At 40.0% G+C, this 60,948-nt stretch overlaps 1 protein-coding gene across 1 annotated transcript; it reads left to right on the top strand.

Annotated features, from left to right (window-relative positions):
• The first annotated feature begins 200 nt into the window (after positions 1–200).
• On the top strand, positions 201–35,312 carry LOC148502829 (cytochrome P450 2F3-like). The gene is made up of 9 exons (XM_088449313.1): positions 201–377; positions 6,909–7,071; positions 9,783–9,932; positions 26,175–26,335; positions 29,790–29,966; positions 30,685–30,826; positions 31,842–32,029; positions 32,424–32,565; positions 35,131–35,312. Exons 1-9 carry the CDS (start codon positions 201–203, stop codon positions 35,310–35,312), a joined length of 1,482 nt encoding a protein of 493 aa, XP_088305439.1.
• The last annotated feature ends 25,636 nt before the right edge of the window (positions 35,313–60,948 follow it).

Raw genomic sequence — 60,948 nt, 5'->3', positions numbered from 1 at the left:
CTTATATAAATATAGATTGTAAATAATGTATTGTAATGCAACAGGTTGCCAAATGCCACAGGTCAATGCATTTTCTCATCCCTACACTCAGACACACTTTTAGGACTGTAGTTTTACTATCTCTCTTTACCGAATATTTTCTGCTGTTGAATCCCAAGTTTAAACTGTATGGATTTATTTTTTCTGTGACAGGTGGAAATATGGACTGGTACAGCACACTTGTCCTCTTGTTTATCTTTTGTCTGTCCTATATCATCCTGAGCTTCATGAAGATATTTAAGGAGAAAGCAACACTTCCCCCTGGACCCATGCCTCTGCCATTCATCGGGAATCTTCTACAGCTCGACACCAATGACATTGTCAACTCACTCATGAAGGTGAGTGAGACTAAATAGTAAAATATGGAGGTTAGTGTGCCTACATTACAATGAGGTTTTTAGGACATAGGTATTATAATATATTTACTATTATATATACAAACAAAACATATTTTTGAATAGCTTCATTGCAAAAGGGCTCACTAATTTATAGGTGAGCATATTTTGTCCTCCTGAATTATTGTCCAAGAGTAGGAGGTGTGCATTTGTTGCATGTGGTATCTTGAAGGTAGATATTTCCTAAACTACAGTACTTTGTCATGTAATTATATACATTTCAACATCTACAATCGAATATGGTAAATAATTGTGTCTGCTTGTTTCCCAACTGCATTAACCAATGCTGAATTTATTGATCTTTATATTATCCCAGACTTGAGTCCATAAGGTGGATTGTGTAGCTCCCATAATTGTGCTAATGGGGGCATGGCAGCAGCAGATTGGGGGTATTGCACATTCTGGGAAGGCGTTTTTTTTTAGACAAATGTAATTTCTTATGCCACCCACCATGGAAACACCTGCCTCCACTGCAAAACATTACTCTCAAATTCAGACAAATGTGCTGATTATGTCTTAGAGGGTAAGGAAGAGCTCTAGGTGCATTAGATTCACTGTATGGACCTCCAAGTGCCACTCCTGAGGCCAAGGCACCACACTCCAAATACCTCCCAGGAAAGTGACAAAACCGATAAAACCAGCTATATCAGTAAGCAGCTGCAGTGCAGGGCTACTCAGAGAAGGTGACTATAAATGTGTTCCTCATTAAAATTATGCAAGAGATGGTACCATGCAATGAGATAATTATTGCTCTTCCGAGACAGAAGACTAAAGTGAAATTACATTTCACCCCCACTGTAACCTTCTCCACCTTCTGACAAAATGCTGGACCCTTGGGAATCACCCAGACATGAAATATTAAAAAGGCCCAATAATGACTGCATTTAACCAAAGCTGCTACCTGAGCTTCAACAATTTGTCAAGATGTAAGCGAGAAGCACTAGGTACAGTGTCAATTTCAAAGCCCATTTTATACAGATGTGTCCACCTACATCTATCCTCCATGCACTACAAGTTGTGCTACACATAATGCATGTGCACTGTGTGACTCGGTTGCGCCGAGCTTCTTTTTGTGTGACTTTTCCATTGAAATACATCTTATTCACAAAGCGATACAAATAGGTCACGCAAGATGCTTCTGCTGATTAAAATGATATGTGGCATGTCTATATTCTGTATGAGACTACGATTATATCTGCATGCAAAATGCTATGTTACAGTGTCAGTGGCTGTGACACTGTGACATAGCATTTTGCATGCAGATACAGCATTGTATCAAAATCACAATGGTGCAGAGAAGTGAAAATTAAAATTTCACATACTCCTTCCAAATTATGTAATATGGGATCAAATGTACATATCTGTCATCCTCATCTGGGAAATGCTTCAAAGAAGTAAGCACATAAAAAAATAAAACATGTATATAGTGCAATACTGATATGGGTAAATAATTTATTTTACCAATGCATAAAATCAACATATACAATGCAAATAAATATATATAAAATGTCAAGTCCAGTCCAAGAGGTATTGGCTGCCTATCAGATGTAAGAGGGGCATAAGCATATACAGTAAGTATGGGTATGAGGTCCCGGGAACTCAACCATCCATACACCAAATAGCTGACCCCTCTTGTGCAATTTTGGCCATCCTCCTGGGTCCCGCTATCAATGATTATAATTGCTCAGTTGTGATTTTTATCCTTGCTAACCAGAAATGGTGAAAATTAATGCTGGAACGCAAATGCGTTCCACGTATAGGAAGTTCCTGGTGCATCACTTCTGGTTTCACCACTGTTGGGTACAATCTCTGTCCCTATGTGAAATAAATCCATACAGATATTCTTTCATGAGAGGAACTCTCTTATCATAGTCAGATGTGACATTGCTATGCATTCTAAAGTCCAGGGAACATAACAAACCATGCGTTTCAACGTAAAAAAACATTAAAAAAATGACATTTGATCAGCGTAAAATTATACTAAAAATAATTTGAACTAATTTTAAGTCTGTTCTCAATTCCCCTGGTGTCAGAGTTTTTAAATCAAAAACCTATTTCATTTCTATTCTGGACATTTTATTTTCCAAGTCCCTAGATAGCCAGGTGGTAGAAACCTGCTCTATACCCCAAAAGTTGATAATATCGGGGGCATTAGAGCAATTTTTTGTATGAAGTGTGAAGCTAAAGGGTGAGTGAGAAGGCCTTTGCAAATATTGTATATACTGTATGCTCTGAAATTTTGGTTTTTAACACCCTTGTAGTTTTGCCTAGATATAGTCAATCATATTTGCATTCCAGAGCATATATTACATTCTTAGAGTAACAGATTAAAAAATGGTTGACCTTATATGTTACTCCCTTAACCATAAAGTCAACCATTTTCTTAGCTTTATTTAGATTTTTTTTATAGTCCTGCAAGGTAGACAGTTCTCACACCAATGGAATCCCATTGTGCGGATACCACTCTTCTCTCTTCCACAAGGCAACTTCTGATTAATTTTTCCTTTAATGAAGGTGCTATCCTATATATGAAAACTGTTTTTTCAGGAAGATTTTTTTATAATTTATCTTATTTAAATATTCTCTTTTCCATTTTATTATTTTTTTTAAAAATGTATGTGATCCATATTGTGAAGGCCCTATCAAATGTATTCAAGTCAATATCATTATTTGATGCACTATTGTTCTCAATAAGGAGATATTCCCTTTTGACTATGACTAAAGGTAAAATGAATAATACAATTATTTTGGTTTGATCTCTCACAAAAAGTATTCACGATTTCTAAACTTCCTCTCCAAATAAAAAACACATCACCTATGAAGTATTATGTTATTTAGCCAATTGTGATGTTTTTTGCTCTGCTTATTAATCTACATATTAGAATCTGTCTCTTCTTATGTGTTTTGTCTCTATTTGACCCTGATCAATGTAACTGGACAGATCTAAAAGACAATCTCCTTTTGACTATGAGTAAAGTTAAAATGAATATAAAAATTATTTTAGTTCAATCTCTCACAAATGTATTCAGGACCTCTGTACTTCCTCTCCAAATAAAAAACACATCATCTATGAAGTGGTACCAGCATGTCATAAATAAATTAGCGCATCTGGGGGTGAACTTGGTGCCCATTGCTGTACTGACTTCTTGTACAAAAATGAACCATTGAGATAAAAATAATTATTTTTCAGAATAAATAGGATACTCTTTAGGATAAACTCCTTGGTATTTTAATCTAAGTCACTTTTGTTGATGAAATAAGAAACAGCCTCCCGATCAGAGAAAGGTAATACCTTCTTCCAGCCCTACAACAATTTGTCCCAAATGCCACTCTCAAATTTAAACTGAAACTTCCTATTTTGGCTCCCTAAATCAACTAGAAAATAATTGAATTACTTACCTAGAAAGCTTACCTCATTAAAAGAGTTTTATTAGAGCTTGTCCTACATATATTCCTTACAGTGGTACACACTGGTATATCCTCATAATTGCCCCAAAAGTTATTCTGAGACACACTCACTCATAAAAAACAAAGAATAACTTGGATGTATATTTACTAAAGCTTTTGGTAAAAATTCAAAACTGATGGACTTTAGAGCTGCAAAAAATGACTGACATCGACATCAGGTTTCAGTTGAAGCTAAAACCCAATGGATAATAATATTTTTTTTAGACAGCTAAAGGCTGTAGATGTTTGACAGGGAATCGGTATGATGTACCAGTGGACTGGATGCTGGCAGTCAAAAGACCGACAGCGGCATCCCGATGTTGAAGATTCTAACAGGGGCCGGTAAGTAGGCTACAGCCATTCCATCACTTGCCACTCAGCTAAGTAACCAAGTTAGGTTAAGCAATAATTATATGTTCATCCTATATTAACATTCCATTGATGCTGACTTTGCCACAGTTAACAACTATCTACCAACACAAAGCCTAGGGCCAACTCCATGCACATTCTCCAAAACATATCTGTTGCTTCAACAACACTGAATATCCCCTGAATTACTCCTGTAATTCCATTGTTTAAAATATACCTTCAGAATAGATTTGGCTTTCATGCTGGATCTACTGCTTGTGGCTACAATTGTTCTATACCAACAAGATTAGTACAGAATGTGTTGTGGTATATGGCTATTCGTTTTAGTGTAGAGGACCTTGGTGGTGGAGCCTCTCTGTCTCCTACACTCAAATAATCCAACAGTTTATGGCTGCAATTGTTATTAAGCAGAGTGAGTGTAGGAGAAATGGAGTGAAAGGCTACAGTTTTATTAATGTATGGGCCTAATGGTTTGTAGGCAGAAATATTTATTTAAAGTGTATTTATCTACTTTACATACTTCTCCATGAGTGATTTGAATGTGCCATTCAAAACAACAAGTGGGTGGTGCAGTGTGATTTACATCATCACAGCATTTCTCCATCTACCTTTGCAGGATGAGTGTTTGATCCCTTGGGAATAAAGGAGATCTCCCTCTATAGGAAACAACTATGGTTACAGCTTCTCACATACTAATGTAATGTACTGATCCTTACTATATATATATATTAAATTGCAGATCTGGAGTTCTAACATAAGCCAAGTACAGTGGGTGTGTGCAACTAAATGCTGACCAGAAAAAAAAGGCATATACTGTATGCTTGTATAAGCCATAATATTTGTGGGTGATCAAAGAGAGGTGCAAATAGTGGATGATGGTGACAGTTAATGTATTAGGTTTAATATGATATCGACTTCTGCCAGTGCATTAGAAAAAGCTTGTGACTGGTACCTGTGAAAGTGCCACTGATAATGATTGCTGCTATCTTCATTGCTTGAGCATAGACTGTGGTTTTTTAAATGTTAATAAGTAATATTGCCATTTAATTGATGCCTAAAGCCAAATGTGATTATTGCACATACAACAGTTTACAAAAGCCACTTCAGACTAAAGTACTACCTGGGTCCACTTTTTAATCAATTAAATATTTAGAGGGATGCTTCCTAAACGCTAATTACATTCACATCCAATTTTCTATTGTAGCCACATGGATTTCTACTGTAATTTTCACACGATTACCATGTCAGGAACACCCATTTCAAATTTAGGGATCTACAGTTTACATATAGAACAGATTTTCCTATTAACTACTGGTGCTTTAAATCTAGAGGCTAAGGGCAATATCCAATTAGCCCCGATGGATAGGACGCTGATGGATAGCCGAGATTGGTGAAAAACAGGGGTTATCCATGTTTTTATTTTGTTTTTGTTCACCCTATCATTTAATTGTGGTTGAAATAATAGGATCATTCTCAAAAAAACACATAGGACCCGCGATAAACTTGCAGACCTATGTGTTTTCACCATTTAGGTGGTGAAAAAACGGCACTTATCATGGATTATTTTTCAGAACACATCAGGTCCCGAAAAATATCTACGATAAGTGCCGGCGTCGGGCGACACTTTGCGGTTAATAGGATAGCCCCACCGCGATCAATTAGCATCGCTATTTTAGCACTGCTAATTTGATACTCCCCTTAATCACAGAAATCTTACGGCTGCCATCTTGCATTATGTAACATTTACTCCTAACAGTTTAATATACTTCTCAGCTTTTATACATTTTATGCAGGCTCAAAATTGTTTATACAGTATTTTTGTTTTCTTAAATCAATAATTAATATTTTGTTATAAGAGAGAAATTATACTCCCAGCCCCACCCTACTTACCTTTCCATCTCCTCCTCCTTTTCCATCACTTCTTCTCCATTTTTCTTCTTCCTTTTTTTCCATACTTGGATCTTTACATTATCATTTAGGTATTGACAAAAAGATACAATGCCCTTTAAGTGTATTTAAACCACTATTCTTCAAAACACCCTTTAATAATCTTGGTGTAACAGGATTGACATATTTTCTTACAAAGTTAATTGTAGCAAACAATGATTTGCAGAGTTAATACATTGTAATATATTTTTTTTTTATATATAACATGTTACAATAAAAATCTTTAAATGTCAAATACTTTGTATTCTACCTTGACCATTCTATACTTATGTACAAAAACTGAATTTTTTTGGGAGAAACCTGTTTATTACTTCTTTATTTCAATAAAACATTTCTGAATGAAAGAAATGATAGATTAGTAATCATTTTGGATAGAGTAACTAAAGTTATCTGATATTATTCTTATCTCTGACCCCTTTTGGGCAGAGCCAAGACTATTCCTGTAAATAGTTTTAGTTTATAAATTAACATTTTAGTTCCATTTTAACCTCCTGTGTTCATGCACATGATATTAGTGCACATGTAGATGTGTTTGTCAGTGGTATCAATAAATGAAAGCATAACTGTTCTGAACAAAATATTAGCTTATGCATTAGATTTAAATGGTGCTACTGTAGATATATTTTTTTAGATTTGTAATGTTAAGTATAAGACCTGACAATTGTTTCTATCTCTGAAAAATATCTATTAATTCGTCTTACTTTTTCACAGCTAAAAGATAAATATGGACCAGTATACACCCTGTATTTGGGACCGAAACCAGGACTGGTCATATGTGGATACAGCGCCAATAAGGAGGCTTTCATTGACCAAAATGATTTATTTGGCGAGAGAGGGGACTATCCCGTTTTCTTAAACTTCATAGGCATACATGGTAAGGTTAAAATGAACCTAAATTCCCAATTTTTCTGTTAGATCATCTATTTCAATTGACCTTAAGTAGGGATGGGACATTTTTTGGAGAATTGTAGAAAAGCAGGATGAGGTCTAGGAGAAGGATTCCATGATTGGCACGTGAAAGTAGACATGAGACAAGGGATAAAAGAAAAGAAGGGAGAAAGAATAGAAGAAATGAATGGAGGCAGGGTTGATGGGAAGAAAAGTGTAAAGAATATAAAGAAGGTTTATTAAATTAAGAATTCTAAATAAATCGCTATAGAAATTAAATTTATTTTACTGGCATCTGCTTAATTCTTTGTAAAGATCATTATCAGGAATTTTTATGGTCATAAGGTTATCCCGCTATGCCCTATCTGCCTAGGGGTTCAGTTTTATGATCTCTCAAGCAATCTGTAATTGATCTGAAAATAATGTGCCCTAGGACCTAGACCTCATACAATAATGGCTAATCATGTACAGTATGTTGCCATGCTAAACTGTAATCCTGTTTCTTTACAGTCAGACCAAGCAACAGTTTTAGTTCGTGTGTGTCCTGCTTTAGATACAACAATATATTTGCTGTTTATTTAAAATTTAAACCAATGCACAAACGTGAAGGTCAGTGTTGTAAGTAGGGTATTTGGAGATGAAAAACGGAGCCCTCTTCATGTGCCCGCTCACCACCATTTCTCATCACTCTGGGAATATTCTTTTCCATTACATATGCACCTTAATGTCCCCAGTAGTAGTGTCCCTCTTGAAATGCCCACTGTTGTAGTGCCCCTTATGCAATGTTCCCAGTAGCAGTGCCCCAGTAGTGCCACTTATACAGTGCCCCTTATACAGTGTCCCCAATAGTGCCCCTTATACAGTGCCCCCAGTAGTGATCCCCCTATGCAGTTCCCCCAGTAGTTGTCCCTCTTGTGCAGGCCCCCAGAAGTGCCCTTTATAAAGTGCAACCAGTAGTGGTCCCCCCAATGAAGTGTCCCTTATACAGTGCCCCCAGTAGTGGTCCTCCCTCTGCAGTGCCCCTTATACAGTGCCCCCAGTAGTGGTCCTCCCTATGCAGTGCCCCCAGTAGTGATACAGTGTCCCCTATACAATTTCCCTGGCCAGTAGTGCCCCTTACATATATAACACACGCAGTCATACAGCCGTGGCCAAAACTTTTGAGAATTACACAAGTATTGGTTTTCACAATGTTTTCTGCTTCAGTGTTTTTAGACCTTTTTGTCAGAAGTTACTATGGTATACTGTAGTAAAATTACAAGCATTGTCAAAGGCTTTTATTGACAATTACATTAAGTTTATTCAGAGAGTCAATATTTGCAGTGTTGACCCTTCTTTTTCAAGACCTCTGCAATTTGCCCTGGCATGCTGTCAATCTCTGCCACATACTGACTGATGGCTGCCCATCCTTGCTTAATCAATGCTTGGAGATTGTCATAATTTGTGGGTTTTTGTTTGACCACCCGCCTCTTGAGGATTGACCACAAGTTCTCAATGGGATTAAGGTCTGGGGAGTTTCCTGGCCATGGACCCAAAATTTTGATGTTTCGTTCCCCGAACCACTTAGCTATCACTTTTACATTATGGCAAGGAGCTCCATCATGCAGGAAAAGGCATTGTTTGTCACCAAACTGTTCTTGGATGGTTGGGAGAAGTTGGAGGATGATTTGGTACCATTATTTATTCATGGCTGTGTTCTTAGGCAAAATTGTGAGTGAGCCCACTCCCTTGGTTGAGAAGTAACCCCACACATGAATGGTCTCAGGATGCTTTTCTGTTGGCGCAGGTCAATCCTCTTCTCCAGTAGGTTTCCTGGGCATTAAAATTAACAGTCCAGTGTTACGATCCAATTCTGACAAAGACTATATGTGTGAGTGGCATGGCTGTCAATCAACAGCCTGGTCACTGATTGTCCTGTTGTGAAGGGTGTCCCCTGGCTGTGGTATAACACCCCACTATAAAGAGCCCAGTGCTGGTTGTGAAAAATACGGGTGACCCCTACGTATTTTGTCCCCCATATTTTCACCACCCAGACCGGCACACACAGGCCAGTTCTGGTTGTTCTTTTAGAAGGGAGACCCCTCTCCATTTGTTTTTAACACTTTTCTAGGTTTTTTTTCACACAGAAGCAATCACGGATCTTACTGATCTATGCATGTTTCTGTGTAAGTTGCACCTGGCTCATGCTAAAATCACCAGCATGAAGCAGGTCTATTATTTTGGGGATGTTGTGTTGACTTTGTATTAGATTTGGTGTCTGATTTCAAATCAAAGATTAGTTATTCAAGGGATCCTATGTTGGTCTATGTAAAAGTACCAATGTTTAGACGATATTTGATTTTAAAGGGGATTCGGTTTTATATTTGATTTCACATTCAGTTTTGATTCTCAAAATCGAATGCCAATTGAATGCAAAATCACCCAAAACACAAAATCAACCAAAATCGAACTTTGATAAATAAACCCCTCAGTCAGTACATTCTCATGCTGTATCACAAAAAGTCTGCATGTATCCTGTATGCCTGCAGCATCTGCTATAAGGGAATTCAGCATACAAGTGAACTAATCAGAATAAAGCTAAACCACAAATTTATTGTTCATTCAGATGCTCTACTTTCACCTTCCCATTAACACTTTTGGTTTGATTCTAAATCTAGGGACATTTTTTATTATATACCAACATTTTTCACACCATAGACCTGAGTTTCACGAATGGTGAAAAATGGGTGAAACGCCGGCGCTTCATTCTGCTGACGCTAAAGAACTTTGGTATGGGGAAGAGGAGTATAGAAGAAAGGATACTGGAGCAGGCAGACTTCCTCATCAAACAGTTTGAGAAAACAAAAGGTAAAATTCCTTATATAATCTTTCTGACTAAACTGATCAATTATGTTGCAGAATTTTTACTTGTTGTGTATTGTTTAACATTGTAATAGCAGTAGCAAATGCAGCTCAACATTACTTTGTGATTTCATCCATTGTCACAGTAACCAGAACTTTATTGGTTCATTAATCCTTATTTTGTAAGTGGTAGTTTAGATGGAATGGAAGGAAGGAGTAGTTTAGGATGAGGCGAGGATCAGTTGGAGGATGAAGATCAAAGTATCTAGGATAGTGCACAATGGGCATTCATGAAAACATGAGTATTGAGTAAGTGCTTGAAAGATTTAAAGTTGGATGCAAGCCTCATAAAGGGGGAATTAAGGGGGTATTAAGCCTTGGAGCATGATAAAGGAATTAATTGCATTAAACAAGGTAGAAGATGACAATTGCATGGATTGTGGTCTTGGTAACATCTCTTAAGAGGAAAGGGGGAATCGTTACAATGTTGTGAAGGTGGATGTGACAGGATTGGTTGAGCATATGGATATGGGGAGTGAACTTGAGGGTGGAGTCCATAATGACCCTCAGGCATCAAGCTTGGGGAACAGGAGAAAAGTTAAATCTATCAAGTGTAAGGGAGATTGGAAGAGGGAATGTGACACTGTTTGGAAGACATATGATAAGCTGAGGATTGGATGACAATACTGTACACTATAACTTTCCTAAAACCTTGCTGAAGCTATGTTTCTGTGTCTTTTCCCCATGCTCATTGAATTATTGTCTGTGTCAGTGATTCCAAATCAATACTTTTGTTGACATGTGGTGGCGTTATTATTATTATTATTATTTATTATTATTATCCTTTTTTATATGGCGCCACAATTGTACTGCAGCACCTTACAGAGCACATAAACAAATTTAGTGAGCAAGAAACCAGTGACCAGTAAAATACGATACAATGCAGGACTTTTACATAGTTTATACACATTGCTGCATTTCGATCATAATACTCAAATAAGCAACAGGGTATAAGTGTTAGGTGTTCTAGCAGGGAGCAGGGCCGGACTGTCCATCTGGCAATCACGGCAAATATGTGATAAATATCCCTACCAAAATGGCTGCCACCATATAGTGTAATGCAATGCAATGGCCAGAGGGAGAGATGGGCTCTAGTGTCAGAAAATCAGCACATGCTTGGCTGGAGGCAGAGCTATTGCTCCCCCTGGGTGCAGCAGATGCCCCCCCTCCCACGGGTGCCCCCCTGTGATTGTAAGAGCACCCCGCCACGATGGCAGGAGCACCCACCACCTGATGATCACAGCAGCACCAACCTGCAGGTAGGTGGTAATGCTAGAATCCCCTTAGTTGTGTGTATGTGTATGTATGTGTATATATATATATATATATATATATATTATACAATCGGGAAACCTGCTGCCTTAATACCAACAGCTGGCTTCCCGACTGTCATATCCCAGCGAGGGTGAAATGCCGGGCGTCTAGATGTAGACGCCTGTTATTTCCCTGATGCCGGAAGACAGGCGCCCGGCATCCCGATCGAAGGGATGCCGGGCACCGCAAGCGGACAGCCACGGGAGGGGGAGTGTTAGGTTTAGGGCACACGCCCGGGAGGGTTAGGGTTAGGCTAGGGGGAGGGAGGGTTAGCGTTAGGCACCCCCGGGGGGGACTTAGGGTTAGGCACCACCCTCGGGGACTTAGGTTTAGACAGCGGGGGAGGGGGGGCTAGAGTTAGGCACTTAAAGGGGGGATTAGTGTTAGGCACTTGGGGGTTCGGTTAGTGTTAGGCACGCCTAAGGATGGTTAGGGGGTTCGGTTAGGTTAGTTTATACTTACCTTAGCGACGATCGGGATTTCCAGCGCTGTCGGGCTTCCGCTGTCGGCCTATATATAGATAGGTATGTGTGTATGTATGTGTGTGTGTGTGTATATGTATGTGTATATATATATATATATATATACACGCGTGTGTGTATATATGCATATATATATATATATATATAAATCCCCTTGTGTTACCACAAAAGGATTCAACCAGCACTCCAATATAAATGCAAAAATATAAAAGTAGATTTTAATGTGCCATAAAAAGCCATTAAGCAGCTATATTATTATGAAGCAAGCCAGAAAGTCAGGACATCATATATCATATCATCAGACAAGTAATCATGTTCTACTGAACCGTGAGTCTGGAAGTCATATGTTCCATGCCATTCCCCGACAGATGTTTTGGTTAATACCATTTTCAAGAGGCAGCATCCACCACACTGAGGGACAAACAGGCTTAAATACATAAGAGGCATGCTTACCTAATCAAACACCATGGCATCATGAGCCCATCTCCATCCGCCCGTGCTGCCTGGTACATCCCCCAACAGATTGGTACAGCCACGATCTGCCGGACCGGAAGGCGGAACCAAGCTGCACCATCCAAGGAAGGGAGAAGACCAATGCATGCATGCACCCGGAAGCGGTCGCACGGTAACCACGGTGCTCACTATAAACAAAGTGCACACATATAGAATACAAAACAATCACACATGAAAAATATCTAATAATAAACTGATATCTAGAATCCAGTGAGTATCAAAAGAACATACAATGTAAGTGAAAACATAAAAAGAGATTAATAGCAATATAGTTTCATGAATTAATCCATGAAAGAAAATTGATATATAAAAATAAATGAATAAAGTCCAGCATATGTAGTCTTACGCCTGTCTAAAAGAAACCAATATTATCACAGAAAGGCTGACAAACAACACTCCTCATTTAACCCGTAGGTACCATACTGTGATGCTTATGGATCCAATGACACTCATGCTGTAATAAAAGTTTGTGCCAAACCCCCCCCCCTGCGTAGTGGTGGAACATGATCCAATGGCATGAATCTGAAGTCTTTCAGGCTATGTCCCATGGCAACAAAATGTTTTGCCACTGGAGGAGTTTTTGAATCCATCTTCAGAAATGCTCTTTTAATTGAAAACCTATGCATCACAATCCTCTCCTTAACCATGCGTATGGTCTTCCCAACGTAAATCAGATTGCATGAACACATGATAACATAGACAGCATATTTGGTCTCACAGTTCATTCGGAATTGCAGCTTGTATTTCATCCCAGTAACAGGATGGACAAATGAATTGCCTGTTTTTAGATGTTGACAATTCAAACAAACAGAGCATTTGAATGCCCCTTTGTTTAGCTTAAGCTAACTATTATTCTTTGGGGTATTAGATTCAATATAAGAGGGACTAATCAATTGCTTCAGATTATGGCTGCACTTATAACAAAATAACGGCACATTATGACACAAATTCCCCATAACTGGGTCAGTGGCAATGATGTGCCAATGCTTCAAAATCGATTTGCGCAGCAGTCCAGAAGTAATGGAGTATGTGCTAGTCTCTCTTTTATCTCCTTTTTACAGCCGGAAATGAGTAATTCATCACGATTGAGGGGCTATCATTGGTCTGAAGTGCAAAAAGCGATACAGAAATGTCTATGTCTCAATCGTGATGAATTACTCATTTCCTATGGCGCGATCTTCCCCTCCTTGGGGTGTGGAGAGGGGTTACTAATGCTCTTTATGTACACAGAGCACCACAATGTATAGTCATGGCTCTGCTTTGATGTGTACAGATGTGTGGTTTAGCACCCCTGCCATAAAAATTCCTACAGTGAATGCTATCTAATGCTTTATTACACATCTGAAGGAAAGGAGACACCTTCAGCCTGGAGTTGCACCCCTCCCTTATTGGTTTAAAAGCTTGGAGTCTGATATTGTATATGCACACTAGTAATAGGCACAATTTTAGGTAAGTCCTACAAGTTTATATACTGTAGTGCAACTTTGGGTTGATTTTTGGGGTGTGGGTCCCGTAGATTGCTTTGGCTGGTCTGGTCCAGGGCATCGCATTATAACACATTCCTTCTTTTCTGCACAATTTTAACACTTTATTGTTTGTTTTCTTTATATTTGTATTTTCACCTTTCTATGCAGCCACTTTGTCATTGATGAAGGGACACTAATTCAGTGGGAGATTACCTCCTAGTTTATTATGAGGAACACTTATAGAATGTACTCATCGTGTGCAATGAACCCTCGTTGAATTGTCAGTAAGTGCGGCCTAGCCCAACAGCTGTTTTGGTACCCTCTGGTACCTTCTTCCAAGGGCATACCCACTGGTCTTATAGCCCCCTGGTTACCTGCACTTGGAGTAAACAGCACCAACAAGCAGCACTCACCTGTAATAGATCATTTCATCTCACCTGGAACCTCCATGTGGTGGTTTGACGCGTACAGCGGGGACCCGGAAGTGACATGTGCCTTCCACCAGAGATTGAGTTCCACGGACTGGAAGTGACGTTCCAGCTGTCGGGCAGTGTATATAAATACTTTATACATTGAATCAATTTTTAAAGATTGCAGTGCCATCTGTCAATGTTGCAAAGTCCAAGCCATGCATGTAGGGGAACCACAACAACACACACACATTTATATAAAAATGAAAAGCAAAAGGAAAAAAGATAAAAACATTGTATCAATATGGATAATGTTCTTATAAGAAATATTTAAAATTAAGTTCTTCATTTAGTCCACAAGGAAAGCATCCGGAAAGTATTCACAACGCTTCACTTTTTCCACATTTTGTTATGTTACAGCCTTATTCCAAAATGGAGTAAATTAATTTTTGTCCTCAAAATTCTACACACAATACCCCATAATGACAATGTGTAAAAAGTTGTTTTGAGATTTTTGCAAATTTAAATAAAAAAAAAACTGAGAAATCACACGTACATAAGTATTCATGGCCTTTGCCATGAAGCTCAAAATTGAGCTCAGGTGCATCCTGTTTCCACTGATCATCCTTGAGATGTTCCTACAGCTTAATTGGAGTCCACATATGGTAAATTCAGTTGATTGGACATGATTTTGAAAGGCATATACCTATCTATATAAGGTCCCACACTTGACAGTGCATGTCAGAGCACAAACCAAGCATGAAGTCCAAGGAATTGTCTGTAGACCTCTGAGACAGGATTGTCATGAGGCACATATCTGGGAAAGGGTACATGTGGAATGCAGATGGTCAAAAAGATGGTGCCGGAATCCAGACAGCATCAGGATCCTAGCTCCAGTACCAACTGATGGCATCCTGAAGGTTTAGGGGAGGGTTGGGTTTAGGTGTTAGGGTTAGGCACTAGGGGGAGGGTTAGGGTTAAGCCATAAGGGGGGAGGGTTAGGTTTAGGTACTAGGGGGAGGTTAGGTGTAGGCAGAAGGGAGGGAGGGTTAGGGGTAGGGTAGGGACAGGGGGAGGGTTAGGATGAAAAGAATATCAGAATTATAAATCCTCAAAGAGCGCTTACCAACTTACCTCATAGTGTTGGTATTCTGACTGTCGGGATGCCACTGTCCGTATTTTGACTGGCGGCACCCGACTTCCGAGATCCCATACCTATCCCACTTGTCACATATCAATTTAATCAGCACAGACTCCTGGTGTGTCTGTCCTAGTTGCATTGCATTTTAGCAAATAAAGATGTGAATAAGACACCCATGCTAGCAGAGTCTCACGGGACCTGGCACTCTGGGAGGGGCTTTTTGATGTGACTGAAGCAATATGTACACTGACAATGATGCCAGCAGTAACCATTCCAAGGTCCAAGGCACCTAGTCCATCTACCTACTAATACAGTCTTTGTCCTAGTTTTAAACAGACTTCAACTCTTTATAGCACCCTTATTATGCCCTCAGGTTTGCTGATTGTGTTTTTTTTATATCACAATGCTCCAGCCAACAGTCACACACCCTCCCGCTCTGCTCTCCTGTGTGAAAGGGCACCCAATTATGATGGAGAGACTTTTATATGAAATCCAAAACAAGCAAGATCCTAAGCTGGGAAGGTGATGATTTTCCCCGTTATGGGATCTGACCTTGGTGGGAAGACCCAAGCTAGGACTCTGATTCATTCGTAGACCCTAAGTTTGGGTGTGTTCAGTTTCTGGAAAAACGGAATCGCTCATCTCTAGTGCATAGTGAATACTTACCTCTCAGTGAGTTCCTGAACCCGCTGCAAGGTTTAGGTTAAGCCTAATTTGATCCCCAAAGAGGTAGTTATTTATAAAATACGTAGATCCTAAGGTACATAGTTAGAGATGTCTTAAAGCTTAGGGTTCGTTACTTATTGTGTGTATATGTGAAGTTGTTAATGTATAAACTTGAAAAACAGATGCAGCCAAATGCTATCTGTGTCTCCAACAGTGGCCTATAAGCTAAAGATTATTTATTTCTTGTGTGTTTATTGTGTCTGGGGTCAGGTTCCCTTCATCTACCAGGTAAGGGGAGGGAGTGAGTTCTTTGAAGAGGCCAACATACCCGTACCACCAAACCTCATTGGTGAGTGATACATATTTGTAAGATGCATCACACAATAAGCGCACTATCAGGCTCTTCAAAAAAATATTGAGAGAGTGAAGCAGCAAAAGCTCATATACTGTAGTAATAATATCAACATATTTTACTGTAGATTGAATTCTACTTTCCTCATACAGTAGACCTCATTTGCCCTTGGTAGGCTACACCTTACTATCCATAGAGGGTATTCAGTAACTCTACATATTTGTATTTTAATTTCAACTTCTCTCAATCTCATCCTCACTCTTTCTTGTTCCCCCACCTATTCCCTCTCGTTAATTCAAAGTTAATTCTCAGTTCAACAAATATTTGACAGTGCTACAGTGCTTTGACCCAACAGATCAATTCTTGGCACTCTTTTGTTATGTTTATTTGGTCAGTCTGCTGTTACTTTGTCATTTGTTATTTGATCTATACTGTAGGCTAAAAAAACTGTCTTTGAAAAGAAAACAGACTGTAGGGGCCTGCATGGGGGACACAGTAATGGGATCTTTATGGTTTTGTTGGTTGGGGGATTATTGCTATTATAAAAACTCAATCCTTTGATGCATACGGTGATGCTATGAAAAAAGTATAATCTTACACTGGAGATATTAAGATGGTATTACATATAACAAAGGCAATAAATAAAAATAAATGAATAAGGTTGGTAGATGAAAAAAGACTGATGTCATTGGAGCAACAGTAAAAATACAATAGATACAATAGTAGTGCTTAGCTAATGGGGGAAAAAACATTTTTTTTACATAAGTTTATTGAATTCATGAAAACAATACAGGAAAATAAGAACAAGTGATACTAAAATATTTCTTGTAAACAATGACGTGCGATATTATAATTTAACAATGTTCCACGGAAATGCACATCTCTTTTGAATAGGCAGTAATAATTTGTCCTTTAAGCATTGGTAGCTTATATCTGTATTACCTTAGTTTTTCCCTTTGACCTGTAATGATAACATTACCATTGGTGGAATGTGAGTGGAAGCTGAATATGCTTAAATCAATATTTTGAGTTTTGCATGCTCTGGTGATTGATTCGGTGAAATATATGCAAGTCAAATCTCAGTAAGTACTTTCTAGAAGCCTACATACAGTAGGACAAAGGGGTGTAGCTGTCTATTTAGTCTAGGGTAAATCATTTCTTCCATCTACAGTTTACCAGTGGTGAACAACAGATTGCCTGCTGGCTACCAGTGGCTTGGTGAGCCTTCACCTGTGGCCCCCAGCTTGCTGTTCCTGATCTCACTTGTAATAAAGTAAATAATAAGACTAAATGGAGCAGACAACTTCTGCAACATGTAATCTCCTATGCACAAGGTAGAACATTGTGGATTATTATATGGAGGCAACACAGCATACCAGAGAAGTTTTAGTTCTGCTGTATCATGAAAGAATGTAAAAAAATATTTGGTGATACTACCCTTTAACAACTTCTAAAGTATTGGATCATCTTAATGTCGGTTTATAACTGGGACATTCTGTACATACTGTAAAGCTTTCCCTAATCCCAATCTTTTATCATCTCCTCAAGATCCACTAGAAGTTAGAAAATTCCATCTGACTATCCGGTTGTATCTGGAAAAAGAGTCCCTTATATTATTTACATAGAGAACAGTTCCTCCAGGCTAGATTTACACAATCCACACGATCCCTCAGGTTCATATATGTATTATACAAAGGTGCAGCTGTAAATAGTGCTTGAAATTTGGTGAGTTTTGATCAGAGATGTGCGAAAAAGGTAGACAGGGAAGGTAGGGCCTCACCTGCCATACACATTTTACTCCTTAGTTTTGACTATAAAAATGATTAGAATAATTATATTATTTTATTTTAATTTTTCATAGAATTTTTATAGTCAAAACTCTGGAGTATACCTAAATATTACATGAAATGCTCTGCGTCACCTCCCTCACCTCACCGCACATCTCTGATGATCTGTGTTCAGTGTGTAGGAGGGGGCAGGTCCCGCTGACCGTGGGGCAGGGGCATGTTCTGCTCCCCTCCTGTGGCTGCTGCAGCATGTGGACGGGAGGTCTGCAGACCACCCATACACACTTGCCGATGGACAGATATGTCTGCAGATATATGTGTCCATCTGCTGTGCAGCACAGCCAATGCAATGTGTCTGTGAACGACGTCATTCACAGACATAACGCTGGTACACACTGGATGACGGGCAGCAGATATATTGGTCGATCAATTAATCGGCCAATATATCTGTCAGTGTGTACCCAGCTTTAGCTGGCTTGACAAGATTTTAATCTTAAATTGTTCGATAAGTGATTAACTATCAGCTCGATAAGCAGAAACTGAAAATAATGAGAACAAAAATGGCAGTACTGATCTCCGTTTAGAAAGATGGTTGTCAAAATAATGTATTATGTGAATATTTACACACATATTAGTCCAATTATACCTTTGAAAATGTTAAAATCAATGAAACCAAAAAAACATCCAAGCTTTAGTACACCCACAGAGTGCTAAATGGGTAATGGAAACTGCTGCAATACAGTAAACAAGAAGTCATAAAAAAGAGAAACCAAAAAATAGTAGTATTCACCATAATATTCAGTTTACATATGACAACTTTTTGTTTATGACCTCTTTACCACTCTGCAGTTACAGTTTCTTATACTATAGATGATTTGCAAGTGCTTAATCTGCAACTTTCTATCAACAAAAATACAAATCCTAAGAACCCATTACCCTACCGTATAAGCAACTTTGGATGCAACTGCATTGTGACACAGATGCTTAATTAAGGTATGCATGAGATGCATGACTCGGAGAAGACACTCTGCCGTGGGTTACAATTCCTGGGTATTCATACACATGAATGCCCAGGAATTGTACCCCAGTTACAATTCCTGGGTATTCATACACATGAATGCCCAGGAATTGTAACCCACGGCAGAGGGTCTTCTTCCCGCCATGCATCTCACACCATATGGCATAAATAAGGACAGGTGTTTGAGGAGACATCTGTATGTAAGGGACCTGACTAATTATTGCTGCCCACTTCAAAATGAATATGCCTTGCTGCAGAACTTTGAGACTTTTGAATCCACTTCATTATTTACAATGGTTTCATTTTCTAATCAATTGTTTCCATATTCAAGAATTTCATTCATCAAATAAATATTTATTTCATAAAAATTTCTGTACTAGCTAAATACCCCTATTATATTTTGTAGTGCTGCTCCATTGACATCAGTCTTTTCATTTATAAAACCTATTTATTTTATTTATTGCTATTGTTATATATAACAACAGCTTAACACCTATAGTGTAATATTACACCTTATTCATATCACCACCTGGCATGCAAATGGATTGTTTTATTATGTTTTTCAATAGCTTCTCTAAGCAGTTTAGGTTAATTTCAGTAACACAGACCATTATAGTATTATTTACTTGTAGTATCCTCTATTTATGTTAGTGGCAACATATTATGCAGCTTTTTACAGGGAAAGTTCAGTGGTGCAAAATGGAAAAAAGGGGGGGGAGGCTGGGCTGCACATCCTAATTTAAACATAATAAGAGGTTCAACCATGCTGAGACCAGTAGTTCTAATGCAGAAAAAAATTGAAATATGCAGATGCACATTCTAAGCACTAAGAATACTTATTATAACAACATATATATAATAAACTCTAACAATGAGCATGGTTTTATAATAAGGTTCTTAATACATGTTTGGCCAGAGACGTTTGCCCACCAACCACATCACAGTGAACCTCATCTGGTGGGTCCCTAACATCCCTAATACTGATACATTATATAGATTTATCCAGTGTTGGACTGGTCCACAGGGGTACAGGGGAAATCCCCGGTGGGCCCCACTGCCTGTGGGCCCACCCTCCTCTTCTAGGTTTCAGGTTCCAGACCTCAAATTATTATGTCACTCTATTAGATGTTCAATTACTTAGAGGAGAATAACCACTGATCAACATGGAGGCTTGGTTCCCTTCTATAGAAACTACCTATCTGATGGATGGCTGCAACCCTTAAGCATGGGCCCCTACCAGTACATTTTCCCGGTGGGCCCGTCAAGCCCCAGTCCGACACTGGATTTATCTAGGACTTACCTTTAATAGTGCCCATTGTATGTGTGTACTGCAATGCACAGGACCTATACTGATTAAAATCACCTGGGGCAGGTAGGAGAAGTGCTAACCCAGGATAAGGGATCTCTCCTTCAAGTGTACCTTAGTTACACACATACATAGGAAAAACATAATAAGAGGTTCTACCATGATGAGACCTGTAGTGCTGATGCAGAAAAAAGGTTCAATGGTGCACCTATAAATAAATATGATAAAAGTTCATCAGGCAAGAAAGAGTCAGCTTTCTCTTTCTTGCCTGATGAACTTTTATCATATATCCAGATAAGCATTGCCCTTTTTTAATGAATTCTTTTTATATTTTAAAGAATTATTTAATGTCTGAATTTTAAACATATGATCAGTGTTTATGTGGTATTTATTCATTGTAATTTTCATTTAAAATTTTCATTATGAATTACATATTTATGGTATATGTTTGTATAGCACACTGCACTTTATAATATCTCAATAGAGCTTTTATTGCTGCTATTACTGTGTGCAGGCCCTTTGATCAATTTTTATGTCTGTTTTATGTGAATAAATTGTTTATCATTATCACTTTTATCACTTTGTAGATATATTCACTAAGACCCTTTGTTTTACTTAATTTATATGCAATACACCAGGCGCTTTATTCAACTACACATACACATGTTTCTCTGAGGACAGTTAACCCATTGTCCCATATCAGTTGTTTTAGCAGACACCTATCACATTAGGGTGTGTGGTTGCTTTATAACACTTTTTAATCACCACGCAGAGGAGAGTTGTGCCAGGTTGGTGCTATTTTCATACTATATATATATATATATATATATATATATATAGATCTATTTCTCTGGAAAATCCAACTGTATATTAAGCTTTAATCAGGCAGCTTATCTTGATTCATGAAGTTGCAGTATACATGTCAATCAAGTAGATGGTGCCCCGTCAAATACTACATATCATTGAGTCGCTGAAAATGTTACTTGCAACCTTTCATTATTAATGTAGGTTAAGTTGCTTGCTCACAAGTTAGTAGCCCCAAGCATCTTTTTGTGTTTATACCTTAAGGAAAACCAGCAAATATTGTTTACAAATACATTTTGTGATCAATATCTACAATATAAACTATGCATCAATATTAGATGCAACTACTGTCTTTGTAAAATGAGTTCGGCTGAGCAATAACAGACATCCACACGAGCGTACCTGTGGGCAAACGCTAGTAAATAAATATATACTGTATCAGGCACATTCAAGGTATTCAGTTGATTCAATTTTTCCTAGACCAAAAAGACACCCCTGATGAATAACAAGTAAGTTTTTTTTCTGAAGAGCATTTTATTTATACTAGAGTACAATTATTTTAAATGTCTTGATTCCTTTTATTTTCAATTCAAACGAACTGCCATAGGGATGGGTACACACCCAGTTATGAAAACTTTATTATGGGCTATTGGGATCACAAATATATTTGAAGAAACAATCCCTTGACAGCGAACCTAAACCTAATGCAACATTATTATGATGATGTGATTTTTATCTGGAAATGTTAGAGATACATTTTAAATGAGTTTGTTAAATACCTGAACATGAACACATTAAAGTTAAGATTTGAAGGCACTTTTGGCTAGAAGATCTGGAAGATCTCCCTAGATCTTGTACTACTGTATATTATTATGAGAGCTAAATCTGCACTAAAACCCACTTTAAAATGGTAGATGTTAACAATTACTTGATGTCCTCCAGCTGCCATAAAACACAGTGGGTAAAAATATTCCTAAAGTACAGTATCAGAGGATCAGAAAGAATTGCAAAGATCTAAATGTTTATAAAGAAGAGGCATCCTTTTAATTAACTAATTTTAAGAATGAGGGTATGATAAAATTCTTTTAGAAAAATGCATCCAGGATTATGATCGACATGATCAAGGAAAGAGACAAGAAAAAAATCACTCAGGAAATGGTCACCCCCTTTATCACAGATTACAGCAATTCATTCAGGGAAATTAAGGGTGTGATTCAGAAGCATTGGCTGATTGTACTGTAAGATCCCTTCCTGAAAACCATCCAACCCAAGGAACCATAGATCATTTTCAGGAAAGCACCTACTGTGTGCAGCACTGACAGTGTAATGGTTAGCATTACTGCCTCTCAGCACTGAGGCTGTGGGTCCGATTCCCACCACGGCCCTACCTGTGTGGTATTTGTATATTCTCCTTGTGCTTGCTTGAGTTTCCTTTGCGTTTCCTCCCACACTCAAACAATATACTGGTTAATTGGCTATGTGTGTATGTGATAGGGAAAATATATTGTAAGCTCCACTCGGACAAAGACTAATGTGAATGGACAAAATATTATCTGTAAAGTGAGGTGGAATATGTGTGTGCTATATAAATACTTTCAAAACTACTACATCTTCCAAAGAACCTAATGATCTGACAAACTGTAAGGAACACTGGCTTAACATCCACTCTAAAGGAATTTACCCATGCATTGGTTGCACTACATACAAAGCTCCACTCATATATGAAAAATAAAAAATATGAAATCAAACAGAATAATTTCTGCATATGTGATTTCATAGAGGATTGTTGGAATACCCTTGTAAGATGCAATATGTGGGAATAACAATGAGACCATTAAAAAAACACAATAGAGAACACATTTTAAATATCAAAAAGACTCACAACCTACAGTGTCCTGAGAGGGGGTGACAGACCCAATAAACTTTCACAGAAAGAGACTTATTGTATTTATCAATTAAAAACTCTCACCTCTTTGAACCTTAACAACAATATAGATCTTGCCTCCTTATTATGAAATAAGAAAGCTATATTTTATATTGTGATGCTCTCTTCATGTATACATATGCAATTATTATGTTTTTGCATTGGTCTCTTTGGGGTTTCATTGGTTCTCTTAAGACATGATCTCCCATATGCCCAATTTATTTTATTATTATTTCATATATCCTATTTTATATTTATTTTGATCTGTTGTAAGTAGCTCTCCTAACAAAACTGTTTTAACATGAGATTTTAATATGAAATCCAAATGTTTTTTTTCTGTATTTATTTTTATGTGACAACTATAATATGCTGATGTATTTTATGTTTATGCTATACAAATCTGTATTTGGTCAACATTCTAAAATATGTCTAAATATGTATATTTATTGGTAACAACCCATAATGTCATTTTTTTTTAAATATATGATCTTATGTATTTGTAACAAGTATATTCACTAGTAACAAGTTTTTACATGCATAGCACTTATGCCATAGTCACCATTGTTCCATTCCCTGACTCCAACTTTTCACATGACCTTTCCAGTCAATCCGCATTTGTAGCACCCTTTTTAAGTTCTCCAAGTTCACTAGCACATTGCCAGTACAAAGTGTTTTACAGCAAGCTCCTGCTTCTGGGTCAGTGGCTCCATCTGCTGACTTCACCTGTCTGTCACTCTCTGAATGTATCCAGCATTTCTGCATATCCTCTGCATTGTGCTAGTGCTTTCCTGTGGCATGCAGCCTTGCTTTCCTGTGGTGTGCAGCCTTACCATACACGTCAGTGGCAAACGCAGTATTGCTAGAGGGGGGTTTCCAAATGCTTGATTTTAGAGTGTGGCCAGTCCATGAAGAGGACATAATTACCACTTATCCAGCTTTAATATGCATCATACAAAGTTTATTGTGTGTCATAATTCCAGCATATATCAGGGATCACAGAAAGTCATCAAATGCGGCAGTAGGGCCATCCTGCTTGAGCTGAATGTTTTTATTTTAGATGAGGGCACAATTCCAAAGCATGGGAGCAAGTCTGGGGGAGCAGCAGAAGAACCTAGCACTGCCCTGGACATATATGTAAATATTGGGCTTTATAGCAGTGCATCCCTAACAGTGCATGTTTTCCAAATCCTCTAATTGGTGCACAGGTGTATTTATTACTGGCTGATATATGTTAAAAATCCACAGGTAGTGCTAATTATTTAATTTATGATACTGAGAAGAACATACAGCGCTAGTAAAATTCCATTATATTACTATTTCTCTTGTGGTCATGGTATGGGCTGGGGAGGGGAGTTTCCAGGCAGACAGAAACCCCCCCTGCGTTTGCCTATGCCAGTGCCTGCATTCACCTAGATCTACTGGAAGCCTTGTCACATAACCTGTGTATCAGTTTGTACCAATATCCCAGAATTTCCTGCACTTACCAACCTGCAGACTTACCGGTCCCCTGTGTGCAGTCTTCACCAGTATATTCCTGCAAACTACTATTATCGTCTGCTAATTCATTGCATCTTCCTAACTACACATCTGTGTGCTGTTAGCAATGGCGTTTGCAGAGAGGATTTAATCGCAAAGTGAGTGACAGGTAGGCAGCATTTGGGGGATGTTTAGGGGGGTGGTTAGAGAGTTTTGCACTTAAAAAATGTAGGAACTGGAAAAACAACATATGTACAGAAATCTGTAGCTGTAGAGGTGCTCACTCTTTTGTAATGTTTTTTAGAACAAGTGGACCACCCACAGCTATAGCGAGCATCCATGATGATGGTCGCGATGGTCAAGACCATCGCGACCATCGATGCTTGCGACGGAGACCCTGCGGTAGGGTCTCGCTTCCGCAAGCCCTGGAGTGATTTTCGCTCTATCAGAGCCCAAATCACTCCCACTGACATCACTACTAATGTCAGTGGGGCCGGCTTCAGATGGTAGGCGTTCCCATGTGAACACCTCCGTCTAGCAGCCACGCCCCCGGCACGCCCACCAAAGGGGGTGTGCTGTCAATCACCATCAACAGCACGCCCCCTTTGGTGCGAGACCCGGAGCGACGGAGAGCCCGTCGCTAGCCGGGTCTCGCGCATGTGCACAACGGAGCTCCCTCCGTCGTGCACATGTGCAGTAAGGCACCATAGACCCGCTAGCGTCCTGCGCTCGCGAGCGGGTCTGAATGACCCCCTCAGTACATAGTTCATTGTAATCACAAATGAAAGGTAAAAGTCACAGACTGGAGCTAAACAGTCTAATAATGGCATAAATACAGATTATCTACTTGATGTACATAATAATTGTGTATTTCCAGACACAATGCAGCTGCATATACCCATTAATGGAATGTGTAATTCGAGTGTACAATCTGACAAAAGGATATCTTACCCTCTGCTGGTATAAGAGCAGGTTCGTGATGTCATGATGTTGATCCCTCCAGTAATTTTAAGCTCTGTATGAGAGCTGAATATATGACTCTAGAGACTCACAGTCGCTATGTGCTTTCTAGAATTAACTGAAGACTATGCTCATTTAGCACTGGTTTTATATTGGACCAGGTGATATTCACACAAATCAGGGATGTATGAGTTTATTCAATTGTGAGTCCCTCACTGAGAGGCATAAGCAGAGGGTGATGTTTCTCCAAAAAAATGTTCCAAAGGCCAGTATCTATCAGTAAAGAAAACAGAGCCACTAGTGACTAGTAACTCTGGTCTAACCATCAGTTTTCTCAAAGGATTGCCAGGACTTGTTCTACTTTTGCTTTATTTAACTGTATTAGGGAGACAATTAAACAGATGAAATGTTTTTAATAAAAAAAAAAATTTTTTTTAATATAATTTCCATTGTTCTAGTTATTTCTTTTTATCTGTGTTGGATAATCTGTACAATTTATTTTAGGACATTTCTCTGTGTGACATGGGTTGATGATCTAAGCTTTAATCATATGACTTACACTTTCTCAGGGTCTCCAGTGGACCCCAGCACATACTTTGCACGAACAGTTTCCAATGTTATCTGCTCAATCATCTACGGAAGTCGCTTTGATTATAATGACAGGAGACTATTGGCCATAACTGAAAGCATCAACAATAACTTTCTTATCATGAGCAGCACATGGGGGACGGTAGGTATACATAGATTTGGTTATTTAAATTTAAAAAGCCCAAAATGCAGTGTATGTACATATACAAAAAAAACTTTATGGGTCTTCAGTTTCTCAAGCAAGGAGGAAGGGTCCCTTTTACCATAAGACCACAAGGCTGTTGGAGCTTCTTTACTCCATGGTCACAGAAGCCAAAAGCTCCCTTAGGAGGTAAAGGTCTTCATACTCACATTTGTCACAGGTCTATGGTAGTCCAGTTTGCTCTCAGGCCAGTCAAAACTGGCCTCAGGGGCCAACTTTTTAGCAACAACAAAAAGATGGAGCATTCCACAAGTTAAAGAAGGTAGGGACCATGTAAAGAAGCCACACCAACCTGTCCTAGACTTAGAGAGCAAAATCCAAAAAGATTTTTAAACATGGTCAAAAAATGAGGACTTAGGTTTAAAGGGTCTTTCTAAAGGCCAAGATAGTACAGGTTGAGACTCCCATATCCAAAATGCTTGGGACCAGGGGTATTTTGGATATCAGAATATTCTGTATTTTGGAATATTTGCATACCATAATGAGATATCTTGGGAATGGGACCCAAATCTACACACAGAATGCCTTTATGTTTTATATACACCTTATACACACAACCTGCAGGTAATTCTATATAACATTTTCAATAATATTGTGTCTCATACAAAGTTTGTGTACATACATGAAATTCATTTATGTTTCATATACTCCTTATACATAAAACCTGAAGGTAATTTTTTACAATATTTTTAATAATTTTGTGCCTTATATATAGTTTCTGTACAACCATCAATAAGAAAGAGTTTCAGGATCATGCTAAAAATATTCCGTATTTCGGAATAATCCATGTTTCATAATATTTGGATTTGGGAGACTCAACCTGTATTTCTATTTCCCCTACCATATGTGACCAAGATCTTTGGGGATGAGAACTTTAATTTAAATTCTTACATTTTTATTGTATTTTTATGTAATTTTATCTGACTGTGAATTTTCTTGCACTATAATTTTTACTGATATATATGTAATGTGGATGTGATAATAAATTTTGATTGATTGAACTTAAACATCCACTTCGACCATTCTATTCAAGGGAAAAAAATAGATTAAAAATGGTCACACACATGAGGACATTTAAAAATAAATATAATAAAAAGTACTGTACCATGTAAATAGAGCACCAGCCTGTGTGGGTTTAAAGAGATAACACTTCAACAACTTATACTGTAAAATTCAAGATGTACATGAAATTAAAGACAATAAAAATAAAAAATGCAATAATATATAACATGATAATAAGCTACGAACATCATAATGTCAAGGCTGTAAGATATATTAATAAATCAAAACTATTCAACTTTAAAACATTACCTCAGCTCAGTGGCGGAACTAGAGAGTGGTGGGCTCTGGTGCAAGAATATGCTTTGGGCCCCCCCACCCACCCATTCCTGGCACCCCAAACCCCAACATTTTTCCACCACCCCCCACCCAGTAATTGAATTGAATCCAGTGTCTGTCCTGCTGCTCAGCCTTGTTTTTTCACCACCCCTCACTGCCCCGCAAGCAAATAAATACAATCTGTCCAGCCCCAGTGTGTCAGCCTCATTTTCTCCCCCAGCCCCAGCATGTCAGCCTCATTCTTCCTCCATCCCCTGCGTGTCTCTGCCTCATTCTTCCCCACAGTGTGTGTCCCAGCCCCAGCTTGACAGCCTCTTTCTCCCCCAGCCCCAGTGTGTGTCAGTCTCTTTCCCCCCAGCCCCAGTGTATCAGCCTCATTTTCCAGCATGTGTGTCAGCCTCTATTCCCCCCAGCATGTGTCAGCCTCTTTTCCCCCAGCGTGTGTGTCAGCCTCTATTCCCCCCAGCATGTGTGTCAGCCTCTTTTCCCCCAAGCATGTGTGTCAGCCTCTTTTCCCCCCAGTGTGTGTGTCAGCCTCTTTTTCCCCAGCATTTGTGTCAGCCTCTTTCCCCCCCCAGCCCCAGCGTGTGTGTCAGCCTCTTTTCCCCCCCAGACCCAGCATGTGTGTCAGCCTCTATTCCCCCCAGCATGTGTGTCAGCCTCTTTTCCCCCCAGCATGTGTGTCAGCCTCTTTTCCCCCCAGTGTGTGTGTCAGCCTCTTTTCCCCCCAGCATGTGTGTCAGCCTCTTTTCCCCCCAGCGTGTGTGTCAGCCTCTTTTCCCCCCAGCATGTGTGTCAGCCTCTTTTCCCCCCCAGCGTGTGTGTAAGCCTCTTTTCCCCCCAGCATGTGTGTCAGCCTCTTTTCCCCCCCAGCGTGTGTGTAAGCCTCTTTTCCCCCCAGCCCCAGTGTGTGTGTCAGCATCTCCCCCTCCGCATACCACCACAACTTACCTTATTTCCTTCCTCTCCTCTCAATATGCGGCTCTGCTCGATCCTCTCCAGTAGCCCGGCCCCTTGTTATGACACGGCGCTCGTGACATCATGACGTTACGCGTGTTGTCATAACAAGGGGCCGGGCCGTGGCGGGTGTCTGTCATATTGGAGCCGGAGCGGCTGAAGTGGGCCCGCCCCGGCTCCAATATTTGTTAATGGGGATCAGATCGGCGGGCAGCGGCGCTGTCGGATGCAGGCGGCCATGGGCCCCTGCACCGCAGCAGGCCCTGTGTAAGGCACCGACTGCACCGCCACTAGTTCCGCCCCTGGCTCAGCTTTAAATGGGTTTGATTTATTACATTGATGGTGACCATGTTGACATTTACAATATTGACATGAGGTCATTGACATAGTGATAATGTTGACAGACAATATGCTGACACTGATAACTAAACAACTAACCTCAACGCTAACCTAACCCCTATACCCAAGCTTAACCCTAACATCAACATTTTCACTAAGTCGGCATCTAGATGTGTTGACATTTTGTCCATGTTAACATTTTCCAGACGTCAGCATTTTAACAATGTTGACATTTTAACCGTGTTGACATTCTAGTGTCAATATTATGAATGTCATCATAGTGAACATCGACATACTGACCGCACATTGGTTTAAATTGTATTCCTAATATGTAAGCCTCAGGCAGATTTTGCTTTGCTATTAATGTTATGTATAATTCAATTAAAAATTACTCTAAAGAAATTCATTTCATTTAGAATTAAACAGTATATTATTATTTTTGAAATGGTAGTTTTGTTTCTGTAACAATAATCCAACATATAATTTGCTATTAAGAAGAAGGACAATGATCTTCTCCAGCAATGTTTTTGTTTTGAGCAGTCTTAGCAATTCCAACTATCATGTATAGTTGATCGCACAATTTATTAATGTACATAAATATACTGCACTATACAATATACCATAGCATATTATAATGTGGTCTAGTCGGCATACTGGTATATACCAGATAGAAGAGTGTGAAGTAAATATTCATGTGGATGGATAAATCCTTTACAGTCGGTGAATAAGAATCTAAATAATTTATTTTATTTCTCTTTAGCTATATAACATGTTTCCTGGCATCATGGATTATCTTCCAGGTCCACACAGGAAAATAAAGAAAAACTTTCAAGATATTTATGAAATCTCAGCTGAAATGATTAAGTATCATGAGAAAACACTGGACCCGAACAATCCTCGTGATTATATTGACTGTTTCCTCATCAAGATCAAGGAGGTAAAAATAACCACATGCTAGAACCAGGACCAACCCCAGACCTATTTAGATACAAGGGTCTAGATTATCTGGAAGGGGGACATATGAGACAAGCTACAAAAAAGAGAGCTCTTAAGGAAATTAAAGCTTTAATGGATGGGAATTAATTTTATATATTAAACAAGAGTGCTGAGAGACAAGATAAGGAAAATCATATTTATCACCTGCTGGATCATTTTGTTGTCTACATCTTGCACTTGTCAGGTTCTACAATGAAACAATGACTTTATTGTGGTCCAAAACCAACACCACATGAGTGTGCTGCTTATATGCTTAAGTCTATAGACATTATAATCAATATGAGAATATGGCCAATTAATACAATTCTAACCAGGAGAGATAGTGAAGTTGAGATTAAGGGAGCATGAGACAACATAAATAAAAATGAAGGAAAACATTTGACTCATTTTTAAATTGAATCTAAGACATATTTCACATGGATTTCCATCCCCACTTGAAAGCTATTTACTATATGTGATAAGACTAAGAGATATTGTTGAAGATATGTTATATTTTCTTATGCGCATATCTACAAAAAAGTATCCATACATAGAATAAAATTTTCTACTCCTCTAATCTTGCAATTAAATTATTCCCACCTTTGTAAAAAAAAAGACATAAAACCTGCTTGTAATGTTACATCTGTTTTTGTAATGATGTAATGCTGCCACATGTTCAGGAAAAGGATGACCCAGACTCTACATTTTACTATGAAAGTTTGATGAGAACCATTCAAAATCTGGTGTTTGGAGGAACAGAGACAGTCAGCACAACTCTCAGATATGGCATCCTGGTCCTCATGAAACACCCAGACGTTGCAGGTAACATATATAAATATATAGTGTAATATGTTGCATGTTAAATTCTTGTGGGTATGCTTCTATATGTGTTATTTTTGCTTTATTTTCTTCTTTGCAGCCACTTTTTAGGACTTTTCTTTTAAAACCTCATGTACACTCTCTGCAGAAGGCACTAAATTTTGGAGAACCCCTATGTCTATCTATGGGAATGGAATTGTGCCAGATTTCCTTCTAGGAATAATATCCAGTAAAGTGTGGAAATGGGGAATAGTTGTGGCCTAGTGCATAAATACAGTCATCTATGGTGTTTCTAAAAAGTGGCTACAATGAAGAAAATAAAGCAAAAAGAGCAGTCAGATAAGCATACCCACAATAATTTAAAATGTATGCATACTACTATTTAAATTTTTTAACACAGTGATTGAGCTTACTACACTACAAGCGCCTACTTGGTGTTCTGTTTTGTATGTAGTTTATGTGATTTGTAAGTGCTTTATTTAGGTCTGGAACAGCAGGGATCTGGCAACAGGAGCAGCAAATTAACATTTTGACTATTTTTTTTAAAAGGGACAAGTAGGATTACTCATAGCACATGGTAAAGGTTTACATTTCTGAAATATATTTGTTACTAAAACAATGTAGAATCAATTTTGAATATACTGTATAATCTTGATATTTACGTAATTTTATAAAAATAATTGACAATTTCACAGATATTGTTGTAAAAGAATATTGGCCTGTTAAGTGGTAAAAGGCTGTGTCCTACAGTACTTCAGTTAGACCTCCCTGCTCTATTTTTTTTCTTACTGAAACTATAGAAATTATTGAGTAATAAAAAACAAAGATTTTTAAAATATTGCAATAACCTTTTTTTTTACTTCATGCAAAGTTTAAAAATCAGATACTTTGTTGAGCTTCTGTTTATTCTAAAAAGTTTAGGCTATTTTAAAACAATTTGTGAAACATAAAAATAGAATATGTTATATAGATATCATATTTATTCATTCAGTCTCCAACTCTCTTTACCCGGCTGCAGAGAGAATGCAGGAGGAAATTGAGCGAGTTGTGGGGAGAGATCGAAGTCCAACCATAGCGGACAGGTATAAGATGCCATATACGGATGCAACTATCCATGAGCTCATGAGATTCTGTGATGTTATACCTATTAGTCTTCCTCATAGAACTTCAAAAGATGCTGTTTTCAGAGGATACTTTATTCCAAAGGTCAGTGAGCCCCATTTGTGCTACTTAGTTATAAACCATAATATATTTGGAAAGACGTTCTTAGTGCACTATTCGATTAAATTAACAATTCAAATGCCTACTTTGATCCTTAGACATTATTTTTGATGTAATATGCTCAATCTATCTCATATAAAAATTAAAAATTGTAAAAATATTTCTGTGAATATTTGTGTCCCAAATAACTTGATCTGCTCTAATGTGTTACCCCCTCACTACTGAAACTATTGTTGTACTATTAGCTGTGCATATAGCAAAATATAAGGAAAATGATGTTCTAACTTAACATAAATAAAATTATTACAAAACTTTCACACCAACAAACCAGCATGATATACCTATGCTCAATCTCTGACTAATCTTATGCATGTTTTAGGGCACTCACGTCACCCCACTGCTACGCTCTGTCCATTATGACCCAAATAATTATGCGGAACCAAACAAGTTCAACCCCGACAATTACCTGGATGACAAAGGTCTTTTCAAAAAGAATGATGCACACATGCCTTTTGGTGCAGGTAAGCTGGATATTCATCAGGGTCTATTTTTTTAAATGAAACACCTTTAAAGTGCAATGGTCTCTTACAGATGTGCCCTCAACAACTATCCATTTTGCACCATATGCCACGAGAGCCTGGCGCTGTTTCCATGCTCTGCAATTTTTCCTCATTTTTGTTACTTTTTCTTCAAGTTTGATCTTAGTTTATATATAGTGTACTAGGACCTTAGGATTAGTTATATTCTGTAAAGCATTTGGTACTGTATAAAGTCAGGGATGAAGCATAATGATGCATGGTGCAGGTTACTCATATCACACCTGTCCTTTGCCTTTATATCATAAATGGTGTACTTTACTCAATGTTGATACTTTTTACTTTAATATTGTGTCTTAGTACACTTACAGTATAGTGTTCTAGGTACTTAGGATTAGTGTTTTGGCATGGCTAAGTTCGAAATTTAAGGATAGGACAAATCTGTAGGCACTGTGGTCAAAGTCATTTGTGGGATTAATCAACACTCAAAAAGTACCTAACCAATTTTCCTGGTTCCTGGTAAATTATTAGACTGCTTTATAATGAACAATGACACAAAAAGAACTTCAAGGTATTTTAGTGGTTGAATGGGAAAGTTAGAAATGTTGGTATGGAAACTGCAAGTGAATGGGATTTGATAGTTTACCATTAAAAGCACAGGAGAAGTGACAGTGTGGCATAGGCATACTGTCATTTACTGACCCACTTTGACCCAAAAATTATGTAAATTACTAAAAAAAAATTGGTGTGCATATTTAAAAGTGGCATTTCATTTTACGGCAAAACCAGGTTGGTTTGAATGCAGCTTTGACTCTAGTGGATTTTTCACCAGAATCGCACAGGTGTCCTCAAATCATGAGCTATTACATTTGCACCATAGGAAACATTGCACTAACCTGAGACATTAATAATGTTATTCAAGATCTACACGATTTTAGAGATGTGTGCAGACCCCATGTGTTGGTTTTCATTGTTCTTTGATTCTGGCAAAACCACAATCAAGTGTTTTGGTTTTGGATTTCTTTAAAAATTGATAAAAACTGCTAAAATCATGTAACTTGGACTTGTTTTTGTACCTATAGTACAATTAACATCAATAACATAAATTTCCAGTTAATTAAGCAGTGGCTTCTGGTCCGCAACTTCCTATTGGCTGAATAAAAATTTAATTGGCTCTTTTCCTCAAAAGCTGCTGCGGCTGCATGCATCTGGCACCCCTCGGCGGCACTGGCTGGACCTGCCAGTCTGGCCATTGGCCCTTCTGGCATTTTCCAGAACAGCCAGATGGGCAGTCAGGCACTTTTACAGTATATAGTATTTCACCTTAAAAATTTAATTGATGGTATATACTGTAACAGGTACGTACGGGCATCTTGAAAAATGACAAATTGATTCCAGATGATAGAAACTAAATTAAGTCTGTGAAAAAGAAAATAAAAAAAAACTACAAAAGAGTAATCAACACTCAATAATCAATAAATTCAAACAGGTCATAATAAAAAAAATTCAAATGGAAAAGATATATAAGCAGCTTTCAAAAATTATTATTTTTTTATTTGTAATGCTAAAGAAAAGCATTGAAACTCAGGGGGTGATTCAGCTTAGGATGGAAATGCAAAGCTGCACTGTATTAATATATTGACATATTGGACAGCAATTGATGACCCCAGAGCACATGGTTTATCTTGTTTAATTAAAAAAAATGCCTGCCCCTACATACTGTACTGTACAGTGTTTAGAATGTTAGAAGGTGTTGCTATTTACTTTATTGTCTAATTTCATTGTCAATTACCTCATAAGTCCTGAAAATGAATTTTCCATACAAAAATGATTTTTTACATAAAGTAGTTTAATTGGTAATAAAATAAGATAGGTAAAGAGATATTCACCCAGAGAGCGCAATTAATACATTTATTAAAATATACAATCTAACATATAATTAATAATTTAATACAGAGAGCAAAATGCACATAAATAAATAAGTAAAATCTGTATAGCACCAGTACTATTAATTGATGGAAATGTACATAGAAAAACATAAGTCCATATATTGAACATTGAGTAAAGTGCTTATATCCTTAATTTCATTCCACTGTTGGGATCAAGAGATTTTGTCATACTGCCGAAAATTCAAACTCACCAGTACAAGGTGCGAAATGCTGTATTGTAAACAAGCTTGTTAATATGTCCCATAGTACTTGGAAGGAGAGCCCATGACTTTACTGTTATTATTGGTCTCTGCAATATGCTCAACCACCAAATTATAGGCTGTCAGTATGGGGAGGGAGATTGAAGGACCATATGTATAATGGAGCCGGCGCTATGCTCAACCTCATGTTCTACAGAATAAGCAATTCTCTTATAGATAGAGCACACATTGCATAATGATCGCACATTCTACTGCAAGCAATGCTGCTTGTACATGCTCATGGAGTTAAGTGGATATCAATTTGGCACAATCTAGTGCATTTAGTGCCACTGACAATTGACTTACCACTCTAGATGTCTTAAAGTATGTTTTACTATACACGTCTTTTTCTCTCTGACCAGGGAAGCGGATATGTATAGGAGAAAGCCTGGCCCGGATGGAGCTCTTTCTTTTCTTCACATCTCTGTTTCAAAATTTCAACTTCAAACCGGTGATTGGGAAGGATGAGATAGACGTCAGACCAATGAGAAGTGGACTGGGAAGTGTCCCTACTCAGTACAAATGCTGCATTTTACCTCGCTAGTGTTCTGGTGTCTGTAAATCTAAATATAACAATATTATTTCATCTAATCCAAAATCCATGTTGAGAATACACATTATCTTTTGATTTTCTAAAACATTCCAAACAGAGCTTTAATTTTACAGTAAATCTGCTTTTTATTAAAATAAGTCACTGCTTATATTTCTACTCATTTTACTGAAGATGGTTCCCAGGGATCCCCAAATAATTATATCTTGAGAATACACACTTCATTTAATTACACTGCATCTACCTGCCTGTTAAACTTTCCTGTAAAAGTTACGGTTGCCTAATAATCAGTGCTCAAAGTGGGAATTTTGAAGTGGGGGTATGGAAATTTTAATAGAATGGCCGGGAGCTAGGCTGCCTCAGGCCCCCATTAGCTTTTGGGATTTTTATAATATGAGATTAGGTCCCTAGCAGGTACAGGTCAGTCACTTAACAGTCTTCCTTATCTATATGTGTTTTTTTCTGGGGAACCTCTGAAGAAATTAACCCTCCATAGGTGACTTTAGTCAGTATTCACTATTCAGGTAGGAGATCACATGGTCCAGAAGAAGCCTTTTTGTGTAGAAATATAACCAAAGTCATCATTATATAACAGAGGTTCAACCATATAATAGTAACAGAAGTTTTGGGGAAGGGCAAAATGTGAACTTCCCTTATAAAAACATTTGATATTATTTAACTGTGTTTGTTAATATTGTACCATTTGTATCGTTAATGTTTCTTTAGAATATGTACCTTAATGAAGATTACTGTCCCTGAGCCTTTCCCTTCTAACCCTGCCAGTTGTGGATAATCTCCAGCCACTTCCCTCCAGTTCTCTTCAGCCTCATACCCCGTTGTGCCTGTCCAACCCCTCCTCCAATGACTCTCCAGCTCCAACTAGCCCCCTTCTGTCTCCTTAGCCCCCTTCAGTATCTCTACATCCCCCCAGTATCTCCCCAGCTGCAGCCCCTTAATATCTCTCTACACCCCCTGTTTCTACCCAACTCACTTATATCTTTCCAGCAAAGACCCTCACTGTCTTTCCAGTTCAAGCCAGCCCACTTCTGTCTCTATAACCCCTCAGTGTCTCTCCAGACCCCAGAGTCTCTTCAGCTTCAGCCAGCCACCTTCTGTCTCTCTAACCCTTTCTGTCTCTCCAGCCCCCAGGATCTCTCCAGCTCCAGCGTCCACCCCACAGACACTAATTCTGGCTGCTCATCATCCTCTCCAAGCTGCGGCTCCACTCCTTAGTGGTGTGGTGCAGCGTGATGTCATGACATCACAGGTTCTGCACCACAATAAACAAAAAAACCTTTATTGCACCGTCCACTGGTGCATGAAGCAGCATAAGTTGCCAGTTCATTGGTTTCTCTTGTACATACCTCTGCTCCCTGCTGATCACTGCAGCAGCACAGGCAGTGGTACCTTGAAGTGGCAGCTGGAAGTGGCAGTTTGTCATACCACTTTTACTTCAAGCATTGCTTGTGATGGAAAAAGTTTGACAAACAAATGTAATACATCATTATGTCAAGAAGTGTACTTCGCAAATTGAAGCTCCCTTGGCTGGAGCCAATAGTGTGCTGAAGGCACACTATTTGTGCTGTCTATTAAAAAGTGACTATAAGGTATGGTGCGCAAAACCTGCTGCCCCCAGTTCAACACAACAAATGGAGGCTCACCCGACTCCAATACATATAATCCAACAAAGCAAAATTATTGTGTCATCCAGTGGCGCTGGATATAAAATGTTGCAAAACACAAAGTATTGGGATAGTACTTAATCCTTATCAGAAATTTGAAATCCTGCTGGTCATCCTTTTGTATCTGGAGTTCTCAAAATCTTCATACTTTGTCCATATGATACATGTAACAAAAATAGTAAAGGAATGTCTTAATAGTCTGATGTAATTTTCCTATTAATGTTCATATGCAGAATGACGTTGTTCTTATCAAATAGGCACATATGGTTGATGCGTACCCCACTCACATTAGAAAGTGTGGTTTAACTCCTAAAAAGGTTTCTTTACTCTTCCTTCCTAATTGTTACTCCAGGAGGATATCCGAAAAGAAACCATTATATGCAGGTTACAGCATTTACACCATGTGAGTAGGGTACGCATCACTTCACCCCTCATAAACATTTGTGTGTCACGATATAAAAAGACTTGTTTGGAATAACAATTTTTTTCTGGGGAACCTCTGAAGAAATTAACCCTCCATAGGTGACTTTAGTCAGTATTCACTATTCAGGTAGGAGATCACATGGTCCAGAAGAAGCCTTTTTGTGTAGAAATATAACCAAAGTCATCATTATATAACAGAGGTTCAACCATATAATAGTAACAGAAGTTTTGGTGAAGGGCAAAATGTGAACTTCCCTTATAAAAACATTTGATATTATTTAACTGTGTTTGTTAATATTGTACCATTTGTATCGTTAATGTTTCTTTAGAATATGTACCTTAATGAAGATTACTGTCCCTGAGCCTTTCCCTTCTAACCCTGCCAGTTGTGGATAATCTCCAGCCACTTCCCTCCAGTTCTCTTCAGCCTCATACCCCGTTGTGCCTGTCCAACCCCTCCTCCAATGACTCTCCAGCTCCAACTAGCCCCCTTCTGTCTCCTTAGCCCCCTTCAGTATCTCTACATCCCCCCAGTATCTCCCCAGCTGCAGCCCCTTAATATCTCTCTACACCCCCCGTTTCTACCCAACTCACTTATATCTTTCCAGCAAAGACCCTCAGTGTCTTTCCAGTTCAAGCCAGCCCACTTCTGTCTCTATAACCCCTCAGTGTCTCTCCAGACCCCAGAGTCTCTTCAGCTTCAGCCAGCCACCTTCTGTCTCTCTAACCCTTTCTGTCTCTCCAGCCCCCAGGATCTCTCCAGCTCCAGCGTCCACCCCACAGACACTAATTCTGGCTGCTCATCATCCTCTCCAAGCTGCGGCTCCACTCCTTAGTGGTGTGGTGCAGCGTGATGTCATGACATCACAGGTTCTGCACCACAATAAACAAAAAAACCTTTATTGCACCGTCCACTGGTGCATGAAGCAGCATAAGTTGCCAGTTCATTGGTTTCTCTTGTACATACCTCTGCTCCCTGCTGATCACTGCAGCAGCACAGGCAGTGGTACCTTGAAGTGGCAGCTGGAAGTGGCAGTTTGTCATACCACTTTTACTTCAAGCATTGCTTGTGATGGAAAAAGTTTGACAAACAAATGTAATACATCATTATGTCAAGAAGTGTACTTCGCAAATTGAAGCTCCCTTGGCTGGAGCCAATAGTGTGCTGAAGGCACACTATTTGTGCTGTCTATTAAAAAGTGACTATAAGGTATGGTGCGCAAAACCTGCTGCCCCCAGTTCAACACAACAAATGGAGGCTCACCCGACTCCAATACATATAATCCAACAAAGCAAAATTATTGTGTCATCCAGTGGCGCTGGATATAAAATGTTGCAAAACACAAAGTATTGGGATAGTACTTAATCCTTATCAGAAACTTGAAATCCTGCTGGTCATCCTTTTGTATCTGGAGTTCTCAAAATCTTCATACTTTGTCCATATGATACATGTAACAAAAATAGTAAAGGAATGTCTTAATAGTCTGATGTAATTTTCCTATTAATGTTCATATGCAGAATGACGTTGTTCTTATCAAATAGGCACATATGGTTGATGCGTACCCCACTCACATTAGAAAGTGTGGTTTAACTCCTAAAAAGGTTTCTTTACTCTTCCTTCCTAATTGTTACTCCAGGAGGATATCTGAAAAGAAACCATTATATGCAGGTTACAGCATTTACACCATGTGAGTAGGGTACGCATCACTTCACCCCTCATAAAAGACTTGTTTGGAATAACAATTAGGAAGGAAGAGTCTTTGTCCCCTCTGTTGTGTGTGCATTGAGTTTTTCCTATCTCCAAGGATTACTGAGCCCTGTACTGTGCTATATTTTTGGCACTTTCTCTGATTCTATACAACTTAGCATCTTGGGGAGCACTGGATACACCCCAGAGTGACAGAAATGGGGGTAGGATGTGAGGCCTTGAATAGAGGTTATGCCCCTATATGTGGCAAAAAAGGGTCCTTCTTCCCCAAATCCAGGTCCCAATCACAATGAAATATAAATCCGGCAAACCTCATAAACATCATGTGTCTCATATCAACTTCCAAGTCACTAAAACATGCTTTATGGAATGCACAATCTGTATACAACACATTAACATCCATCCATGACATCTTCATCTCAAAAAACCTCATCATTCTGGCTATAATAGAAACATGGCTCACAAAATCATATGCTGCCTGTCCTGCAGCACTTTACATGGTGATCTCTACTTCACACATACCGCTAGGCCAGGTAAAAGTATGGGAGATGGGGTTAGAATATTACTGTCCCAATCTTTCACATACTCAAATCTCCTCCATGTACCATCACTCACATTTACATAATTTGAAGTACATTTTATCAGGATTTTCATCCCTTTCTCTCAGTTTGTTGCTACTATCTATTGCCCACCTGGGCCACCCCAACAATTTCTGGAACTTTTTTCCACCTGGCTTCCTCATTTCTTTTCCTATGACATCCCCACAATCATCATGGGTGATTTTCATATCCCTGTTGACAGTCCACAATCTCCTCATGCCTACAAACTTCTCTCTTTAACCTCTCTCATCCTCTCCTAATGGACTGACTCCTCTACTCATCAGGAGGGCTACTGTCTTGATCTTTTATTCAAAAGACTATACTATAGTTTCTGAATTCACTAATTCTTCTTTCCCTCTCTCAGATCACAACCTTATCACCTGCATGCTCTACTCCATTAGTTCAACCTCAATGTAAATTAACTCAACCAATCCTCCTCAAACCCACAGAATATTAACACTATTAATTTTCAACAACTATCCACCTCTCTGCAACAACTTTTCTCACCTATTTCTACATTCACTTTTCTTGAGGTTGCTATATCAAATAGCCCTCAATGAAATGGCTCCAGCTACCCATCACACATCACATAGACTTACAGTAGATGTCAACTGTGGCATTCTAAATTAACAATACATATATAAAACCTCCCACATAAAGTAGAATGGCAGTGGTATAAATCTTGTGCTCCAAGTGACTATCTGACATGTAAGACTATCTACTACTCTTATTGTAATGCTCTGGACACTGCCAAATAAACATATTTCCAATTTCTCATCTCTGTTCAAGCCTCCAATCCCAGGTGATTTTTAAATTTATATATATCACTTATTACCCCTCCCTCTCCCAAACAACCTGCTACTATCAGTGCACAAGATCTTGCTTCCTGTTTCAAGGACAAGATTGATAAGACCTGAAATGAAATGGTATGCTCTTCATCAACCAGTGTCCTGCTCAGTTCCCTGCCTGAATTCTCTGGCACATTCTCTTCATTTGACCCCACAAATGAAGATCAAGTATCTACACTTTTCTCATCCTACTCTACTAACTCTCCTTTTGATCATATACCCTCACAAATCAGTAAAGCTGTCTCCTGTGCTAATCCCAAATTTAACTAAAATCTGTAATCTCTTTTTCTCTACTGGAATCTTTCCATCAGTGTTCAAGAATACAGTCATTACTCCTATTCTGAAAATAAAACAAATTCTGACTTTAACTTTCTCTCAAATTACTGTCCCATCTCTCAGCTCCCATGCCCCTCCAAGCTACTTCAGAGATGTGCCTACACTTGCCTCACACACCTTCTTAACTTTCACAATTTATTGGACCCACATTAGTCAGGCTTTCATTCCCATGACTCAACAGAGACAGCACTGACTAAGATAGTGAATGATTTGGTCATCGCTTATTTTAAAGCCCATTACTCACTTCTTATTGTTCTAGATCTCTCTGCTGCTTTTGACACTGTTGACCACTCACTTCTCATACAAACACTAAAATCCCTAGGTCTTCAGGACACAGCCCTTTCTTGGTTCTCATCCTACCTATATACCACTCTTTCACTGTTTGTTTCTCTGAATCCACCTCCTCTTTGCTACCTCTGTCATTTGGAGTACCACAAGGCTCATTCATAGGTCCTTTCTCAAGCTATACCACCTCTCTTGGCAAACTAATCAGTTACTTTAGATTTCAGTAATATCTGTATGCAGATGATACTCAAATCTATCTCCAGATTTGTCACTGAATGCCTCTTTACCATTTCATCTTGGATGTCATCTCACCACATCAAACTTAATATTTCTAAAACAGACTTAATATTTCCACCTGCCAATAGTAGTTACCAACCTGATATCTGTTGTTAACTTGATAATCAAACCCACCTCACAAGCCTGCTGCCTAGGTGTCATCCTTGACTCGGAACTGTACTTTATTCCCCACATTCGGTATGTTTTAAAATCATGTTACAAACAATTAAAAAACATATCCAAAATATGACCATATCTTACACAAAATGCTGTAAAAACTCTAATACATGCACTCATTATTTCCCTCATTGATTATTTCAAAAGTCTCCTTACTGGTCTTCCTAAAAACAGAAATTTACCACTACAATCCATGTTGAATAGAGCTGTGAGGCTGATCTTCCTTGCCAAACATTCATCATCTGCTAATCCACTCTGTCAGTCCTTCCATTGGTTACTGGTTCTTTACCGTATTCAATATAAAATAATTTTACTTACACATAAGGCTATTAACCAAATCAAACCAACATCTCTTTGCTTATCTCAAAATAACTCCCAACCCAACAGCTTTGTTCTGCACAAGATCTGCATCTCTCATCTACATGCATTGCTTGCTCCCATTTATGGTTACATGACTTTTTGGGGGCTAAACCCACTCTGTAGAATGCCCCACCATGCACAATAAGACTCTCTTCTAGTCTCCAAAACTTCAAGCATTACCTGAAAACTCACCTCTTCAGACAAGCTTATCAGATTCCAGAACCGCCCACATAACCTTCATAAGCTTCCCTATCTAATTATATCCCCTATTACAGTCCACACATAACCTCACATGTTTCATCTCTCTTCACTTTCAATTCATACTAACCCTTGGAAAACATTCCAATGTGACTATATCATACAGCCCATTAAGAACATTTACAATCTGACTGGACCATTATGCAACAGGTAGTACTTATTCTTGTGTATTAATGCCTATCTCTATGTCTGTCTGCTATTACCCAGTTTAGTTCTATTACTGTTGTTTCCAATTTTAAAGTGCAAGGTAATAGGCTGAACTATATAAGAAACTGATAATAATAATAATAATAATAATAATAATAATAATAATAGCTATCCTTAGAAGCTCAGCTACCTCCTTGTCAGTGTACCAGGACATTTGTCTAGCACCCACAGAAACTGGATTAGGAGCCCTATTTAGGACCACTATGTCTGACTGGGGTGCAGTTGAGGTGGTAGAGTCCTTTCTGGACCTACCATGCCCTGAAAAGAAAAGTTTGGAGGATGAAAAAGAATTTCTAGAAGACCCCTTTTCCTTCTGTCACCTACCCATCTGGTGGCCCTTGCATGAAGGGGTTCTATCACTACCATTTTCCACAGCAGAAGACCTAATAGTTCAGACTGACCTAGCAGTAAACTCATAAGCATGACTCCTTATGATCCAGTCATTATAAGTCTATGATACGCACTCACAAAAAGGTGCAGGAACAAGGTCAGAAGCAAGATGGTCATTGCCATCCTTTTTAGCTGAGCACTCCTCAGCAATGTCCGCAGTGCTGACTGGGCCTGAAATAGAAACTGGAGCAGCAGAAATATACTACCCAGCAACAACAGGAGAATAAAAAGACATCTGAATGTGTCATGATAGTAGGCATCGACACAGCCACAGCAGAAAACAGACACCTCCAAAGTGATCAGGGACTGTCCCAAAACCTAAACAAATTGTATCACCAGATGACTCAGATGATGCTGCAACACTATCACATTCACCACTGGTGAGCCTGAAACCAATGGTGGAGCCATGCTTGCAACCCCCACCTAATGCAGATGCAGCAGGCTGTAAAGCAGCTGACAATTTCAGCCCAGCCACAGCACTGCTCATAGCAGGCACTGCCTGGGTAACCAGCATCCCAGACCCCTGCACATAACTACTTGTTGCCAGCCTGACTAACACCTGCAGGAGCCTTGGGTTACCCAGTAGAACAGCAGCCTGAGACAGCAGTACTCTTCTGCTGCTTGTGCCTGACCCTGAGGGAGCCGGCATGCCACAAGATGGCGCTGGCTCCCTAAAAATGGCCTTTGCTTGTGGGGGCACTATCTGCAGCTTTAGGCACCAACCGCAGAATAATTAGCTCACTGCCTACCAGCAGCCCCCTTCCTATAACGCTACTCATGATAGGGTTCATAGCTGCAGTTCTCATCTGCCCCACAAAAGACCTCCATATTCACCACTGGGAAGTTTTACTTGTGCCTGAGAAACAATTCCCAGCCTGAAACCCCCAAAACTATCAGCAGTCTGGATTGTTGTAAGAGCAATCCAGATACACCTCAGGCAGAGGTCCAAGGCTTTGATGAGCCCAAAGGGGCCCAGGTCGAAATGGGCTTGGGGCAGATAGAATTGGTTGGGTGGGACATAAAGGGGATTTGACAGCAGAAATTAAATAAAAGAGAAGTAAAGGGAAAGAGACAAAGAATAGATACAGAAGAAAAGGGAAAAAGACAAAGGAATAGATAGAGCAAAGCCAATGCAGGAGAAAAGTCAATGAAATAAATAACACTGTCCAACAAATTAATACTTTTAATTTGTTTCCTTTCCAAAAATAGTCATACATTACTAATTTGAGATCAAGAAAAACTAAAATCAGAATGTTTTTACTAGCTCTATTTTTTGAGCTACACTGCTTGCACTATACTGTATGTACATTAGTAATATAGTCATAGTGAAAAGCTATTTTTAAATCTGATATTTTCTTGATAGAAAATAAATAACAGTTGTTTTAAATCAATCAATCACAATTAAAAACACAAAACAAAACAAACATACAGCATACGAAACAAACATACAGCATACGAAAGTACTATCTAATATAGTGACCTATTCATGGGAGTGCTTTCTCTTTGCTTGTCACTTGTACTCCTCTTCTGGGGCATCTCTTGTCACTGTCCAACAGTAGTGATTCACCTGCCCTGATATCTTTGTTCCATTGCTGAAATGTCTTGGTGGAATCGCTCACTATGCTTGTCACTCAGTGCCCCACAGTTATCTTGTGTGGGTAATCCCGTGAATCGCATATATGTGAATAGGGGAGGGGACAAATAACTGATTCATTTAATTGGGTCATTAGGCCCCGTCCCCTCTGTGTGGAACACAGATTGCTGGTAAGATTCTCTCCATTCTGCCCACTTCACTAGGAATACCCCTACATCGTCATAAATGGGCTATATCTCAGAACTCAGAGCTAATTGAGAGTTTTACATGTCATATTCATTCTTTGCATGCTAAAATCAATAGAAGTAACTATTTTCACATAGGAAACCTTTTCATTGTTGTGCAGTGTAATAGATGAAATACAATAAAAACAATGTAGAAATATAAGCAGTAACAGGGAGATTAAAAAGAGGAGAAAAGAGAACAGAATGAAAGGTTTAAGCAGAGTAAATTGCAGTCAAATTCAAAGCAATAGCAGAACCATACATTTCTAGAATCCTACTTTCAAGAAGAGATGTGCGCTGACCCTCTAGTTTTGGTTTTGAATTTGTATTCATCTTTGTGGTTTGGTTTTGCAAAATCACCCTCTAGTGTTTTGGTTTTGGATCTGGTGTTTTCTTTAAAAAAAAAAAATTATAGAAAGTTTTTAAAAACAGCTTAAATCACGTAATCTTTGCAATCCAAAACCCAAAATTCGGATTAGAAATCCAAATTCCGAAGATCATAATCGTGACTCAGATCTATACGGATCTCCTCAGAAGATTATAACTTGGAACTGTCAAGATTCACAAAATTTTGTGGATTTGGATTACTGGAGAACTAAACTGCACATCTCTACTTTCAAGTAAACATGCATCCACAAAGCTCCTCTCATTTAGCATCATATAACCCAGGGAAAACCCCTGTAAACATTCCTATTAATAATCTTAACCCCTGCTTTGCCAGTGTGAAATGATCCACCTTCAGGGTTTAAATCCCCGCCATTCACATAAAATGCCTTCTGTCACCTCGTGTGACTCCCTCTCCCTTCTTCGGTTCACATATCTCTGTCACTTTCTTCTCCTCCCTCTTTGTCATGTGCTTGTCTGAGTTCTTTTCGACCTCTGGACCTCCAGTTGCCCAAAAACCCACTGCTCTGAAATCACATCTCCTGATTATCATCATCTGCACAGGAGCAGATTAGATTTATTTGAAATGACAAAAAGTACAGTTTATGAAAGTCTTTATTCATTAAAAAAAATCTATGGAATAAGTCCTATTTTAATAAAAAAAACTACATTCTTTAAACAGTGATTACAAGACAGGTATTGTGGTAGTACAAATACTTACACGAGGCATGATAAATCACAAGTTCATTTACATCTTGCTCTTTTAGATCCTAATCTGACCTGCACCTTGTCTCGTTTTAGATAATCACAACCCACTCCTTTCTCCAAGACCTGCCACATAATGCTCCATAGTTATAGAACTCTCTACACCAGCTGATTGACCTCTCTACCAACCTTTATTCCAGAGGTCTCTCAAACCCCACCTCTTCACTATACAGTCTCTGAACCCTCAGGGGCACCAAGAAGGGGTGTGTGGTGCTACTTACCCTTTGCCCGGACTTGTTGGAGGTGCCTGGCGGGTGCCCGAGTCAGCTAGTGTGCTGGTACAGTATGTCTACATCCAGGCTGGCCAAGCTGGTTTATCTCATCCAAGATCAAATAAGTAGCATCTGCTTTATAACTGTGAAGTCATTAACCAGTCTTTTAATAGCAAAATATTGTATTTTGGCCAAGACACAATGGATTTCTCTGTTTTTAGAGCAAATATTCCAAACAGAGCCCTCATATATCTTTTATTATTATTAATGAGCCCCTGCTTAGTCTCTGTTAGTCAATTACACTTTATCCACCAGCCTCTCAGACTTCCCTGTAATAGTTATCTATGGCACTATTGTAACAGGAATTTGGCTTAACCACTCCCCCAGCTGAGGTGATACCTAACATCCTGAGGGTGAAAACAAACTACCAGTGTTGCACTCCCAAAGCACATGGGCATTGCTGGACTCTGATAAGACTTAGGAACAAGACTGACAGACACTAATAAAAAGGATATATATATATATATATATATATATTTTTTTTTTGCAATTTTCTTTAAAAACACAGAACTTGTGTTTTTGGATCAACAATAATGCTCCTGCTGATCAAAACATGATCTGGATGCGTTTAGTAATTGGTCTTTAGCTGTAAGTATTGTTTCACCTGAAGTACACTATTTAGACAAAAGTTATTGGACACCGCCGTGCAAGCGAATTGGTGTGCTCTTGCAAAAGACATCTGTTCTTGAAGGTATAAAATGAGAAGTATTGAGATGTTCCTGATAACTCTGTGCCCCCTACAATGTGGCAGTTCTATGGAAACAACACATGTTTTTATCAGGATGACAATGAAACCTGTCATGTTTCCAAGGTAATGCTGGACTGGTATACATAAAATTTGGTAAACTGGATGAACTGGCCAGCTCAGAGTCCAGATCTTAACCCGATTGAGAACCTCTGGGATGAATTGGAGAGACAGGTGCATTCTAGGCCAACTCAACTTTCTTCAGTGTTACAGTTGGTCACTGTACTGAAGCCGGAATGGCAAAACATACTGCCTGCTGTTGTCCAGGGACTTGTGGACAGTTTGCCAAGAAGAGTGTCTGCAGTAATCACTGCACGTGGTGGACCTACAATACTGATGTCAATAAAATCTCATTGATCTATTTGCTGTCAGCGTCCAATCACTTTTGTCTAAATGGTGTACCTACTTCTTCCTCAAATAACATACTGAAGTGGGAGTTGGGGCCTCCAGATGCTGTGTCTTTTGGTAATCTGCTCCGCACCACTCAAAGCTCTTTGCAGGCATCCAAAACAATGGAAAATGGGCCTGATTCAGAGTAGTATGATAACCCCATGATTTATGTACCACTCCGATTGTGAGGGACCTGAACATGCACAGGATCTGTACTGTGCATGTGCAGTTCTCTGTCTGGGAGATATCGCGTAGTTCCCCAAAGCCGTGGCATGACTGACATGCTGAGGAGTTTCGGTGGCGGAGCAGGACAGCAACTGGGACCATTCTAAAAAACAGGGGCATGTCAGCCCCCATATTATAGGCTTGGCCATGCCAGGTGTTGCATCTTTTGACACAGTCTTCCTGGCCTTGGCTACATTGCTGCAAGGGGCAATCTGAGTGACCTCAAGGTCACTCAGATTGCATTTTAGGATGCAGCAGTTAGATCTGCAATGCAGTCAGCAGGGGTCTATTTACACCAGGCGCCTCCTGCTGCAAATTAATTGTACGGTATTGCACAGCTGCTTCCCAGAAGCTGTGCAATACTATGCAACTTTAAATCAGGTGCAATGAACAAAGGCCCTCATTCAGAGCCGTACGCTCTGAGCAGAGCGCAAGCTCTGAATGAGGGCCGCCCTCCATAAAAATGGAGCGACCTCCTGGACGCTCGTATAGCTGTGGGTCACCTCCCATAGCCTATATGAGCGTGCAGTCTGATGGCCGCGATGGTCGTGACCATCGCGACCATCGAAACTGCGAGCCGGAGCCTGCGGTTGAGGTTTTCAACCGCAAGCCCCGGAGTGATTTTGGCTCTATCAGAGCCAAAATCACTCCCACTGACATCACTAGTGATGTCAGTGGGCCGGTTTCTGACGGGAGGCATTCCCATGGGAACGCCCCCGTCAGGGAGGCACGCCCCCGGCACGCCCACCAAAGGGGGCGTGCTGTCAATCAACATCGACAGCACGCCCCCTTTGATCAGACACAACGAGCGAAGGACTTTCCTTCGCTCATCGCGTCTGGCGCATGCGCACGACGGAGCTCCCTCCGTCGTGCGCATGCTCAGTGCAGAACATCGACCCACTTGCGAGCGGACAGCCGCTCGCGAGAGGGTCTGAATCAGGGCCAAAGTTTTAAAATTTGTAATCATCAGTCCATGGAATCTACGTCCAGTTCTCAGTAATCCAGTGGTGGTGCTCTTTGTCCAAGGCAAGCCTCTAATTCATTGCTGCAGAACAGAAAAAAAGCTTTTTTATAGCTCTGAAATTATATTTTTGTCAGTTTTTTCTAACCTAAATTTTATTTTAACCTCTAGCAGTTTTCTTTTCTTTGTTGACAGAAGTGTAACCCGATGTGGTCTTCTGCTACTGTAACCCATCTACTTCAGTTCAACAGTCTGTGCATTTACAACCATTCTTCCGCATAACACAGTTGTAATGTTTGAAACATTCGGACCATTCTCCTTTGACCTCTGTAATAAACAATGCATTTTTCAATTTTCCAAATGACTGTTGCTCATTGCTTTGTTGGTTGTTTGTAAAGACTAGAGACTGTTTTGCACAAAAATTCCAGATTAGCATCATGATAGATACTCATATCATCCTGTCTGGCACAAACAATAATTCCACGGTCAATGTCACTTATCTACCCCATACCTTTGTTTGGTCCTAACTACAACTGAACCTCGTGACCATGTCTGCCTGTTTTTACACATTGTGTTGCTGCCACATGTTTGGCTGAATAGATATTTGCATATTGAACAAGTATGTGTACAGGAGTACCTACTAAAGTGGGCAATGAGTATATATACTACTCTGGATGTTTGGCATCAGAGCTGTAACTAGACTTTTTGGTGCCCTGGGCCAGAAAGAGCATGCACCACCCCCACACATATTTAAAATATGGACCCAAGATGTGCACCTGAAAAAGGGGTGTGGCCTCATGGGCTGCCATCAGACATTATGGAGAAAATAGTTCCATGTGTAAGGTACTATATCTGACTGACATGTGAGAGGTGGTATGTTTGAGTCCCAGGTATGACAATATTTTGAAATGTGTGTGTTAAATAAATGAGAGTGTGACTGAAGCTGCTTGGGTAGGTGGCCAGATGAAGTGGTAGTCAGCCAGGGAGGGAATAGAGGTTGTCAGGAAATGCCAGGGATAAAAGAAAAGGAAACTACAGTACAGGGAATGATTATAAACAGAAAATGTACTGGTCCAAGAAGCGCACCCTGCCCTGCAGTGCCCTGTGTTGTGGCACATGTCACACCTCTTTGTTTGGCATGTAGAGTATTCAGCTGACTGTACAAGGAAAAATGATCCAGAATACATTGGAGGAGAGTCCCATCAAAGGATTATCTCATTTTACACGTGTTTTAACTCAAGCACTTAGTTGTCCATTCATTATTCTTTGGTTAGCCCTCACTAGTGGAGCAGCTGTTCCCATTCATTTGGCTCTTATACCCAGAGTTCACTCCCTTCTTTTCTACATGGGGTTTTCTGACTGTCTACTAAAGAAATATTTCAAATAATAAAGAGGATTAGGAAACAAGGAGTTGCTGATAACTGATTGCCCTGGTTGAAAAGTATTGGCACTAGGATATTGTAAGGGATACAAGTTATAGTTTGTGTACTTGTTTATATTTATGAACTTGTAACTTTTGTCAAATGTTGTATAAGCAAGGTTATTGAAGTCCCCAACTATAGAGTTAGACAATCAATCGTACTATGAGACTTATGCTACAATAGAACTAAGCCTGATTCAGTAGTGGACACAAATGCAATTGCAACTGCAATTGCTTATGGATCGCAGTTGCTAAAATATACTAATGCTTGCCAATGCACAGCCGACATAAAGACATCTCATATTTATGCAATGTTGCCATTTGCATAAACATCGGTACCATTGATGCACATCGGGCAGTCACGCAGCATTCACAACAAATCTGACCAGCTGTTAACACTGCAAGTCTCCTCGCATGCAGAGAGCTCTCAATGTGCATATGCCGTCTCAGTACGTAACTTGAGCACACCCAGGAAACACCCAGCACACCCAGGAAACAGCATTCAAACGGACAGACACGCCCGTGTTTTACCCCTCTGTCACGATCCTCAAACACTGACAGCCTGTCACTCACTTTGCAATGGATTCCTCTGTGCATCCGGGATCACAAGGTGATTTCTCCACACATGCACTGCAGCTTTCACACATGAGTAATGGCATACAGACACTTGATCTGCGTCTGTAATCGCCATTGCATCCGCTACTGTATTATAACAAACAAATAAGATAATTAACAGACACTGGTCACTCTTGCTACAAGACAAAGGGCCTGATTCAGAGCCACTCATAAGCGGCAGCTCGTTCGCTCCGAGCGATGTTTGCCCAACTGCGCATGCGTACGGATCATTATACGCATGCGCGAACCAGTCAGTGTGGCCGAAATTCATGTGCTCGCAAAATAGCGAATGCCTGCTAATTTGAGTGACAGGATGAGGCGTATGTGGGTGGTAACAGGGGAAGGTGCTTGAAAACGGGGAGTGGAGATCCAATCGCAGGTGTGCTTAAAGGTCAAAACGGGCGTTTTATGGGTGTGCATATTTAAAACAGCAGCGTCATTGACCACGTCACTGGGTTTTTTTTAAGCCAGAACTGCTCGCAAAATAGTGGTAGCAAAAACCAACCACAAGAATAGCGAGCAGCTCATACCCTGTTTGATGTACTCGAGTAATCTAATAAATAGCGGACATGACGTAGGATGCGAGCGGCCAGGGGGCGTAGTTTCCCAAAAAACGACTGCAAGTTTTGTTCGCTCGTTCAGACCTAGAGGCGTGAACAGACCGCAAACAGCGAACGGTTCATTTGAATAGCCACCCCTAATTTCAGGACGAGCGAGCGCTAATTGCGTCCGGCTCTGAATCAGGCCCAAAGTCCTTTCCAAAGTTCTTCCAACTAGACCAAAAGTAGTGTATAGGAATGCACCAGATGTAAAGACCAAACTCGTTAGGAATCACATTCCCCCAAAAGATCCTATACATACCATGCTAAATGATAAAGATAAAAGGGGGCTTCTACTATTGCGGTGCATGCATAGCATGCACAACTACTAATAGTAGGAGCACCAAACCAATACATACAGTAACATAAACTACAAAGAAACTCGGATTTGACATCAAAGACACCATCTCGTGTAACAGTAAAGGGGTCATATACATGTTAGAGTGTCCCTGCCCCAGGCAATATATAGGTAGAATGATAAGACCATTGAAAATTAAGTTAAATGAACACGTGCAAAACATCAGAAAGGCCACAGAAGACCATCCCTTGTCCTCACACTTCCAAAAATGCCACAGTTGTGACCCCAAGCAACTGAAATTGCATAAAAATAAAAAAATCATGAAACCAAACTAGAGGGGAGGAGACTTTCTGAAGGCAATTAACAGGGAAGATTTGAAGTACATGATAGAGATGGGAACACTGCATCCCAGAGACTTGAACGTAGATAATGAAATCAGGTCCATTATCTGCAAATAATATGTTTATAAAATAATACCAAACAATTATGTTCTTTAATTGTTTAAAACCCAACGTACCAAAGAGAGTCTAGGTTCTAAACTGTACATAATTCTCCCATAGCAACATCAAGATATGTAGATTATGTTATCTATCAATTAGGGTTAATTAAAACATTTCAAATAAATGAGGAATAGATTGGACATGTCCCCAAATGAATTACATTGGTAACATCATAGACCTAAACCTGAAGCTAAGTATTGAACTAATATCAAAGATAAGAACCTTTAAGATCTCAACATCAATCAATCAAGAAGAGGGTGTGCCCATACAGGACATATAAACCATCAGAGACCAAACCAGGTGACATGCTCATATTCTCCCAGAGGAAGGTCCGCACAAGGATTTAAATGCATTTAAAGCATTCACCTATACCCAAAGAAAACTCTAAAGGCACACATCCACTAGACGACAGGCAAAAGACTGCACGACATTGCAATCATGCAGTCGTTTGTCTGTCTGTGATGTGCCTACACTGAACGAGCAGTCATTCGGTGAAGGCACATCATTCATCTGCAAACATGTTGAACCTGGCGATATCGTCAGCAGTGGCGTAACTAGGGGGGGTCAGGCAGGGTGCGTGCCCTGGGCGCCGTGGAACCGGCGGCGCGGGGGAGCGATGCCGGCCACGGTCCGGCCCGCCCTAGTTAGCCACCAGTGTAGCGCCGACCGCAATGAGTGCAGTCAGCGCTACACATTTACACAGGACCGGTGCTAGGTTTCCAGCGCCGGTCCTGTGCTGCACACCTGAGCCCGTTCCCTCCCCCTGAGCGCTTGCCCAATAGCGCCAGGAGGCGGGCTCAGGCTGTGCATAACACACGCATCGCCGCCAGTGCTGGTGGCGATGCGTGTGTTAAACAGCAGCCAATGAGAGTCAGATAGACTCTCATTGACTGCTGCAGCGCTCACTGCAAGAGCCGGACTTCCGTCCGGCTCCTGCAGTGGGTAATGGGACAGACGTCATGACGTCATGACGTCTGTCCCATTATGCTGAGCGCGCCTGCCCGGGGCAGTGGGAGCGGTGTCGCGGACTGGAGGAGCAGCAGCAGCAGCAGCGTGGATTCAGGTAAGTATGTTTTTATATATATATTTTTTTAAAAACCTGTCAGCACTACTGGGGGCACAACGGGGGTGGCTACCACTGGGGGGACCTCTACTGGGGTGGGGGCACAATGGGGGGGTGGCTACTACTGGGGGCACCATTATTAGGAGGACCTCTACTGGGGGGGCTATTACTGTGGGCACCATTATTGGGAAGACCTCTACTGGGGGGGGATATTACAGGGGGTACTTAATCGGGAGGGGGGACCTCAACTGGGGACCACTACTTGGGGGGGACTACTACTGGGGGCATTATAAAAGGGGCCTACTACTAGGGGCACTGCACTGGGGGGACCACAACTGGGGACAATAACAGGAAGGACCACTACAGGGTCCACTGGATATGGGGGGTCACTACTGGGAGCCTGCATCAGGGGGACCACTACTGGGGGCACTGCATGGGAGGGGGGGACTACTGCTGGGGGAACTATATAAGGGGCTTACTGCTAGGGGCACTGCGGAGACCACTACAGGGGGCACTAGATAGGGGGGATCACTACTGGGTGCCTGCATAAGGGGACCACTACTGGGAAAACTGCATGGGGGGGACTACTGCTGGGGCACTATATAAAGGGCACTGCATGGGGGGGGACTACTACTGGGGGCACTATATAAAGGGCACTGCATAAGGGGATACCACTACTGGGTGCACTGCATTGTGGGGACTGCTACTGGGGGCACTGCATGAGGGGGACCACTACTGGGAAACCTGCATGGGGGGGACTACTGCTGGGGGCACTATATAAAGGGCAGTGCATAGGGGGAGGGACTACTACTGGGTGCACTATATAAAGGGCACTGCATAAGGGGATACCACTACTGGGTGGACTGCATTGTGGGGACTGCTACTGGGGGCACTGCTTGAGGGGGAACACTACATAGGGCACTGCATTTGGGGGGACCAATACTGGGGGCACTGAGTAAGGGGATCTAATTGGGGGCTGTATAAGGGGGACCACTACTGGGGATACTGTATAAGGGGCACTACTATGGGCCTGCATAAGAGGGACCACAACTGCATACTTGGGGTACTGTATAAGGGGTATTACTGGGGTTAAGGTGCATATGGATAGGAATGTTCAGCGTGAAAATAAAGGGGTGTGTCATGTTGACACGCCTCATTTTTAAGTGACCACGCCCATTTTTTACATATTGGGATGTTGGGGGGGCTCCCTGTTCAAATTTGCCCTGGGCTCCAAATACCTAGTTACTCCACTGATCGTCAGGTTGTACAACATATTTATATGATGATAGATGTCTAATCGACCAGCAGGAGCATGCATCGCTGGTCATTTTAGACTTTTTTTAAGCAATCTGCAAATGATTTTCAACCGATTATCCAAAGATAACGATATCGTTATCCTTCATTCTCTCAATTTAATAGTCTAGTGGATGTGTGTCTTAAAGAAAACTCTATGCTGCATACACACGGAACAACTTGAACAACCATAGATATCGTTGATAGATTTCCCTCCAACTTTCTGTAGAGCACATCAAACGATTTTGGTTGTACACACTGATAGATATCTATGATAGATAGTTTCACTGAAATATCTATCATAGATATCTTTTTACAGGCAAATCTTTACAAAATCGTCCAAGTTGGCCTGCATGCATGAAAGACCATATATATCGTTATTGTTCATCCAGGAACACGCATCATTGGTTGTTGTCAGGTTGGTCAGGTTGGTTTCTGCAAAAAAGTGAACAATATGGTTCAAATCGCTCATAAAAGTCGTACCGTGTGTACACACCATATGAACAAAAGCAACAAACTGACGAAGAAGCCGTTGAATCATGCACTGCTCCGGCCAGGAAGTCATGTGACACCAAGCAGAGAAAGACCCAGAAGAACAACGCGGTGATGGAGCTCCCAGCTACAGAGGAGGGAAGGAAGGAGACAGACGGCGAGAGAGCAGCAGTTGAGTTCCTTTCAAGTGGAGGGGGTATGAGATAAGGATTTTTGGAGAAACCCACACCATACTATCCCCTCCCCAGGCAGCGGCATCACAGTCCATGTACTCGGCACCCGGGGGATAGCTGACTAACAACTATTTACCTGCGATGGTCAGACACAGACCTCGATGTCCGGCAGAGGATTTCCCTTAAAGCGCTCAGCCTCTACTCTCCTCTCCTCTCCCCATATACCCTGTAAAGAAGACCAAGACAAGACTCCTGAACTAGTGATAAGTACCAGCTCACTCAGACACCGGACATTGTGGGACGCCGCAATCCGGGTATGTAATCTGAATTATTGACTATGGATAATTTTATGACACACATATGAGGAAGCAATTTATACAAATCATTATATCAAGACTATTAATTTATTTATTGAAGGATCAACTGCTTACTAATGTCGCTTGAGCATAACTGTTCATAATCGAGTCAATTAGTATAACTCATCTCCCACATTAGTGGGTACACCTGACATTGCTTTAAATTTTACATTTATTATTTATCATTTGTTGTTTATGCTTATTAGTTATTGCTGTATTGTTTTATTCCTGCATCACACATTACGATATGTTACAGTAAAGTGAATCTTGTATTCAAGAAATAAGATTGAATTTTTCTGATAAACATCTAATTGGGCAGTACATAAGGGTTGAGATCAATCAACCCAGGTAATTCTGGGATACCCTGTTCTTTGCTACTGTATCAAGCCCCAAGACTTGTGCAGGAGGCAGAATGAGGAAACAGTTAATGTGTATTATTATCTCTTTCCTGAACAATTTTGTTCTGAATACTTCATCTTCTTTTGTTTTACTGTAGATTACAGGGAATGTTTTTAAGGGAATCGGTATGATATACCACCGAACCCATGCCCGACGGTTGGAATCCCGACAGCGGCATCCCGACAGAGGAGGAAATCCCGATCATCCAAGGTAAGTATATACTAACGTATTTCTACTAATGATACTGCCTTTGAACCTCTATCTACCCCTGCCTATACCTTCCAGTATCCTGCCTATAAACCTCTAAGGATGACACTAATTTGCGTACGCAGTCATACAGTAAATAAAGACTCCAGACCTAGAACCTGTGGTTCCAAAGCACAAAGTATTATTCAAGTAAAAGTACAGCAGTTACACGCTATGATCCTCATATAATCTTAGTGCAAATAAATTATACAGACCCAAGTACAGTTATACATATGCAGCACTCACTGGTCCAGATGTAGGCATCAGCAGGAAACCCCCATCAATCAGCATTCAGCACGAAGACTAGGAACCCAGGGTCAGAGCACACATATTTATACCCCCCAGTAATAAACAACACAATAGAGAAGTTTGTTGCTAATACCATTGGTCCTAAAGGAGAGGGCATATGTTACAAGGCATTTAACAGGTTGGTTCAAATAGACACAGTTCAGCCTCTAACAACTGGTGGCCTCTGGTTTCCCGCCTCATGCAAATCCTAACAGTTGTTCATATAATGTACATTTTGTTGCTTGAAGTCTCTGTGGTCCATAAGTTGAGAATGCATGTTGCGATTTCTCCATCGATATTACCGGAATACTGTTGAGAGAGTACGCATCATTACAATACCAAACTTGGCTTACTTATCACGTATAAAACCTTAGTTACGAAATAATCTATATTTCCTAGCAATTATAATAAATGTGCATACTTGAATCTTATATCTTAAAGCTTATGGAACCTTGTTTGTGAATATGTAATGTGTGAGTATATGGGTTTTGATGTAAAGACGCTAGTTAACTTGGGGCAGATGCGTGTGCATGAAGCTAATATTCAGCATTTTCATACAGGATCTTATGCATTTGCTAATATGCGACTAGTTAACAGCGCAATTGTGCATATTAATGTGTGTATGAGAAATGGTGTAAGATGCAATCGCATGATGCTAATAGTAATATCGCCACATGTACTAAAGTGTGAGTTTATCTAAAATGGTGCTTAAGCGGCCATTCACAAAATGGTGTCTTGCGATCTCATTTCCAAGATGGCGTCTTGCGGCCAGTCACAAGATGGCATCGCTGCGATCCAATTTTAAACTGATCTTGCCTCAGCCAGTTATATAGCTTCGATAGTCATCCCTTTGATAGCGAACAACATGCTATCACAATCTGATTTTAAAATAAAATTTAGGCTTACATTTATATACTATTTAGTGTTATTATGGGATGGCACAAGGTGGTTCTTAATCCATCAATAATGTGTCTCTGAGTGGGGACATAAAACTACTATTATATGCACACCACGGATCTTAGAAGATCATGTGAAAGGTATGGGGATACACCAGTCTTATAAAGGCAGTCTTGAAGGGGAAATTTGAGACTTTACATTATCTGAGGTGTTTTAAAATAACATTTCAATAATACATTCTATGCATGTCTAAATATAATACATTAAATGATGGTATTTCCTAGTTCAGAGTTGTAATGCAGTTCTGTATTTACCTCGGTATTCATACTGACCACCATCATAAATTTGTTCTTTCGTTTTACTCTATTTTTACATTTTCCACACTTCAACACAATAGGAACACACCGGACACATATACCAATCATTATGATGACAATCAGTATAAGGATTAAGAATTTGCCTATGCTGGTGATCACTTCCTGGACCCATTCCCCTAGACCTGAGAACCATTTCACTGGGTTCAGTCATGAAACCCATCCTTCTATCTTCTCTCCTAGTTCAGCCACTGAAGCATTATGGATCTTACGAAATTCCCATTTTAGCTGCAGAATTTCATCCATCTTTCAGTATATCACCTCCATGGGGTCGCTGGTATCATTGGTGACATAGGTGCAACATTTTACTCCAAATTGGGTGGCCAAAGTTGCGCAATACCCTCAAGTAACAGCATTTAAATAATTTAATACTAGCCTGTGTTGCACTAGTTCTTTCTTGTACGCTTGCAATTCTCTCCCTGTATACCTGAATGTGTCATCGTACATCTCGGTGATATTATCTATCAATTTAGCAAGTTCCTGAATATATCTAAAGTTTAATGTACCCCAATCGATCCTGGTGGGATCCAATGCGACTAAAACTTGAAAGCCAGTTGTCTCACTAATTAACTGAGTTGCTTTGTGCAAGTCACCAGGTATCATATTTAGTTTGCCTCTGTGTTCATATTGTGTGTGAAGATATGGTGACAGTGTGTTTTTATGTATACCAAGCATTTCAACATGTGTGAGGGTCATAACTTCTGGGACTACTCTGCCCAGGTAACACAAACCTTTGGAAATCGGGGAGAGCCACTTATACGCTTTTCTTCCACATATAAAATATACATTATCGGGGAGAACATAAGGGATGGTATGCATCATTATCATTTAGCACATTTCCCTTGCAAACAATCCTATTTCTGGGTCTTCTATCTGGTACATGCAAGTCTCTGGTTGTATTATTTTAGCACAATAACCATCTGGCACCTTACCAATAATTTCTTTGGTGGAACTCAATGCATACCGGTACCTAAAATGTCTCCCACTAGATTTAATTGAGCATAACAGATCATGGTTTATGGACTCATTATCAGCTGTTTGTGAGAAGGTCATTGTCTGATTATTCCCTGTCACTTCCCAACTCCCGGGTTTATTGGGGTTGGTTATGTTTAAACACAAAAGTGATCTATCTACTTGAAATTGATAGAGTTTGAAATGAGGTGCTTTGGATGAGCGGAATTTTCCATCCAATGTTTTCCCTTTCTGTAATTCTAAAATTTCCGTGATATTCAGTGGAAATGCTACCAACCCTACATTATGCTGTCCCTGTGGCACATGTGAACACACCCAACAATCAGTTTGATTTAACACTTTGCCTACCATGCTATGATAATCCTCTAAAGGATACCCACCCCAGTACGGGTTATATTTAGGCTGGCACCGTTGGATACAATTCTCATCAACTAGGGACCCACAAAGCTCACAAATACAGGAATCTTCAGACAATAAACCTCCACACCATCCCCGAGTATCCGGAATAACAGCTCTCTTAACAATAACAGTACTAAGATTGGTCAGACACTCCCCTGATTGGCATAGCACTCCTCCTGACTCCACTCCATCAGCGCTGCCATCAGCTCCCATGTCCTCTATCAGTCCTCCATCACAGAAACTGGGTATCCCCAAACAGATCATCACGACAAAAACTCTGGAAGAAAGAACTAGGATGACCACAGCAGATCACTCCATTGCTGGGAGCACTGATCTACACATTTCTTTAGCTCAGATATCTCACTGTCACCTTTTTAATCCTTCTGGCACAAGCTCACAATTGACAGGTCCACGTTATCGGCCTTGTCTATGCCTTGTATCTCCACTGGTTGGTTAACCTCCCTATAGTGAGTGGAATGGACCCACGTATCTTCCCTGGCCACCCTTTGAGGATGTGGTACTTTGTCAACAATTGTTAGACACGGACCTTTCCACCAATCAGTCAAACGACCTGGGCTAAAAAAATTCGGATCATAACAAATTCCCCAGGTTTGACATCATGACAGTTTGCATTAGACATGTTAGTTAATAACACTTTCAATTTATGTTATTCTTATTCATCTTTGTATCTCAAAGGGGGAACAGATAAAAGAAATGACAGAATAATCTTGGTTTTATTACCCATCACCTTACACATGTTCTGGGAAAATGAGTCCCCCTATCACTTTGAATAAATCTAGGGATATAGTATCTGCAAATAAATCTTGTTATTAATAATGCCTGGGCCCCTGGGTTGGATAGTATTCCGAGTATTTGACCTTAGCCTGGCATGGCTGCCGTTTATCCTTAGCAACCTTGTGTCCTGTGTGTGAGAGCTAAAGCACAACAGTTAAATATCATTTAAACATGACCTAAATACAACAATAAATCGTCCACATTTTACATTAGAACAGATCCATTGGCAGGTTGAAAAGATTGTAAACAGTCATATAAGGCCTGGGAGAAGATACTGGGGTTGCCTATGAACCCATGGGAAACCCATGTTCATGTGTGGTGTTCTTCACTTTACAGTACTTACTTATGTGTCCCACTTGGTGACAGTTAAAACATCTTTTTGAATGGGGTGGATGAAAGGATTGTTGTGGGAGTTGAGCAAGAGGGAAAGATGGTGGGTATGGGTATGGATATGGAGGATAAGGGTATTGTGGGAGGTATGAAATTTGTGGGTAGCATGGGACCTGTGGTTGTGTATGATATGTGGGGTAAGGATGTGTTTGCTGTGGTGTGGGATTGGTAAGGGCGTGTAACAGTTTAGGTGCAAGTGTGTGTATAGGTGCAGGTGTGTCTACTGGCTGTGATGTTACAGTCATTCCTTCCAGAGCTTGGATACTGACAGCCATTAGTTTTTCGCTCTGGGTCTCTCTCTTCTTTGAGATGTTTTTAACATGTTCTATGTCAGTTTCTGTGAGGGTATCTATTGTGACTCCCCTCCAGCCAGGCTGTGAGGTCTGAATCCGGGTAATATTATCTTAGTTTACTTGGTCTGTTAAGGGAATGTCATCATCCAATACACAATCCGTGATAGATTTTGTCACATTGGTATTGCGTTGTAGACAGGCCCTTAACACCACACGCCAGTCTTTATTAGTTGGCTCATGAGAACTACCCAAATTCCTCAAAAATGTCTGACATTTGGCTAGTTCCTTTTTGGGATCGGGGAAATCATTTATGATGGAATTTAGTTCTGCTCTTGTCCAAGGACAATGCATTACCACTTCCCTCGTGGGCACTACACCATTCGTATCTGCATTTCCATTCAGAACAGTTATTGCCCGAATGGGATGCAGACTGGTAGCGCTGCTACCTTTGACCTTGTTAACTGGCTGGGGGTTTAATCTGTTGCTGCTATGTATGGTATTAACAACTTCCTCTACAGGTGCAGAGGGTGCTAGCACTTCCCTTGCTGTTACCGATGGAGATGACGGCACTACTCGTGATTGTCGTGCTGTAGCATCTATCATTTGTACAACATGGGAAATGGCAGACATTACAATAGGCTCATTATCCACATCATGAA

The sequence above is a fragment of the Taudactylus pleione genome, unplaced genomic scaffold, assembly GCF_031769625.1.
Source record: "Taudactylus pleione unplaced genomic scaffold, aTauple2 ptg000481l, whole genome shotgun sequence".
Lineage (NCBI taxonomy): Eukaryota > Metazoa > Chordata > Amphibia > Anura > Myobatrachidae > Taudactylus > Taudactylus pleione.
The sequence above is the reverse complement of the archived record's forward strand: the minus strand, read 5'-3'. Positions and strand labels throughout refer to the sequence as shown.

Coding starts and splice junctions, on each gene's coding strand:
- LOC148502829 (XM_088449313.1), top strand. CDS start 201: ATGGACTGGTACAGCACACTTGTCCTCTTGTTTATCTTTTGTCTGTCC. Junction 9,933..26,174: donor ACAGTTTGAGAAAACAAAAG/GTAAAATTCCTT, acceptor ACACTTTCTCAG/GGTCTCCAGTGGACCCCAGC. Junction 26,336..29,789: donor TGAGCAGCACATGGGGGACG/GTAGGTATACAT, acceptor ATTTCTCTTTAG/CTATATAACATGTTTCCTGG.